Genomic DNA, 71,549 nt, shown 5'->3' with positions numbered 1-71,549 from the left:
ATTTCACTTTAGCTAACTCCTCTTTATATCCCTCACCTACGAGGCCAAAATTTGCACTGTGCGACCCTTCCTTCCTTCCCGGCCAGTAGTGGCCAGAGACGAGCGTTGGGCAGAAAGCCCGGTGAATCATAGGCCAGCTACCAACTGATACTACCTTCCGTGAAAAAATGAGCTGGACCCATCTGATCCCCCCCCCTTCTCAAAAATTACAGCAGTAGGGGCGCCTGGGTGGCGCAGTCGGTTAAGCGTCCGACTTCAGCCAGGTCACGATCTCGCGGTCCGTGAGTTCGAGCCCCGCGTCGGGCTCTGGGCTGATGGCTCGGAGCCTGGAGCCTGTTTCCGATTCTGTGTCTCCCTCTCTCTCTGCCCCTCCCCCGTTCATGCTCTGTCTCTCTCTGTCCCAAAAATAAATTTAAAAAAATGTTGAAAAAAAAATTACAGCAGCAAATAAACAGCAGAGTGTAACAGAGTCTTCAACAGGAGCAAATAGCGAAAAGCTGGAATGGCTATGGTTAATCAATACAAGCCAAAGATATGAGAAATCATAAGGAGGCAGAAGCAACAACAGAGATGATATAGGATAGAGGGGGTGTGGGAGCCAACTGAGAAAAGGACAAAAAGAAGTAAGGACCATGAGAATAGCAGTGAACCAGAGCACAACCCCCAAGGCCGTGTGCTGAGGCCACTATAGCAGCCTTAGATCCAGACCCTCCAGCCCCCAGCTCCATCAGGCCCTTGGATAAGGGCCTGTTCTTGAATCTCCAGGATAGTCTAGCTCCTTTTTCTCACAATAAATGCCCTTAGCATAAACCCTTCCTCACTTCACTTGAACTAACACGAGTCTGCTTCTGGCAACCGAAACCGCTCAACTGCCACACCTCGTGTGCAGTTAGTGATGTGCTGGTAAATGTTTGACAGCCAGTGCTCCGGGGATGAACAACCCTGATTTTAAGCGATTGCCAATATCTATGGTATAAATACTCCCACCGTGGTCAATTTCAAGCTACCAACATGCCATCACTGAAAACAGACGGGAAGAGCTAGGACATAGCACACCATTATATAGTATTTGCACCACACAGATGCAATAAATGTCAATAACCTCAAAAGGCATAGGTGCCAGGAAAATAATTAGTTGAGTATCATTATTTGTATTAGAAACAAAGTCTATACGTTTTCATAACAGCTGCATTTAATAACCAGCTTGCAAAGCCCCTGAAAGTTTAACAGTCGAGCCATCTCTAGCATATCCCTGAGGTAGATGCTCAGTAAATGTCTGACTCTTTTCCTGCCTTCTGTGCAAAACGCATTCTAGCAGACTCCTCACTGCGAAAGCTTCCGCCACCCGGCTCCTAGGCTGCTGGCATCCCCAAACATGAGTAAAACGAGTCATGTGACAAAAGCGTTGTACTCAATTTTCCACTGTAGATTTCCACTGGTGATATTCTAGACCATGGAAATAGACACGTCATGGCTATATTTACCCAGACAAAAGCGTCACAGCTTTTTGGTTCGGGAAGCTGGTTTGTTTTGTTTTTGTTTTGTCAAACAGCAGAACACAAGAACGCATGCACCGTAGTATGTTAACCAGTCACAGGAACTCGTGTCTGACGGGAACGGTCCCTGGATCCTAAATCCAGCAGATATCCAAGTTTCTCCCGCATGCCTACCACTGTGCAGGGCATCATGGTCACATAAGTGAAGCAAGAGCTGTAGTTTTGCCCTTAAAGGGCTTTTAACAATAATGATCCTGCTGCTAAGAGCTAACGTTTATTAAGTGCCCACTGTATAACAAGATTCTTTTCTCTCTCTCTTTTTTTTTTTTTTTTTTTTGGTTAATATTTATTTTTGAGAGAGAGGGACAGAGTGCAAGTTGGGAAGGGGCAGAGACAGAGGGAGACACAGAATCCGAAGCAGGCTCCAGGCTCTGAGCCATCAGCACAGAGCCCAACACAGGGCTCTAACCCATGAACTACAAGATCATGACCTGGACTGAAGTCGGATGCTTAATCGACTGAGCCACCCAGGCACCCCAACAAAATTCGTTTCTAAGTGCTCTATGTGGATAAATGAAATCAATCCTCACGATAACCCTTTGTGGTAGGTATTATATTATCTTCCCAATCTTACAGATTAGGACCACGAGACACAGAGAGGTTAAGAAGAAGCCTGAGGCTAATATATGAACCTGAGTATCCAAGCCCGGAGCACACGCTGCTAACCACTGGGCCGCCTCACCTTAGGACAGTAAGATACAAACATTGTTGCATGAGTAAATAAAGAAGGCCATCAAGAGGCTCTGCATAAGTACATGAGTACCAGAGAAGGAAGTGGCAAGTGTAAGCCGGATTCTTCTTTAAAGCCCCATTAGCCGTCTGGGGAGTGACAGGAGAGACTTGAAAGATGGTCAGGATTTGGGCAGACCGAAAGGACAGGGTGGGTAGCTTTGCGGGAGGAGAACTTAAGAGTGCGAACAAGCACCAGGTACCAGGGAGGGTGAGGGGATCTGCAAGGATGCCCAGGGCAGGGGGAGGAGGTTGGGATAAGGCGTGAGGCCAAACAACAGAAGGAAAGGATCACCAGGGAGTGTGAGAACTTTTAGGGCTACGTGCCCTATCTTGATATGGTGATGAGATCACAAGTGTATACGTATGTCAAAACTTATCAAATTGTATACTTTAAATATGTACAGTACATTTTATGTCAATTAAACCTCAATAACACTGCTTTTAAAACTGAGAAAATAGGGGCATCTGGGTGGCTCAGTCAGTTGCCCACCCAACTCTAGATTTTGGCTCAGGTCATGATCTCATGGTCTGTGGGATTGAGCCCTACATTGGGTTCTGTGCTGACAGCACAGAGCCTGCTTGAGATTCTGTCTCTTCCTCTCTCCGCCCCTTCCCTGCTCACACTCTCTCTCTCTCTGAAAAATAAACTTAAAAAAAAAAAAAAAAACCCTGAGAACGTAAAGGTTGCATACTGTATATTTAATTTATATGACATTCTGGAAAAGGAAAAATAGAGGCAAAAAACAGACAATAGTTGCCAGGGGCTGGGAATGGGAGAAAGGGTTGGAGACAAAGAAGCAGGAGGGAACTTGGAGGAGGAAGGGTTAATAGCCGTGATGACAGGGACACTTCACTTCAGTGGTCTTCCTCCCCCAAAACCCATAACCCCAGTCTCAGCATCAGACAAACCCAAGCTGAGGGACATTCTATTCAATACCAACACCCCCAAAACTGTCAAGGTCATCAGAAACAAAGACTGAGAAATTGTCACAGACCAGAGGACAGTAAAGAGACCCAAAGACTAAATGGAATATGGTATCCTAGATGAGATTCTGGAACAGAAAAAGGACACTAGATATTAATGGGCAAACTAATGGAATCTGCATAAAGACTTAAGTTAACACTAGGAATGTGCCAACCGTGGTGCCTTAGTTCCAATGAATATTGCGAGAGGTGAACAACAGGAAAACTAGGAGAGGAGCATCTGAGTACTGTCCTTGCAAATTTCAAAACTGAAGTTATTCCAAACTAAAAAGCGTCTTAAAAAAATCTCAGTGGAGGCACTAGGCACTTGTGTTCTTGTTGGATCTGCTCCCAAGAAGAGTAGATCTGCATTTTATTTTTCAGCCACGAATTAATTTCTAAGCCAAAGGCAGGAGCTTCTCTGCTGTGACTCATAAAACCCTACACAACAGGGCAGCCAGGTCCTCCAACTCCTCCCCCACCGGAGCCCCTCTGCCTTCCAAAGCCCCCCCCCGCCACCGCCATCAGCAGCCCCAGTGGCAGTCTGAACTCAACAAAGCCATCCTGGTCATGCATGGATCCAGGCAGCCAAGGGTCAGAGGGCAGTGGTGCCTCTGCCATTGGTCCCTTGAAACCCCCCACTGGCCAGATCTGTGCTGGAGGGGACCGCTACTGGGGTACAGGTGGGGAGGAGCATCCCAGCTGAGGCCGGGGGATTCCCGGCACTCCCTGTGTATGTGTGTGTGAGAGAGAGACACACAGACAGACACTCAGACAGACAGAGACAGGGAGGAACAGAGCACGGAGCGAGGAGGTTATGGCGAATGACCTGCAAACGGGCTCCTGGAAACAATCTCTCAGCAGGGAAGCGGCGAGTCCTTTTGGAAACCACTGAAGCAAGAAAGCGGTGTTGACCAACGTAGTGTGCAGGCCTTTTTTATTATGTGTAAATAAACGAAAGGCTGACACTGTCCTAATAATCCTCCTGGATGCCCTGTCTTTCCCCAGCCCCAGCCTCTGCCAGCCTTTGGTGACAGGTTTTCCACCTGGCCTTCGGCAACTCCTCCTCCCCAGAAACTGTCCTTCTTGACTCCCCTGGTCACCACAGCTCTCCCCTCTCAACCAGACTGACTTTCCACGGAAGTCTGAGCCCTGCTTCCCCGAGGCAACCCTGGCCCACAAAGCACAGTCAGGGGCCAGGTGGTGTCTCCTCAGCTGTTCTGAAGAGAGTCTACACAGAGCACCGGGATAAAGAGCAGACTCCCAGCACCCTTTGTGCAGTGCAACACTGAGATCTTTGCTCATAAAACGTAGGTGTCCCTCTCCAGTGACTCATTCAGGAAAAGCACAGTTTGTGGATAGTATCCGATAGGGTCTCATCCACAAAAAAAAAAAAAAGAAAGAAAGAAAAAGAAAGTAAGAAGAAAAGAAAAAAAAATCGTCATTTTAAGAGAGGTCATCTGGTATAACAAATTGTTCACAACTTATCGTGGTAATTGTTTCACAATAAATTCATGTATGAAATCATTACATTATACACTTCAGACTCATATAATGGTCCATGGCAATAATCTCTCAGTAAAACCAGGCAGGGGTGGGGGGCAGGGAGGGAGAATTTTTCGGTCCACCAGGGATCAGGAGACTGAAGCAGCAGGGGGAACACTGAAGTTTCACCACACTGACTGCAGGAAGCCACTCTGGCCGCTGTGGCTGCAGGAACAAAGGGAAGAGGTTGGGGCTCTAGGACCCAGAAGCATGGAGGACGCCCCCAGAGATGGAACCCAGACCTCTGAGGAAGGCCCACCAACTGGCTGGGGCTGGAGTCTCCGAGGAGGGACAGAGACCGGTATCGAGAGTGTGAGAAAAAAACGAAACCAGGGTCAGCTGCTGTATTGAAATCAGCTGCCACCTGCCAAGGTAAGGGGGGTGATGCCGGAAGGAACTGGAAGCAAGCAGGGAGAAGTACATCTCCTTTCCCTCCTCCAGCCTTCCAGTCCCCACCTAGCGCCCCCTGCTGCCAGAGCCTAATACGGGCCCGCTGGCCAAGGAGACAGGGGCTTACAGGGTCCCAGCTCCCAGCCCCAGCATCACAACACCAAGTATAAAAAGTAGTATTGAGACACAATAGCATTATAATAGAAACAGGAGGAAGAAGACATATAAATTCATAGTTTACCAAATGACTGTTCCATAGATAAGCAGTGTGAATGTGCAAGCAGACAGTGTGTGAGTGTACGGGTATAGGAATTATCTCTGGTTGTGAATATCACATTTGATGGCAGCTTCCCATTTCTAACAATAGTATCTACTATTTACTAAGAGCCTTGCCGGTCACAAGGCAAAGGCTAAACTCTTCACATCAGTGATCTAATTTAGCACTCACAAGAACCTAAGGAGGCCGATGCTGAAAGAGTTCTAATTGTACAGATGTGAAAATTAAGGTGCGGAGACACTAAGTAGCTTTCTCGTGATGACCAGAAAGTAGCGGGTCCAAGGCCAGGTTCCACAAAGCTCATGAGTGGTCCCTGCATCACCTCTTAACTACCGGGCAGCACAAATGCAAAGTCTTCTGCCCCCTACCCTGACATTGTCAGGAGCTCCTACAGCAAAAGGGTTAACGGACTCCTCAGTTCTCTTTGCTCAGACGCACTCCACAACTCCAGCTCCCCGGTACACAAAAACAAAGTATTAAAAGCAGGTGTAGCCTCGAAGTGCACACACAACCACAAAACCAGGATCAGCAGAAAAGAGCGCCCGCACCCCTGTCCAATAGTACGACACGCAGAGAGTAAAATGATGACGTCACCGTGCGTGTATTGACGTGGAAAGATAATAACTGCTAATATTTAATGAGAGGCACGTTTTGGGCATCGTATCGTGAGCTTTTTCGTATTAACATATTTGATCGTCACAACAACTAGATGTAGTAGATCCCATCGTTATCATGTCCATTTTACAGATGAGGAAATTGAGGCACTAGAAAGGTTACAGAACTTGCCCAAGGTGATCTAGCTAGTAATTGGTAGAGTTTGGATTTGAAGCCAGGCAGTCAGGCTTCAGAGTACATGATACCGACACCACACTATCCTGACCACAGCAGAGCGTACAAATTCTCGCGACAGGCTATTCAGTTAAAAAGAAAACAGATTACAGACTAGTGGGCATAATACTTTGCCATGACTGCTTCATATACATGTGAATATATATTGTTTTATTTTAGCCCATAAGGGAAAGTCTGGAAAAGTTTATAGTAAGATATTAACAATGATTATTTCAGAGTAGCAGTTTGATCTTTTTGCTTTCTTATCTTTAAATAACTGTCTGTTCTGGTGTTTCTACAATACACATGTTCTTTTTTGTAATAAACATTTCCTTTCTTTCTTTATTTTTTAAGAAATGAGTGTCATTTCAGGGAAAACAATCTGGCAAGGTGAATAGCTTCCTGACACTTTGGGCGGGTAAGAAAAGGAAACTAGCGTTCCCAGTAGACGTGTACAATAGAAAAGAGATTCAAATGCATCTAATTCATCCTGGCAAGGTAATAAAACGCTCCCTGACAACCATCCCATACCTGAGCCGAGTCCCATACGTTGTGGCAAGCGTGCTCCCTTCTCCACTGCACTACAAGGAAGACTTGCGGATTTATGGAACAGAAGCACGATTATTCCACTTTGAAACTCCAGCCTCCTAGATTCTAATCAAGATGCCTTGGTCCCTCTGAACATCCGACATTTACACGCAGGATAGCATTGTTGTGGTAGCTGTGATGTTATCCCTTTGCATCGAGAGTATTCTCTCCAATTTCCCCAAGCCATGTGTTGCCTTGGAAACATCATGATTCTTATAGAGATCTAAGCAAAGGGAAATAATAAAAATAATAAACTCTTACAGATGAAGTCTATCTTTCATGCCACCAAGGCGCGGTGCTAAACCTTTCCTCTAGATAAAAAGACAGACAGGCAGAGCGGCTCATATCACGTGTCATTCTGATAATTAACAATTAGAGAAAACACACTGATCTCTGTTCTCCGGATGATTCGGGTCAAAGTAGTTTTCCACCTGAATTAAGCAGATTGTCAAGGCCGACAATTTTATGAACAGGAAGGTTTGGTCCTGTATCTAAAGAGGCTGGCATGAAAGATGCCTCTGAGCTGGGAAGCAACAAAGCCTCTTGCCACCGCGGCATCAACTCACACGAAAGAAAGGTCTGAAGTAATCCGGAGAGTCTTTCCTTTAGAGCAGCAGTTGGCAAACTTTTCCGTCAAAGCCCAGCTAGTAGAAATGTTCAGCTGTGCAGGCCATATGGTCTTTGTCTCACCAACTCAACACTGCTATTGTGGGGGGCGAATGGCCACAGATAATTTGGAAAGGAATGAGCATGGCCACGTTCTACTAAAATTGACTTCTACAAAAACAGACAGCGGGCTGGATGTGCCGCAGGGGCCATAGTTTGCAGACCCTTACTCCGGAGTGTAGACTGAAAATCCTCAAGGAGTGCCTGGAGTAGTCAAGGATTGCCCTCAGGACAAGTATGAAGCTGGCAAGGTTGTTCCCATTCAGTTATTCAAGGAACACATACCGGCTTCCTTCAGGGAGCCACGCTGTCCATGAAACCCTGCAAGTCAGAAGCGGAAAAGCAAACAAAGTCCCCAGAGCTTACACTGGACAGAGGAGGACACACTAACCCAGGAAACAGGCAAATGGGAATATTTCTGGTATCGATGAGTGATTCAAAGATGATGACTGAAAGTAATGGTGAGAGAGGGGGAGGGCCCAGTCTGGCTAGAGTGGTCAGGGAAGGGCTCCTGAGGAGGGCGCTTCCTAGCTCACGTCAGAGTGAAGAGAAGGGGCTCACACACAAAGACCTGGACACAGAACAGGCTGTCAGGCAGTGAGGACATGAATGCCAAGGGCCTGGAGGCAGGAGCAGGCCTGGTGGGTCTGAGGAACAGAAAGGTCTGTCTGGCCAGAACATAGTAAGCAAGGAGAGTGTGGTTTGGGATGAGGCTAAGAGGAGGTCAAAGGTCACAGCAGACTTAGCCATCTGAGCCACAGGGCTTGGCCTTGACCTCACCTTGCCATTGTCCAGAAGTCCTGGCTCTCCCTGTAACCTCACCTGATCACTCCCCGGCTCGGAACCTTGCTTGGGTCCGTTGCATCCAGCGGGAGCTGTTCTAAAAATGCTACAAATAGCCTCCCCTACCAAAGAAAACATACCAATTTTCACTGGCACGATAGAAGATGGACTGAAGTAAAATAACTTCAGGCAGTAGTAAGATTTTAGGCACCTGATCGAGTGGCTTCTTAGCTTCCCCCTTTCTTAAAATCAACGTCCAGACCAGGAAGAACAAGGAGGGGTGGTCTGAGATGCTCACAGATGAAAAATAAGAAAAGCAAAGCAAAATCTACTTAACTCCTTTAGCTCTATCAAGGACCATGACCTTCACACCTGAAAACATCGAATATACATGTTTAGGAAGACAATGAAGCACCAGGTAAACAGAACTGGTAAGACGGTCTTAAGCTATTTTAAATGAGATGGATGGGCCAAGCCCACACCAACGAACCCAGGGCAGGGAGGCATCTCCAATACCAGTGTTCTAATGTACTGGGATCTGTGAGATCAGGAGAGGAGCCAGAAAAGGCAGTATTCTTCTTTTCAGAAGGAGAAAAGAGGCATATTCCAAGAGCCACAACCAATGAATTGACTATCCATCCCTACAAAAATCCTATGAGGGATAATTAACTAATAACATTTCATGAGCAAAAGGGAAATGGGGAGCACTACACGCAGCATGGGTTGCTGGAAACAAATCTCACAGGATCACCCTCATTTCTTTCTTTGATACGATTGTTACATTCAACAAATGTTCATTATGCAACAACTAAGTTCCCACGCAGGGGCTACAGCACGAACAGGACAGCCACAGCGTCTGTCTACATCGGTGGAGGTTTCAGGAATATGCCCCTGGGCTTTCTCTTGGAGCCTCTCTTGCTCAACATTCTTATCACTAAGTTGGATGAAGACAAGGAAGGGTTAAACCCAAAATGGGATCCAAAATGGGTTAATCCCAATGAGAAATATTCTATCTTACACAAGTTAACTGTAAAGGAGCAGGACGTAGACTTCTGGTTTAGAATGACCCACTGATCTCCATATTTATGAGTAGAACAGACTGAAGGTTGCTGGAGGGGTTGTGGGAGGGGGGATGGGCTAAATGGGTAAGGGTCCCTAAGGAATCTACTCCTGAAATCATTGTTGCACTATATGCTAACTAATTTGGATGTAAATTTTAAAAAAATAAAAAATGAAATTAAAAAATAAAAATTAAAAAAATAAAATGACCCATTGAGGGGCACCTGTGTGGCTCAGTCGGTTGAGCGTCTGACATCGGCTCAGGTCATGATCTCACGGTCCGTGGGTTCGAGCCCCGCGTCGGGCTCTGTGCTGACAGCTTAGAGCCTGGAGCTTACTTTGGATTTTGTGTCTCCCTCGTTCTGTGCCCCTCCCCACTCATGCTCTGCCTTTCTGTCTCAAAAATTAATAAACATTTTAAAAAAGGTTTTTTAAATGATCTGTTGATCACAAACATGTATCTGCTCTCCTTCCCAGACAAAGAGAATGGGAAACGGGACATCAGTGGATGAGAGATTTCAATAATTTTTTGCGAGGGGAAAAGTTATTTGAATAGTGATGAAATGATACAGCAGGCCAGAAAAAGGCACAAATTAAAATGTTTGCAGAGGAGGCTAAGGAGAAAGATTCCCCAGTTTGCCCCCACAGAACCCTGGAGAAGCTCAAGACTTGATTAAAATTGCCATGAATGGGGCTCCTGGGTGGCTCAGTCTGTTAAGCGTCTGACTTCGGCTTGGTCACGATCTCAGGGTTCCTGAGTTTGAGCCCCACCCGCATCGGGCTGTGTGCTGACAGCTCAGAACCTGGAGCCTGTTTCAGATTCTGTGTCTCCCTCTCTCTCTCTGCCCCTCCCCTGCTTGCATTCTGTCAGTCTCTCTCTCTCTCTCTCAAAAAGAAATAAACATTAAAAACAATTTTTTTTTAAAAACTGCCATGGAGAAGGGCGGGGGCAGCACAGAGCTACACACATTTTGTATCTGAACATTGGAACCCCTAGTCCTTTCCTCCCACCAGGTATGCAGAGCACCAGCGGTCAGACACACCTACCACCCTCACCCGTCACCACCCTTCCCCAGGGAAGGGATCAGGAAATTCTTTACCTGGAAAATCTGAACAGTCCCAAAGAAAAAAATTTTCACAGGCCATTGTTTGGGTTTCCCCCAGTGCTAGCCTCCCACCCAATTGCCCAATGGTGCAGTCTACCAACTACCAAACCCCTATATCCATACTCACGCACAGATCGATGCATCAGCTTTTTCATGCCTTGTGATCAGGTAGGAATGGACAACCGAGATCTTGGACAATGTGAAGAGAGGCTAACTAAACTCAGTCAATAGAAAAAAGGAAACAGATATAATGTAGGAAACAAAGATGAAAGAAAGAAAGACAGACAGACATCTGGTCAGTTTCCTCAAAATAACTGATTGCTGCATTAAAAACAACAACAACAACAACAAAACAAAAACAAGAAGGGGGCACCTGGGTGGCTCAGTCAGTTAAGCATTCGACTTCAGCTCGGGTCATGATCTCACGGTTCATGAGTTCAAGCCCCGCATCGGGCTCTGTGCTGACACCCCAGAGACTGGAGCCTGCTTCAGATCCCATGTCTCTTCTCTCTCTCTCTCTCTCTGCCCCTCTCCCACTCACACTCTGTCTTTCTCAAAAATAAAAACATTAAAAAAAAAAACAAGAAGAAAATATTACCAAAAAAGAGGCAATTAAAAAAATAAGAATGTGTTATTGAAATTAAAACTATTGTCATATAGGGGCACCTGGCTGGCTCAGTCGGTAGAGCATGCGACTCTAGATCTTGAGGTTGTGAGTTCAAGGCCCACATTGGGGGTAGAGATTGCTTAAGAATGAAATTCTTGGGGTGCCTCAATGGCTCAGTCAGTTGAACATCCGACTTCAGCTCAGGTCACGATCTCACAGTTTGTGAGATCGGGCTCTGTGCTGACAGCTAGGAGCCTGGAGCCTGCTTCGGATTCTACGTCTCCCTCTGTCTGTCCCTTCCCCGCTCATGCTCTGTCTCTCTCTGTCTCTCAAAGATGAATAAACATTAAAAAAATTTTTTTAGTGAAATTCCTTTTAAATGAGAGTATATATAAATAATAAATGATGGCTTAAATTAATAGATGAAAAAATAGGAAGATAAAGTTGAAGGCTCTTATAAGATGTAAAACAGAAAAACAGACTGAAAACATGGGGATAAATAGGAGATTCAACATATGAGCCAGGAGGCCCAATATCCAACTAATAAGAACTCCAGAAAAAGAGAACAGAGTGAAAAGAGAGGGAATAAATTAATATGAATGAATGAATGAATTTCCAGATTAAAGGACCCATTGCAGCCCTGCACAATGAATCACAAAAGGCCCTCACTAATGCTTCTCATAATAAAATTCTGAACCCTAGGGATAAGGAGGAAACTCTAAAAGCTTCAGAGAGAAAAACTCACTATTTACAAAATACCAAAACCAGACTGACAAAGGACTTCTCAAGAATAGCACCTTATAGGGGCACCTATAGGTGGCTCATTGGGTTAAGTGTCTGACTTCGGCTCAGGCCATCATGATCTCATGGTTCAGGAGTTTGAGCCCAACATTGGGCTCTGTGCTAACAGCTCAGAGCCTGGAGCCTGCTTCAGATTCTGTGACTCCCTCTCTCTTTGCCCCTCTCCTGCTTGCTCTCTCTCTCTCTCTCTCTCTCTCTCTCTCTCTCAAAAATAAAATAAAGCATTAAAATTTTTTTTTGTTTTAAAGAACAGCACCTTATACTAGAACAGTGCTTCTCAAAATATGAATCAAAGAATTCGCTTATTTCCAATCTGTCGCTGGCTGCTACTTTTTTAAAATAGAGTAGAAAACAATTCCTAGACAAAACAAAGTAAAAGCCAAATTAAAATGTTATCATCAGCTTCAATAGACAAACAATGATGCAAATTAGTATAAGTTTTGGAAAGCTTACTCTCAGCTTCTGTACTTCTCATGGATGGATGGCAGATAGTTTGCAGACTGATGCTGGCCCGCGGACCACACTTTGAATAGCAATGTGGAAGAAGAAGTGCCTTCAAGATTCTAGTTCTCAGCCCCAAATTACATACCCAAACTATCAACCGTGAGCGAGCTGAACAATGGAATGTCGAGGCTGGCAAAAATGAAGACAATCTATCCTCTTGGATCCTTTCCTCCGAAGCTACTAAGAGGTGTTCAAGCAAAATGAAGGAGTAAATGAAGAAAGTGTAAGACAAGTCCAGTCAAGGGGAACTAAGGATGGAGTCCTATCCGTGTCCACCTGGATGGCCCGTGTTAGTGACAGCCCCCATCCAGAGCCACTCGCTTTTCTATCTCTTGACAAACAATCGCCTGTAGCCTTCAGAGTCTAAACCCACAGGTGTGAACCTCCAATGGGGCTGAGGTATTTGTGCACCTGTCGGAGAGAATCTATGACAACCAGGCAAGGAAAGTGCCAGAAAAAGAAAGGCCTCAACTTCACCTGTGCCTTTGTGAGGACTTTTTGACCTGTGAGCATACCCAGCATCCAGGGGGCCTCGGCCCTCCTGCAATCATCCAGGCTCAAACCCGGAGGTTGCTTCTCTGGGAGACTTTTAGAGGGGCGGGCACGGAGGTGAGTGTGAGCCTCTCCGCCTGGTGTCTGCCCCCTCCCCTTGTGTCTGCTGATGTGTATTTCACTCTCTTCCTTCCACACTGACGGTCCTGGAGAACAATAAAAAAATCTAAACTATTTGCATTCCATCCGAGTTAACACCACATTTTCTATAATTATCCCCGCTGCTAAAATCATTTTCTCCTGTGCTTTTTGAGCGAGAAGGGAGAGGCGGGGGGAGCAAATTAATTCCTTGGCAACAAAAATCTAATTAATCAAAAATGGTTCTGAGTCACTCAGAGCCTCTTCAGCCCATGACAACAGCGGCCAACAGCAGGAACGCTTAGCTGGGTAGTAAGAAAAAAAGGAAAAAGAAAACTTCTTCAGATGGCAGTTTTCATGATCATGCAAGTGGAAGAAGGTAGCATGAGAATAAGAGCAGAGGGTTGGAGCCAGTCTGAGTTGGGCTTGAATCCCCACTCTGCCATTTCCTGCTGAATAATCTTGAGCAAGTTACTTTGTCCCGTTGGGCCTTACTTCTCCCATCTGTAAAGTGGGGATGACAACACTGTCTCATAAAGTCGGTGGAGAATCTGAAACGATGTCTGTAAAGCCTTCAACCGTATTTGTCATATGGAAAACACTAAGCATCAGTGATGAGTTATTAGCAACCCCAAGTACTGATGCTATTACATAAATTACAAACTTTTGGGAGACATTCTTCTCAGCTTTTTGAAAAGCTGTCTTTAAACAGCCTCGACTAACTGCATTATATTTTCAGGAATACATCCTAAAGAAAGAACAAGAGATGTATGAAGACAGTCGCAGGAAAGCCCATTGTGCTGTTCATTCTAGTAAAAAAGGGAAAGAGAAAGAAAGAAAGAAAGAAAGAAAGAAAGAAAGAAAGAAAGAAAGAAAGAAAGAAAGAAAGAGAAAGAAAAGAAAAAGAAGAAAGAAAGAAAGAAAGAAAGAAAGAAAGAAAGAGAAAGAAAGAGAAAAGAAAGATAAAAGAAAAGAAAAGAAAAGAAAAGAAAAGAAAAGGAAAGGAAAGAAAGAAAGAAAGAAAGAAAAAGAAAGAAAGAAAGAAAACTTACTAAATGTCCTAAAATGAGAATTGGTAAAGTAAATCATGGCACACCCATAAAATGAATAATCACTCTTCAAAGTGGGTGTCAAAAGGGAAATGCTTATTGATGGAAACATGGGGGTTAGGGGTAGGAAAGTGAAGGAAGCCAGTCACCAGTATAAAGTATATACTGTAAAGTATAAGCCATGTGTATTTGCTTCAAAACATTTTCTACCTGTGTGTATATATGTACAGAAAAAAAATTTCTGGAAATATGACCAAGGCTTTTTTCTTTTTTGAGTATTTGCTCTCTTCTTTTGACCTTCTGTATTTGTAAATTTCTTCATTTTGAACATACTCCCTGTGATTTAAAATTTTTGAACGTTTACTTTCTATAGAGAACCATAGATTCCCTAATTCTACTCTCAACCTCACAGCTCTCTGGATGTGACCCTTGAATGATTTAAAGACCACCTGGAGGCTCTGTAAACACAGCAGATGCACAGTTATCTGGGCCCCACTTGTCAGCCTGGCTCCCCGATGATTTCTACAAAAGCTGCCAGTGCTGTGCCTCCCCGGTTAATGGGCAATAGCCCCTATGAAAGAAATAATTCCACATTGATGTTAACTGGGGTCACCAATGGAGCACAGGGTTTATTTGCTGAGCCATACCTGCTGGCTTCGTCCTCTTCGGGCAGGAGGAGCAGGGGACCCTGCCTGCCTGCCTTCTGCCTTCCCTCTACTCCCCAAGAAAGCTGTCAGCTCTAAGGTAGGACTGGGCTGCCAGTCTACCTGCTGTCCTTCTCCCCAGCCCTCAGCGGCCACCTGCCCACACAAACCTGGGGTTGCCAGAGGGCTATGCCCCCCTTCTCCCCTCTGGTCTTCCTCAACCAGTGCCCTATGTTCCGCTGAAGAAGCAACGTGCCTTTTCCTGCCCTCCCCGCAAAAAAAAACCCCACACCCATTCCTGCCTGGGAGAAAAAGACAGCTGTGCTGTCCATCACATAGAGCCACTATTGCGGTCTCACGGGCAGCAATGGGAGAGTCACGGGGCTACATACCGCCAGCCCTCAAATGTCCAACACAAGCCTCAAGGCCACAGTTTCAGGTCCCCTGTCACCTCCAGGTACAGTCCATGGAAAGCTCAAGGGGAAGAAAACTCCCCAGGCTTTGAGCATGGCTGGGCAAAGGGGAAAGGCGATGCTGTCCTCAGAGTTCAAGGCTCTGACGGACGTTCGATGACATGCCTTCAAGGCTTTTAAGAGCTTTTCCCCCAGAGATTCCCGCGAGGCATGAAGCAGGTGTCCACAATGAAATGGCATCTCCTGGAATCCCTGGTGGAAGGAACAAATCTTGAGGCAAAACGATGAACTAGAACGCTTTGGCTGCAGAAGTTAAAAGCGGAAACAGTTAAGTGGAAAACTGGAAGAAGAATAAAGCCCCCAAAAGAGCTTGAAGAAGAATAAACCGGGTTGAGGTTGACTTGGATTTTTTGTATTTATTCATTTAACCCACCAAACACCACGCGTGTCTCCATGTGTTAGGTCTATGAGTGCTACAACGATGGAGACAAAGCCTCCCTAGTGAGCCCGCTGGATGCGTTCCTTTACGTGGCTGATTGTGTTTCCAAAAGGAGCCAGCCATGGCAATATTTCTGTTCAGACATTGCCTTGCTACCCCTCCGCCAACATGTGGAGTCTAGTTCCCCTCCCCAGGGGTACACACAGCCCCCTGTGACGGCCTTGACCAGGGGGCAGAACTGCCCCCCTTCCGAGGCCGGGTCATAAAAGCCAGTATGACGTCTGCCTGGCTCTCTCTCTCTCCTTTCTGGACCCTCAAATGTGGGCGCCCCCATATCGTGGGGAAACATTTCAGAGACAGATCCACATGGAGAGGAACAGAGCCACCACCCCTCCCCCCTTCAAGCCAGCCTCGCCAGAGCGGGAGTGAGCCAGCCTTGCAGTGAGTACAGCCTGCAGCCTTTGAATCTCCCGGCTGAGGCTCTTAGCACCGTGGCGTGGAAGCAAGCCCTCCCCGCCATGCCCTCCCTGCATTTATACGTGAGTCCAATACATGGTCGTCTCATGCCACTGAAGTTTGGAGACATCTGTTACTCAGTCATAGTCACTGGAACATCTTGGTTCCTTGAACAGAGCTTGGGTTTTCAGAGCCAGGCAGACCTATTTTTAGATCCTAGCCCTGCCATTTCCCAGTTGAGGGATGCTGGCAAAGTCACCTAACCTGTCTGAGCCTCGTCTTCCCTGTCCGTAAAATGGGAATTAACATCTGCCTCACACGAATGCTTGGAGGAGTACGTGCCACATTGAGTATCGGGCGGCTGGCCCAGCACTGCAGAAACAGAGCCTGCTGTGAGCAGTCCAGGCGCAGCGGTGATCCACAGGCTACGGTCCGTCAGCCAGGCATCCCTGAAGGAGGGGAGAGGAGCACGGGCTTGACCAGTCTGGACAGAAGGAGAGAAGGTGCGAGGCTTCCAGGTGGGCCCAGAGCGCTTCCTCTGTGGGCCCGGTTTGGGTGCGGATGGGCCTCCCTGACCCCCTGCCCCTGGGGCCCTGCAGTCCCTGACCCAGGGGCTACCCGCGCAGTCATCCGGACCTTCTGCATTACTCTGACAACAGTTCTGGCCTAAGCCAGAGGGCAGCAATTTAGATGCCCCACTTTCTGCCCCTTCTGTCCAACCTCCCCAGCAGACAGCTGATAAAGACAGCTGCTGAGAGCCCAGAAAAATTCCTGACGACTGCTGACGGCCTCCCCACATCTCTGACGTCCCACTAGCTTCCGACCTGAGTTGTGTTCCACTTTATCCCTCTGCCTGTTCTTTGTCTCTGAAAGGGATTGTGGTTTCTCCAGCTTGAACTTAAATGCTCTGGGAGGACTCTGGCTCCTTCCCGTCTTCTGGTTCTTTCTGTCTGGCCCCAGCGTCAACACTAGCCTCACCTGAATAATAAAGAGTAGCCGTCATTCATTGACCTTGTAAACCTCCAACAATCTTCTGAGGTTGGTATGACTGGTCTCATTTAAGATGGGGCAACACATGCCACTCGGAGACATTAAATCACTAGCCCAAGGACACCAACAAGCTAGTGGCAAAGGCTCTGGGACCCCTAAGATCTAAGATCTCTACCCCTGATACCTCATTGCCTTCGCTGGCCTTTGTAGCATGCATACACACACACACCCCATAGCCTGCAGTGTGCTAGATCATTCCCCACTGGCTCCCTCCCTCCTTCTGGCCCAGAGTCCTTCCCTGACATCCCACAGGTAGCTGTCTGGACACAGACACTCCAATGCTGCCTGCTCGTCTTGACTCCCTACTCAGCATCGAGGACACCCCCAGCCCCAATGGCCAGGCCATCCAGGATGACGCAGGTGCCAGAAGTGGGTCAGCTGTAGGTGATGGGAAGAAGGTGGGCTGAGACCAGGGAACTCACAGGATCCAAAGAACATAGAGGCAGTCCCTGGGGGTGGCTTCTCTGGGCCTGGCCTCTCCTGGGATGTCATTACGGGGCTTTTGGTAGTCACTCAGACCTACAGATAAGGCTCCAGCCCAGAAACTCTCAGAACCCTGCTTCTTGGGTAGAGAATGAACGTGTGCCAGGCTTTCCAGACAGTCTTTCTCATTCACTGCTAGCAGTTATTAAAGCAATTGTCAAGCTGTTTATTGGAAACTGCCCCCACCCCTGCTCAGTACAACTGAGAAAGCAAAGGAGTTATTATTACCTCCAACTATCAGAAATCTCGGTCAACTAGACAAAGTCAACATGGCAGGTATTCAAATGAATGGATGGGTGAACGTGGTCACCTGTAAGCTCCATGAGGACAGACACCAGGTCTGCCTTGCCTACCAGGGACTCCCGACGCCCAGCACTGTCCCATGTAATAAAGCCTTCGGGGGACAGGGATTATTATAGTCCAGGGGTGAGCTGACTGGGGCGTGATGAAGGGGCAGATGAAGGAGCCCCTGGGAAGAAAACGCTGGCAGACGGCATGATAGATTTAGCATGAGAAGGAAGAGAAGACTCTTGGACTTCCCTCAGTTTAGAACGTGGGAGAGCAGGAGGCACACCAGTGGGGAAGCAGAGGAGAGGGGATGCTTACAGGAAGGGGCGCTGGCCCAGTGTGAGCGCTCAGTGGGCAGGAAGGAGGGCATGCTGAGCTCTGGAGCCTGGAAGGATGTCACAAGAAAACGTCCCTCAGGCAGCTGGCTAGACAGGAGCCAACCTCTAGGGAGTCATCTGCAGAAGCGATAATTGAGGCTGGTGGAGGAGGGAGGGGAAAGGAAGTCACTGGGGAGGGAGTGGAGTGCCAAGGAGGCCTGTTTAGCCAGATGAGCCTTTTTCAGCTCAACGGAAGGACCTGCCATGTGAGTGAGGGGTCCCGGCGTGACACATCTAGGGGCAGTGAACCAACCCCAGGGTTTCAGAATCCCTACCTAAAGCTGCAGGACACCAAGACCACAAGAGCAAGCAGGGACTGTGCTGAGAGGCCTAAGGCAGAAGTGGCAGAAGGGGACTTCAAAAAGCAGCCAAATCATATAGGTCAAAAGTATCAAAACGGATGAGGCCAAGAGTCTGGAAGGAAAGCAGGGGGTGGGGGGCGCTGCTCAGGGAAGAGAGAGAAAACAAGGAAGGGCTGGATGACTATCTGGGGAAGAGGGGCTCAAACCACCAGAGCAGGTGTGTGGCCACAAAAGGAACAGGATCAGGGAGATAAAGCCACAGGCGTGTGGATTTTTCACACCCAAAGACGGGACAGAGTAATTGGGAAGATGTGTAATTCCCATCACTAGGGGTATTTGACCCAAGACAGGATGACTGTGGAATAGACATGGAGAGCACCCAGAATCCTCATCTGGAGCTCTCACTTCTGGCACCTGCATCATCCCGGATGGCCTGGCCATTGGGGCTGGGGGTGTCCTCGATGCTGAGTACATAGATGTTCATTGTATATTTTTAAATGAACAAGGTAAGCCATAAGTTCCATGAGCTCCCAGTGCTGCACTATAGAATACATACTTGTTGAAGGAATGAATGAATGAGTAGATGAATGAGCTAAATGTCCCTTGGTAAACATTTGGCACAGTCCCCAAATCACTATTAAACATAAACTGAGGACACCTAGTGGTACCATGAAAAAAATAGAGGTTTTCAGGCCTAATTACCCATAAAACCCATGGTTTCCAAACCATGTGTCCATGAGGCCATTTTGAAGATGTGTAAATAACTTAGAAATCCTTCCAGAAGACGTGGCAAGAAGGCCTATTGCCTCTAGGGGAAAGGATGGAAGGCAGACCTTTATCCTCTTGCCAGGTCATGACAGGGGCTCTGGAGAATTTAAATTTGCATAATTGTTTCCCCCTGACTGGCTCCTCTCCCTGCTAAGGCTGATGTCCCAGAGATGCCTTTCCAAGTGACAAGTATATTGTCAACGCAGAGCAGATCCATGCACTAGGCCTGTTGATTGGCAGTCCTATCAAATCACAAAGGAGGCCCCAAATGAGCAACTTTGGGGACCCGCAGGAGAAGGCTGGTGAGAACATGTTCTCCCCGCCCCCACCCCCACCCCTACTATGGCTGTTAATTGAGAAGGGGAGCCTCGATAAATTATATTGAAAACAGATAAACAACTCAAGCTGTGTTTATTAAAGAAATAGCAAATGGCACGATGCCAGCACGAATGAGCTTCTCTGTAATCAGTGTATTTATTTCACCAAAAAAAAAAAAAAAAAAAAAAGCCTGTCTGGGCTTCTTTTAAGCCTGATAAATTCATTATGCTAAGTTTCAGCCTCCATAGAACTGAGGCTTTTCTATATGTTAATTCATTTTAGTAAATAATTATTCTGTTTGGTTGAGGGAATACATGTCTCTATAATTTAATAATTGGGAGGGTTATTACATGTGATTAATAGGAATCATAAGCAAATACTGAGAGTATAATAAAGAAGGTGGTTGGGGAAGTGGGAAAGATTCTCCATCCCCCACCCTCACCCCTATCCCTTTGCAGAGTTTCGGTACCGGAAAAGAGAGATTGTCTTTCTTATCCATCTGAGATCCGTATCGGATACATGACACGCTTCTCTTTGGAGCTTTGAAATGTGCCTCAGTGTGTCTGTATGTAAGAGGTGAGAAAGGACAGGAGAGAAAACCTAGAGAGAGAGAGAGGGAGAGGCAGGACCTTGAGTGACTGGTGCCTCCAGGCCAGAGGCTCCCAAATGCCCATCTGAGCCCTGACCTGTCCCTTCAATGCTGACCAGAAACAACCCTCAGCGAGAGGAGAACAATAAAAACAATCTAGTGGCTTTTCCACACAGCCAAGATGTCCCCCATTTTTTAAAAATTATGGGATCATCCCTCACCCAACTGGAGTATTAAAGAGTGCCTTGGGGCGCCTGGGTGGCTCAGTCAGTTAAGCGTCCCACTCTTGATTTCGGCTCAGGTCATGATCCCACAGTTTCATGAGTTCAAGCCGCGCATCGGGCTCTGGGCTGATATTATGGAGCCTGCCTGGGATTCTCGCTCCCTCCCTCTCTCTCTACCCCTCCCCTGCTCGTGCACTCGCTTGCTCTCTCTCTCTCTCTCTCTCTCTCAAAATAAATAAATAAAAATAAAAATAAAAAATATCCTTTTGTAAAATAAGGATCATCAGTAACATCCGTCTGTACCTCCTTACTTGTAAAAATGAAAAGCTGGCAATGTTTGACCTCTTCCCTCCAATGTTTTTTGGCATTTTTCGTTAAGAAATGTACCAGTCTGTGAAGCCCCAAAGTCTTAGAACCTCTGCTTTAGACCAGAGCCCTTTGTCCTCAAAAGTGAGACCACCCTGGGACCAAACTCCCATATCCGACTTTCCTGGGCTATTTCCTTGTTTATTGAATGGTGAAACTGATTGACCTATATATTAATCTAGCAATTCAAGAATATTGAGGATCTACTGTGTGACAGGCACTATTCTTAGAACTGATGATAAAGCACCTGATATATTTCAGTAAATAATTAATAGATTTAGTTGAAGAAATGCGTGGTGCTTAGGAAGGGATCAAGAGTGTTTGTTGACTAAATGAATGGATGCATTACGCATAGTTGTTATGAGATCGTGGATATGAAGGGCATTTATACACTTCAGTGTTGTTGTTGCTGCCCTTGTTCCTGCCAGGAAATGGACCTTTTGGGCCCAGCCAGGGCCAGCTGCCTGCAAGGAGCGAAACATGAACTGGCACCCTGCTCGCATTCCAGACACACGGGCTACTGTGCCGCCCTGCCGGGTGGCTCCCCACGACCTGCTTCCCCTCCCGACCTGCACACAAGACCTGCTCTCTGACCCCTGCCATCCCGATCCTGACCGCAGCCTTTCTCAGGCCTGATCTTTCCCAGCCCTGCCCACCCCTGACTGCTCTGGCCTATGGATCCACATCCAGCCTCAGGGTCCTCCCCCCACTGCTGGTAACCCTGCTTCCCAGACTGGGACACGAAGGCTTGAGCAGAGGTTTCTGGGGCTGGGGCTGCCTCCTGCCAAACGTGCCTCCTCTCTACAAGGGACCGGCGAACTTGCTGAAGTACAAGTCCTGATGCCTTGGAGGCACTGGCGAGCTAGACCACGATCAGTGTTCCTGTGAACATGGTGAACCTAGAAGCCACAGAGAGGGGAACGCTTCAGAATGCACTAATTGGCTCACGAAATACATTTCATTTGTGCCTAATACATGCCAGTCATTGTGCAAGGTGCTGAGCAGATGGCAATGAAAAGGCACAAGTCCTTGCCGCCATGATGCTTAATTTTCAGTGAACGAATACAAGTACATACATGATAGATCCAGAGATGATCAATGTTAGGAAGCAAAGTAAAGCAGGACAATGGGATAAGGTGGCAGAAAGGGCCTCTCTGAGGAGGCGACATTTGAAGTGGACTTCATAACATCTAGGGGAAAGGCATTTCCGGCAGAGGGAATGCCCAGTGCAAATGCCCTGAGGCCCAAGCACACCGGAATGTTTTAGAAATGGCAAAGGCCAACGTAATAAGACCTCAATGGGCAGTCGGTTCATGTGGCACTTCGAAGACAATTGTGAGGGTTCTGGATTTATTCTAAGTCTTTAAGAAATCGATACGACATTTTCTGATAAACCGAAAGGAAGGGGAGGCTCGAGCTGAAGCCGGGCCTGGCCACCTGCATAGTCATGAAAAAGGGTACCTGTCTTCAGAGAATTCCTTCTAGCTGTTTATTCCTCCTGCCCCTCCAGCCCCACCTGACACCCTTCTTACCACCAGCCCCTACCACAGATCTTTGGTCATCTCTCATTCCCACTGCTCATTTTGGTCACTGACCCATCAGCAAACAATCCTGAAGGTGGGTGACAGCCACCATGTGCTGAGGACCATGCTATGCCCAGGGCTGCTTGCTCAGAAAAACAGCCTGGCTTTTTTTTTTTTTTTCATGTTTATTCATTTTTGAGAGAGAGAGAGAGAGCCATCGGGTCAGGGGCAGAGAGAGGGGGCTCAGAGGATCTGAAGAGGGCTCCACGCTGACAGCAGCAAGCTTGATGCAGGGCTCCAGCTCATGAACCACGAGATCATGACCTGAGCCAAAATCGGATGCTCAGCTGACTGAGCCCCCCAGACGCCCCAGAAAACAGCTTGGTTTGGTAGACAGTACCAGACGTGGGATCAGAGATGTTGGTTCTAGTCCAGCTTTGCCATTCAATAGCTGTGTGACCTTGCACAAGTTACTTAACCTCTCTGACCTGTCTTTGTCTTTAAATGCCAGTTGTATTAACTGTTCTGTTAACCTCATATGGTGGTGAGGATCCATTGTGACAGTGCTTCAGGGAAACTGCACAGTGATAGACTCTGTCAGCTGCTCCTGCAAATTGGCTCTAATCATCAAACCCTAAACTTGCCTAGAAGATCTGGCCCTTACTGCTAAGTGCCTTCAAACACCATCCTTTCTGACTTCCCTGGGCCCTGGGCCCCTGAGTTGTCTCATTTCCCTTCCCTCCTTCAAACTCTTAGTTTTACTGTTTCTTGGCACTCTTGGAAATATGGACGCTTGAGGTCCCGAAGGGCACAGAAAACATGTATGACACATGTAGGGCACGGGTTCATGTCTGACACCTCCAGGGCTGGGCTAAGATCTGCTCCAGATACCTACCTTAACAGCTTCACACACACACACACACACACACACACACACACACACACACACACACATGTCAAGAGGGCCCTTGATAACACTCCTGTCAGGGATGATGGGGGATCATTGTTTACTCATTTATTCAGTCTGGCTGTCAGGAAGGCAGTCATCAAACATTTATTTAGAGGCTTCTCTGGGCCAGGCTGCATGCTAGGTCCTGGGGCCCCATCAGTGAACTAGGCGGGCCTGGCCCTGGCCCGAGGGGAGCCCAGTCAGAGCTATGGTCAGTTTACCAGCACCCAGAGAGCTGTGGGGGACTCCAAGGTCCAAGGTGCAGCAGGGTTCCTCTGAGGAAACGTCTGTGTCACCTCTCTTGAAGATGGTGTTCCCCATTTTGTGGAGTGGCCTGTGGGACGAATCACCTTTCTCCATACAAGCAGCCACCCCTGAAGCCTGGCAGTGACCAGGGATTCCGACCTGGCTCCATGACGCCAGGTCAGTTTCTAACTTTGGACACCTCCCTTCTGCTCTGGGGGCCTCAGGATCCCGGTCTGTCGTAGGAAGGGCTGCAGCAGTCAAGCTTTCTCCACCCTTCCGCTGTCCTGGAACTCTCCTCGTGATTTTGTCCAATACACCCCCTCCAACTTCAGTTCGCCCCATTTTATTGAACAGTTACTTAGTATGAGCCGGGAAATGTTGTAAGAGCTTTGCATGTATTGACTCATTTAACCGTCAACACCGTCATGAAGTTCGCCCGCTAAACAACAGCTAGTAAGTGTGGAGTTGTGAATGCCACTCGGGCAACTTGGCTTCGGAGCTCGTTCTCTTTATTATCATATGCTACTGCCCTATATATTTTTTTCAACGAATTCACTTTTTAATGTCAATTTCTTTTTTTAAAATACTCATATATCACGTCCGTCAAGCGAAAAACTGTATGACTGGCCATACATAGAAGAGACACATTAAAATGCATGCCTGTGAAATTTAAAACTCAGTATTTCTCCATGTGACTCCTAAGATCATCTCTCAGACCACCAGGGGACACTCAGGGACACCTGGAGGGGACATGCTAATGGCTTTTCCAGCCCCATTACATCGTGACTTTCTGTCACTCCCAGACATCTGCAGGCTTCCTGAGGAGGAGCCTGGGGGCAGACGGTCTCACGCCTCTCCCCGCCCACGGGATTGCCACTCTGCCCTGCACACTGTGAGCGTGTCCGGGGGATTTGGCTGCCACCAGCCTGGGGCTTCGATGACTCACCTACCTCCTCCCTTGTGGATAAAGCACCCACTCAGGGGCTGGCAGTGCTCCCTTTGCACTTTGCTTTCTCCAAAGACAACCCACCAGAACTGTATCCAACCTCCTGCCAGAGTGATAGAGTCACAGACAATTCTCCATCGCCCTGGGTCCACAGGGCCCTTCAGGGAACACCAGCAGCAACTGCAGGTATAAGGCAGGTGATCAGAGGTGGGTGCAGGCCTCACGGCCCGGGGAACATGCGTGAATCACACCTCTGCCGCTCCAGCTCGTCCCAGACTGGCATTTCTCCCACCCTCCTCCCCCTGCCCTGTGCTGGGCTCTTTATAAAACCAAGGGGGCTCTTGCACTGACAGTGAAAGGAAGGGAGGAGAAGCGGGAACTGATGACACAGGACAAAATGCTCCCCCTCACACTGAACAGTTTTCCTCAACTTGGAGTTCAAATTCACTTGGGGAAGATGTCATTGTTCAGGGAACCAAAATCTGCAAATGCCAGTGATGGGCAGGCTGGCTGCTCAGGGTACCCAGCTGGCTCCCTTCCAGAGGGCACAGCTGAGTCACAGAGAGAAGAGAAAAGGACTTGGAGCACCCCCCTCCAAATAAAGTTTGAACCCTGTCTCTACCACTCTGGCAAGGGTGAGCTTGGGTGAGTCATTCATCTTTTGGCCTCTAGTTTTTCATCTGTAAAATGGGGCAAATATCTGGGACCCGCCAAATTCCAAGGGCCATTGTTGGGACAGAGCAAGAGGTGGCTCTGAATGTGTCCTGAAAGCAATGAAACTCCCTCTGGTTGTGGGCATTTGACACGACAAGGTGTTAAACACCATCACCTGGTGACACTGAAGCCAGTGCCGGGGACAAGGGAGGTTGGCTTTGGATTTACCCTCCGAAAATGAGGGCCCAGTCCTCCCCACCTCTGAGGCTATAGTAATGTGTCTAGCGAGGCATCATTTAGCCTACAAGATGACCAGACTCTCGGGAGGGCAGGAGGCTAATGAAATGAAGTCTTGACTTAAGCAGGGTTGAAAATATTTTCAAACTCCTTATTTTGTTCTAGAAGGGGATAAAGGCCTGACTCCCACTGTAACTGGTTTGCCAAGGAAAATTTGACTTGGGCAGGAGGGAACAACTTCAGTTCCATTGGAAATTCCAATAGATGGCCGATACTTGGGATGAGTTCAGGTTCCAAGCAGCAGGGTTGTTTGCTCTCATTTGGGTTTAGGGTCTGTTACATTTGGGTTCCCGGGCCTTTGGTAATGGGGTCTGGCTGAGAAAATGGCATTCATCACACTGTGCCTTTCCAGTATGTCTGCAAGTCAGAATCCACTTGACAGACAGCATTCGGACTTTGCTGTACCCACTATGAGAATACGCTGGCCCACACAGCTGTGCCCACTATGAGAATACACTTGCCCACACAAATGGAGCATCCGCCCACTACTTCATTCATTTCCTCATTCATTCATTCCACAAACATGTATTAAACCCCTCCTGTGCCAGGCCCTCTCCATAATGCTGGGAACACACAGAGAAGACTTTGTCTCTGATCTCAAGAAGCCCGTAGTCAGGTGAAAAACAAGGTCGTAGGGAAATAGATTACAGTGTAGCTTGTCAAGAGCTATGATCAAGGCCTATGCACAGAATAGGACAAGGACGAAAACTCAAAGCAGCATTGTGGGCCAGGTAAGTCTTCCAGGATAAGGTGGCCCCTGGTCTGGACCGTGAAAGATGAGTAGAAGAGTTCATTAGCTCCACGACCTTTACTGCATTCTGATTTGTATTTATTTTCATGGCTGTGCTTATTTCCACACAGATGTATGCACACACACACACACACACACACACACTCACAGAGGTCACTAGAACATCAGCACCATGAAGGTGGGGAGTTGGGTCTTGTTCACTGCTACATCCCCAGCACTTAGACAAAGAATGGCTCATATTTATTAAACGAATAACAGGAAGGAGGTATTCAAGTCAAAGAGCAAAGCATGCTCAAAGTGGCCCTTAAGAGGAACTAAGTTAAGGGGCGCCTGGGTGGCTCAGTCAGTTGAGCATCCAACTTCGGCTCAGGTCATGATCTCGCGGTTTGTGAGTTCGAGCCCCACGTCGGCCTCTGTGCTGAAAGCTCGGAGTCTGGAGCCTGCTTCCAATTCTCTGTCTCCTTCTCTCTCTCTGCCCCTCCCCCACTCAAGCTCTGCCTCTCTCTCTCTCAAAAATAAATAAACATTAAAAATTTTTTTTTAATTTGCCAAGAAATAGGCAGGCGGAGAAGGTTGGCACCAGCCGTGAGGCAACAGCGTTAACCAGTGAGAAAAATGGAGCAAAAAAACCCAATAATTGGTACCTCAATTAACCCTTCCTCCTCTGACAAGCCAAAGCCCCTGCAATGGGCTAAGGTGACAGAGACAGAGCTAAGGAGGCCATTCTCATAAAGCTGCCACTTGGAATGGTTGCAACTGAGCCAATAAAGTTCATTTCAGATTCTACAGACTTAGGACTGGGAGCCTTGTGACAACCAAGCAGCCACGACGCGGAGGGAAAGCAAAGAGTCTAAACCCTAATACCACACTCACCACTCATCACCGAGCCAGAAAGGACATCGGGGCATTTGGTCTGCAAGTGTCCGACAGCAAAGTAACGTCGGGCCTTGCCAAAGGGCGCAGATGATGTCACCAGGTCACCAGAGGGTGTTAGCCGCTGTGCACTTGCACAGGATCAGAGGGGAGGTGAAGGAAGGGACTTCATTCTCCAAGGGGAGAGGCTGGTGGAGGCAGCAAGCGCATCAGCGGTGGGCGGTGGGACTGGCCTGCCTAACTGTTCACAGTGCAGAACAACGCCCGAGGAAGACCCCTTTCCTGCGGCATCAGGAAAATGCCAGAGAGGAGGAGCAGAGCAAGGAAGAGGAAAGCCCTTGATGCTGGTCACAAAGGCAAGCAGGAGAGCCTCCAGCCAGAAAGCAAGGCCGTGGGGTAAGGAGACAGCAGTCGAGAATCACCTATTCGGTGGAAACCGAGGGAGAGGGGATGGTCAGAAGAGCTGAAGCATCTCATAATGGCAGCATCGGGATGAGTGTATTTAACTGACCGTGAAGACGCGCCTACTGAGTCAACGAGGTCCCCTGGCACACAACTCTTCCTTTTGAGGGGTGCTGACTCCTAGCGGGAGGGGTGGGGGGGGATGGATGGCCCTCGAAATCAATTCCCCATCTTACACCAGGGACATCAGTGATGGGGGAGGAGGAGGCCCGGGCTGCCAGGCCAAAGTTCTCCCTCTCACCAGCTCCTAGTCACGTCTGCCTCTCCAAGCTGCAATTTCCAGGTCAGCAAAACGGGAACCAACAAGACACGTCACATGAGAGTGGTGAAGCTCAAATAGCAGACGTGAGGATGCCTGGAAAGGGTAGGCATTTGCCTGTATTTTTAACCGGTGAGGACACTGAGGTTCTGAGGGCTGACGAGATTTATGCCCAAGAAATCAACAAATGGGAAGCAAAATTAAAATTCCCGTGTTAAAGAACAAAAATTCACCTGAGTAAATTTGGAGGTCTAATTGGCCTTATTGATTCATGGATCGGGTAACATCATCTCATCTAGCAGGTAGAAGAGAGGAGTTTAATAGGAATGAGGGTGTGAGGGTGGGGCAAGGAGTTATTAGCAAAAGAAAATTAAGTATTTTTTCTTATTAATTTTCTTAAGTAATTTTTTCTTATTTTTGAGAGAGAAAGAGAGCAGGAACAGGGGAGGGGCAGAGAGAGTGGGAGACACAGAATCCGAAGCAGGCTCCAGGCTCTGAGCTGTCAGCGCAGAGCCCCATGTGGGGCTCGAACTGATGAACCATGAGATCGTGACCTGAGCCCAAGTCAGACCCTTAACCGACTGAGCCACCCAAACGCCCCCGAAAAGGTTTTTTTTTTAATGATGATATCTAATGCTCCCAGATGTGGAGTAAAACACGCATTCTTACACCTTGCTAGTAACGATGCACATTGACTGTACTTCTCTGGAAAACAGTTTGGCCATATTTAGTCAATTGTTATTTCCATCAGTTATGTATTATGAAGTCACCGTGAACACTGAGTTAGTGAATACTGAACAACCAGTCCTAGGGGAAATACAAGGTTAGATTACTGTGAGCCTCTGGTCACGATGGTTTTGTCTACCAATCAACACCCACCTGGTTTTACGTGTGTTTCTATTCAAAGACACCCTATTTAATATACCGTATATTGTTGATCCATTAACACTGAACTCATAGCCAATAGTCCTATATACCCCAGGCCTGAACAAAGCTTATCCAACACAGGTATTTTCTCCACAAAGCACATCCCAGCTTAGAAACATTAGCCTGTGCTTAGCAACACTAGCCAACACTTAAGCACTAGCTTCGAGGGACACGTTGTGTTGTTGTTGTTGTTGTTGTTGTTGTATAGCTTGCTCCTCCTGTGCTCACTAGAATGCCCATTTTCAGTACTACTCACCTCGATTGAGATCAGTGGAAGATTTGGAGGGGCTTCTCATTTTTCTCTAAACCTTTTTAAAAATTTGCATTGCAATACAATTGACATGTAACATTGTGTTAGTTTCAGGTGGACACGTTTCCAAATTTGTGTGTGAGAGGGTTAGTCTCCTTAACGACCGTCACCACCCATAGGTACAATGTTTCTCTTGTGAGGAGAACTCTTAAGATCTGCTCTCTTAGCAAGTTTCAAATATACAATACGGTATTACTAACTAGAGTCACCATCGAGGTTGTTTTAACCAGAAACGATTACACTTTCTGTTTGCAAGCTCTTTCTCTTGTTAACTCTAATTTTTAAAACATACCTTAGGAAAACGGGATAGAAATGCTTCAACTTCTTGTATCCGTCGTATCGCCACTTTTCTTCCCACCTAATGCTCTGCTTTTGTAATGCCCTTCCTCAAAGAGCTTTCAGTATAATGGGGATAAGTCTGTGGGTTCTTTTCGGATGTCCCCCCACCCCCGACAATATTCCTTGGTTTGTGGAAAGCACAAGAGGAGGGGAGTAAGGGGAATGAAGCTGCTGAGATTAGATCAGATTCGCTGGCTCAACAAAACCCCTCATCTTTAAAACTCCTGGAAAAAAATGGAGTTTAAACTGAGTCAATAATGTGATCATATTTATCCCTTAAAAATGTAATTCAGAAATCACAGAGGAAGGATTAGTGAGAGAAGATTGATGGCTGAGAAATCAATTTTTCAATATTTGCATCTTTTTGCAGAATGGCTATTTCAATATAAGATATTCTCTGGTCTCTAATTATACCATGTAAAAGAGATTCAATTTTTTTTTCCTTTCAACCTTTTGACCCCTTCATCCGTTTCTCCCACCCACCCACTCTGGCAACCACCAATCTATTCTCTGTGTCTATGAGAGAGGTTTGGGGTTTTTGTTTTTCAGATTCCACATATAAGGGACCATGTATGTGGCATTTGTCTCTATCTGACTTACTCACTTAGCATAGTGCCCTGGAGGTCCATTCACGTTGCTGCAAATGGCAGGATTTCATTCTTTTTATGGCTGAATAATATTCCATTTATATATGTGCACGATCTCTTTATCTACTCATCCATCAACAGACACTTAGCTTGTTTCCACATCTTGGCTATTGTAAATAATGCTGCAATAAACATGGGGACACACATATCTCTTTACGTTGCTGTTTTCGTTTTCTTTGAATAAATACCCAGAAGTGGAATTTCCACATCATAGGGTAGTTCTGTTTTTAATTTTTTGAGGACCTTCCATTCTGTTTTCCACAGTGGTTGCACCAGTTAACATTCCCAACGGTGCACAACAGTTGCTTTTTCCCCACGTCCTCACCAATACTTGTTACTTCTTCTCTTTTTGATTCTAACCATTCTGGCGGGTGTGAGGTGCTATCTCATTGTGCTTTTGATTTGCATTTGCCTGATGATGAGTGATGCTGAGCATCTTTTCATGTACCTGGTGGCCATCTGGATGTCTTCTTTGGAAAAATGTCTGTTCAGATCCTCTGTCCATTTTTTAATGAGATTGCTTGGTTTCATTTTTGTTTGGTTTTGTTTTGCTATTGAGTTGGAGTTCTTTATATATTTTGAATATTAGCCTTTTATCAGATATATGATTTGCAAATATCTTTTACCATGCAGGAGGTTGCTTTTTCATTTTGTTGATGGTTTCCTTTGCTGTATAGAAGCTTTTTAGTACAATGTAGCCCCACTGATTTATTTATGTGTTTGTTGCTTTTGCTGTCGGTGTCAGATTCAAAAAATCTTCAAGACCAATGCCAGGAAGCTTATGTCCTGTGTTTTCTTCTAGGAGGTTTATGGTTTCAGGTCCTACATTCAAGTCTTTAATCCATTTTGAGTTCATTTTTGTGTGTGGTGTAAGAAAGTGGGTCCAGTTTCATTGTTTTGCATGTGGCTGTCCGGTTGTCCCAGCACCATTTTTAAAAATTTTTTTATTATTCTTTTTAATTTTTTAAAAGAGAGAGACAGAGCAGGAGCGGGGGAGGGGCAGAGAGAGAGAGAGAGAGAGAGAGAGAGAGAGAGAATCTGAAGCAGGCTCCTCCAGGCTCTGAGCTGTCAGCCCAGAGCCCAACGCAGGGCTGGAACCCACAACCTGTGAGATCAGGACCTGAGCCCATCGGATGTTCAACCGACTGAGCCACCCAGGTGCCCCCTTCCCAGCACCATTTACTGAAGACACGTTTTAAGCAGTAAAATCACGAAAAGGCACAAAAACGCAAAAACCTGGGCCCAAGGTAGACTGTGAGGGAATCCTTGTTCACAGTGTAACTGAAACAAGGAGGCGGGGCCTCACCTTGCTCCGCCTCACTGGGAATGTGCTCGAAGGGCCAGCTCACTCTTCCACCCGCGCACGTCAGCGAATGACCATGAAGCCCAGGGAGCCCCATTCGGAAGTCACAATCAAGTTTTAGCAAGCAGGTGAGTTTGCAAATACAGAATCTGCCGACCACAAGGATCAACTCTGTCTGTTAAGAACCTAAAAAACTCACCCTGAGATGGAGACAGGTAACGCAAATCTAGACTTGATTTCACAAGTGCTTTTTGAGTTGGTCCTATTTCAGGTGAAAAAGATCCATCTGAGCCCCACAGCATGGGCTTGAGTGGGAAGAGCCACTGTGTATTCCAGGCTGCATCAAAGAGAGTGAAAGTCCCGCCAATTGGGTTTGGGGACAGGGAGCATCACAAAGCCAGGCACAGGCTCCCCTGCTCCTCACAGACTCAAAGCTCTATCCCCATGGAACAAATTCCAACCAAGGAGCAAGCCCTTCTCAAGTGTGTGCTGAGCCCATAGTTCTGGCGATGGCTCAGAGGTCAAAGCCCCTTCTGCTCTGGCTTATCTCCCTTCCCTTCCCTCCCCTTATCTCGCTCCCCTTCTCTAACTTGTTTCTGTCACCCCAGCCTCCCTGCCGTTCCCTTGAACATACCAGGCAGGGTATTTCCCCACCTCAGGGCCTTTGCACTCACTGTCTGTCCAGCCTGAGACATTCTGTCTCCAGATATTCAGGTGGCTTTCTCCCTTATCTCTTTCCTTTCAGCTCAGGGAGGCTTTCTCTGCCTGCCCCCACCCATTTTCCCCTCCTCGTCCCTGTTCTGTCTCCATAACAGGTATCTCAGTTTGTTTCACTTGTTCATTTATTGTTATCTCTCCCTGACAAAAGCTAGGAGAAGGGGATTTTTATCTCTTTATTTTTTAAAGTTTATTTATTTTGAGAGAGAGTGACAGACTTTCTCTCTTCCTTCTCTATAAGACAAACTCCAGAAGGGCAGAAACCTCTCAGTGCATCGGGTTTCTCCCTAGTACCTGGCAGAGTTTGGCTCCCTGAAGGATTTGTTGAATGAATGCAATAAGAAAACAGAACCACAGGGGCGCCTGGGTGGCTCAGTCGGTTGAGTGTCCGACTTCGGCTCAGGTCATGATCTCACGGTCTGTGAGTTCGAGCCCCGCGTCGGGCTCTGTGCTGATGGCTCAGAGCCTGGAGCCTGTTTCAGATTCTGTGTCTCCCTCTCTCTCTGACCGTCCCCCGTTCATGCTCTGTCTCTCTCTGTCTCAAAAATAAATAAACATTAAAAAAAAATTAAAAAAAAAAAAAAGAAAACAGAACCACAGAATGGGAAAATATAGCTTACCTAAGGTGAAAATCAAGTAAATGCAGGAACTGGAAATCAGATCCATTCGGTAATTCCCCAGATAATGTTGATGTGCCTCCTTCTCAGAGTCAGGCATGAGCTGGGCACTGGGGTGGTGGTGGCCAAGAGAGACCAGCTCCCTGTCCTGCTGGGGCTTACGGAGCCCAGTTCCAAACCTGGGGGTCCTCCTCTCTGCTTCTCTGGCCCTCTCTCATTTCTTTCATCTACACATACTTTTCTACCTATGATGAACGCTTTCGCACAAACGATTGTGTTTGTGATTATACCTCTTTTTGGTGTTGCCAGTTAAAATAGAGTTATATCTGAATTACAATGAACAATGAGCAGTTCTTTAGGATAAGTATATCCCACGTGATACTCAGGACATACTCATACCAAGAAATTATTCATCACTACCTGAAATTCGAATTTAACTAGATGTTCTGGTTTTTTTCTTTCTTCTCAATCTGGTAATGCTGCACATTTACAGACAAGGAGAGTGGGGCTCAGTGAGAACAAGGTGACTTAAAAGGCTTGCCCCGAGGGCACACAACCAGTGGGACAGCCACCGCCAGCCTATCCCAAATGGGCTAACCCTTCATTCTCTCTCAAAGACCCTGTGCATCTGTGCCCAAGCCAATTCCTGCTGTCTAAACTCATTGCCCTGACAGCACAGACCCTGCTTGGAATTCTGTGTTCCTCTCTCTCTCTGCCCCTCCCCTGCTCATGTGCTCTCTCTCTCTCTCTCAAAACAAATAAACTTAAAAAAAATATACCTGCAGTATATTCACACAATGGAATACTACGCACCAGTGAAAAAGAACAGGTTTCCACCACACGCGACAACCAGATTCGTGAGTTTTTCTGTGTTTAGACACATCAACTTAAAAACATGATCTTGAACAAGAAGGGTCCAGATACAAAAGAGGAGATCCTGTATAATTCTATCTATATGAAGTTCCAGAATTGGCAAAACTAAGCTATGGTAATAGGAAAATGATTCCTGTGGCACAAAAACAGACACTCAGATCAATGGAACAGAACAGAGAACCCAGAAATTGACCCACAAATGTATGGCCAAGTAATCTTTGACAAAGCAGGAAAGAATATCTAATGGAATAAAGACAGTCTCTTCAGCAAGTGGTCCTGGGGAAACTGGACAGCGACATGCAGAAGCATGAACCTGAACCACTTTCTTACACCAGACACAAAAATAAACTCAAAACAGATGAAAGACCTAAATGTAAGACAGGAAGCCATCAAAATCCTCGAGGAGAAAGCAGGCAAAAACTGCTTTGATCTTGGCCACAGCAACTTCTTACTCAACACGCCTCCAGAGGCAAGGGAAACAAAAGCAAAAATGAACTATTGGGACCTCATCAAAATAAAAAGCTTCTGCACAGTGAAGGAAACAATCACCAAAACTAAAAGGCAACTGGAGGAATGGGAGAAGATATTTGCAAATGACATATCAGATAAAGGCTTAGTATCCAAAATCTATAAAGAACTTCTCAAACTCAACACCCAAAAAACAAATAATCCAGTGAAGAAATGGGCAAAAGATATGCATAGACACTTTTCCAAAGAAGACATCCAGATGGCCAACCGACACATGAAAAGATGCTCAACATCACTCATCGTCAGGGAAATACAAATCAAAACCACAATGAGATAGCACCCCACACCTGTCAGAATGGCTAAAATTAACAAGTCAGGCAACAACAGATGTTGGCAAGGATGCAGAGAAAGAGGATCTCTCTTGCACTGCTGGTGGGAATGCAAGCTGGTGCAGCCACTCTGGAAATAGTATGGAGGTTCCTCAAAAAATTAAAAGTAGAACTACCCTATGACCCAGCAATTGCACTACTAGGCATTTATCCAAGGGATACAGGTGTGCTGTTTCGAAAGGACACATGCACCCCCATGGTTATAGCAGCACTATCAACGATAGCCAAAGTATGGAAAGAGCCCAAATGTCCATCGATGGATGAATGGATAAAGAAGAAGTGGTATATGTATATATGTGTGTGTGTGTGTGTGTATATACACACACACACACACACACACACACACACACACACAATGGAGTATTACTCAGCAATTAAAAAGAATGAAATCTTGCCATTTGCAACTACATGGACCTAGAGTATTGTGCTAAGCAAAATTAGTCAGTCAAAGAAAGACAAATACCGTATGACTTCCCTCATATGAGGACTTTAAGACACAGAACAGATGAACATAAGGGAAGGGAAACAAAAATAATATAAAAACAGGGAAGGGGACAAAACAGAAGAGACTCATAAATATGGAGAACAAACTGAGGGTTACTGGAGGGGTTGTGGGAGGGGGGGTGGGCTAAACGGGTAAGGGGCACTAAGGAATCTACCCCTGAAATCATTGTTGCACTATATGCTAACTAATTTGGATTAAATTGAAAAAAAAAAAGAAAAAGAAAAGAAAAATGATTCCCGGGGGTAGGGAGGGTGACTAGAAAGGGACATGAGGGAGCTTTTGGGGGCTTTATGGGGTATATCTATTTATGGGGTACATTTAGGGGGGGCTTTTGGGGGTATATCTTAATCTGGGTGAACATGACGCATGTGTATAAATACATAAATCCAAGCTGATTGACATTTGCACACTTTTCCATTTGGAGGTTATACTTCAATGAAAAACTAAAAGAAAAATTAATACATGCTGTGAAAAATGAACAAAGTGAAGACAAAGCTAAAAGAAAAATGTCGATAGTCTCGCCACTAGGAGACCGCACAACTGACTCTTATTTTTTCAACGTTTTTTTTTTTTTTTTTTTTTTTTTTTGGGACAGAGAGAGACAGACCATGAACGGGGAGGGGCAGAGAGAGAGGGAGACACAGAATCAGAAACAGGCTCCAGGCTCCGAGCCATCAGCCCAGAGCCTGACGCGGGGCTCGAACTCACAGACCGCGAGATCGTGACCTGGCTGAAGTCGGACGCTTAACCGACTGCGCCACCCAGGCGCCCCCACAACTGACTCTTAAAGTGTATCCTTCCAGGTATTTTCCCAACAGTATTAACTTTTCCTACAAAAGGCGCATTTCCTACAAGAGGAATTCAGGAGCTAGTACCAGTCACTAGAGGTGTTAATTTATTTAGGACTCTAAATTTCTGGACATGTCTTTTACTTACCCAGAAAGCCCTGACACAACTAGATTTAATTTAACCATTTTTAGAAGAGCATGAAACAATTAATATCAAATAAATGGAATTAAAACCAAATTGAACACAGTCTTTCAATGATATGACTCAGAATTTGATTTTAAGTACAGTAATGAATATAAAATGAAAGTGAGGCGTGGGAGGCTGAAAGGGCTCTGGAGCCTCCTGGGATCCAGAGTGCCACCTGCTGGTCACGGTCTGCAATGACATCCCACCACCACCACCCTCCCTACTTACAAGACCCAAATATACCTCCTTTTCTCATACCTCCTTTTCTCATAGAAGTTTGTATCTCTCCCAAGAGCTTCCCAGAAATCCTTGCTTCCCTGGTGCATTACACAGTCCCTGCACAGAGGAGTAAGTTAATAAATATCTGTTGAAGAACGAATGAAAGGATGGATGAGTGGACAGATGGACAAAGGACAGAAAGGCTTTCCTGCCCTACCCATCTCTTTGTTTTTAATAAAAATTAGGATTTTATATACATATATATAGTGAAGTGATTACTAATAAAACTAACACATCTCTTTGCATTGCTACCTTTTTGTGATGAGAGCACCTGCATTCTACTTAGTATATTTCCAGTATGTAATAGTCTTATTAAGAACAGCCATCGGGGCGCCTGGGTGGCTCAGTCGGTTAAGCGGCCGACTTTGGCTCAGGGCTCAGGTCATGATCTTGTGGTCCGTGAGTTCGAGCCCCGTGTCGGGCTCTGTGCTGACGGCTCAGAGCCTGGAGCCTGTTTTGGATTCTGTGTCTCCCCCTCTCTGACCCTCCCCCGTTCATGCTCTCTGTCTCAAAAATAAATAAACGTTAAAAAAAATTTTTTAAAAAAAAGAACAGCCATCATGCTGTGCATGAGGTCTCTAGACATGGTCATCCCGTATTACTGCAACTTTGTGCTCTTTGTCCAACATTTCCCCCACCTCCCAGCCTCCGTTAACCATGGTTCTACACGCTGCTCCTATAGATTCGACTTTTTAAGATTCTACATATAAGTGAGAGCATGTAGGTTTTTTTTTTTCTTCATGGGCTTTTTTTTTGGAAAGCGGGTAACCACGGGGGGGGGGGGCGGGGAGACCAGTTGAATGTGCGGGATTATTATGACAACCCGACACAGGCGGTGGAGGAGTCAAACAGTGACCAGGGTGAGCAGCCAGGCTGCAGAAACAGGCACTGCGTTAGAAACAGGAAACAAATATATGTGAATGTCTTGAGCCAGACACCTAATAGGCATCTGACAGATGTTAGCTCTTTTCCTTTCCCTCTTCCTCCTTCACAGTCCAGCTCACAAATCCTTTCCATGGGACCTAACGAGCTAAGCATGAAGATTTGTCCTTTCCTGGGCTCATTCACAGGTGAGGTGATGTTCGATGTTTGTCTGGTACCAGTTCTGACACAGGCCAGGGCCACTGCACCTGCGGCTGTGAGCTGGCCCATCAGAGCCCTCCTGGGTTTGGAAAGGTGGTTTCTGAGACATCACTGTCAGGCTGTCTGATAGTGAGGTGCCCATCTGAGCGTGTCCGCTGTTGACAGCACTTGACAAGCGTCACGCTGGTCTTGCTTTTAGATGCTGCGCAGTGGGGCTCTGGCCCGCATAAAGGCAGTGTGATGCAGCGGAAAGAGTACGGACAAGGGGTCAGAAGGCTGGGCTCTGCCACTCGCTGGCTAGGTGACCTTGAGCAAGTCAGCTTGCCCTTGACGGTATAGAAACCATCTCTTTGGCACAGCGTGATGAGATAACGCCTGGGAAAACACTTCACAAACGAAAGCATTGGCTTGGTTAAAGTGTGGCTGTTCATGAAACCCCAAATGAGCGTTAGACACTAGATGTGGCCTGAGCGGGCTCAAAACTACAGGCAGTGTCGCCTGCATTGGTCTGGACCCGGCCTCTACTTATGGAATCCAATCCCATTCTGGCAGCTGCATCACAATCTTATTCCACATTGAGCTTAGGCCTGCCACGACCCACCCCCTGCTGGCTTTGGAAAATATGGACTGGGCCTCATACCCCACTCTCTGTTTGGGCAAGCAACTTTTTGAAACTCAAAGTAGATTTTGTGTCACATTTGCACTAGGTAAATTCAATCTTACTGCTCTGGCCCATCTATACACGTTATTAAAACGTTGTTGGGGGGCCTGGGTGGCTCGGTCGGTCAAGCGCCCGACTTCGGCTCAGGTCATGATCTCACAGTCCATGAGTTCGAGCCCCGCGTCGGGCTCTGTGCTGACGGCTCAGAGCCTGGAGCCTGTTTCAGATTCTGTGTCTCCCTCTCTCTCTGCCCCTCCCCTGTTCACTATCTGTTTCTCTCTGACTCAAAAATAAATAAACGTTAATTAATAAATAAATAAATAAATAAATGAAAACATTAAAAAAAAATTTTTTAAAACGTTGTTAATACTACTTTGGCTTTCCGTATGTTTTTTCTCCTTGCCAACTTGAGGACAGCCACACATTCCAACAGCGTCCAGTGCACGCGTCCATTTGTTCCATATACGTTTACTGAGCACCTACTATTTCCTAGACACTGTGATAGGAGCCAAGAGATGCAGAGGGTGTATAGCTGACGGAGGTGGCCAGTGCCCTAGTAGCAGTCGCAGCGCCGTGGCTGCTAGGGGCTCAGAGAGCAGGGCCTCCCTATTGCTGTCGGCAGCAGTAGGAAGGTTTCCCAGTTTGGCAGAGGCCGATAGCCGTTCTCCTCTTCTTTCTCAGCACACCACTGGCCTATATTTTCCAGCCCCAATGATCCTTGGTGCTTCCACATTAATGATCGCATCTTTCTTCTGGGGCAGGCGAAGGGACGAAGTCCACTGTGACAAGCCTCTTGTGATGTCCTCTGCCTTCTAAGCAAAGAAGCTCCAGGTAGCAATAGCTAGCCTCCTCTTACTTTTCTAGCCTCCCCCGCACCCCGCACCTCATCCCCTGGCCGGTGCACATGCTCATTCTGCAAATACTGGAAGAGACCCTGCTGTGGACCAGACGCTTGTGTTGGGATCGATTGCATTCTCTTAAATCCTGGGTTCAAAATCTCCGCAATGGGGAGCAGGTGCCTTCCCCATCGGGGGTGTTCCTTTCCCTAGCCCTCTCATCCCAGACAAGATGACTACCTTAACCTCTGCACCCCTACAGCCCTGGCTTAGCACTCCCAGGCACGATGTAAAAGTGTGGAGGAAGGAAGGAAAGTGCAAGGTGTCAAGGCACACCTTGTCCTCTTGGTCTCTTCCTTAGCGGAGCGCTGTGTGGAGGAAAAACCCGAGCCCCGAGTAAAGAGACACGGACTCAAGTCCCAGATCGGCTACCAACCAGTGCTGTGACTTTAGATGCCGGCCTATAGAGCAAGTTCTATAGATTAGATCTTTGGGTCTCCACTCAGTTCTAATACCATTCTGATTCTCTCTGTGCTGATCCCTAATTCCTGAGTGGATCGTCCACTCTCTTTTCACCTGGGCTTGGAGAGGAATAAAATATTTTACAAGAAGATGCCGAAGGAAGAGGAAAGAGGTTAGCCAGCCTCCCTTATAAGGAAACATGTGCTGGGGATAAGCAGCCTGACAACTGCAAAACAATTGCTAAGGGTTGTAACTTCAGGATATCCTAAGATTCTTCCTCGCCAGTAACTTGATTTCTTTTAGGCCTGGCCTCATCTTGTCCAGACTTAAGTTCCACGCGAGTCACCGAGGCTGGACTGAATTATTCACGGAATTTCTACCCTGGAATGGTGTGGGGGATATTCTTTGCAGATTACATTCATCCTTCCATGCCTTCGGGACTTCTCAGTAATGAGCTATTTGGATAGGGGGTCCCTTCGCTTTCTTGGGCCTTGTTTCCTCACCTGTGAACAACAAAGGCCCCTCCTCCCAGCCCTCGAATGTCTTTGGTTCTATCATTGCAGGTGCCTCAGCCTGGCACGCATGCAGCTCACGACCAGCAGCAAACCGTGGAGACGGACGGACACACACACACACACACACACACACACACGTATGCAAAAAGGATGCCATCTGATAATTAAACGCGAAAGGAATTATGCAATTAGCAAAGGACGTTGATCACACAACATGTGAGGAAGCTAATTGCAGCACATGTAAATGTTTGCTACATAAGATAAATATGGGTTTGCAGTCGCTCTGGTGCACAGATTGAGTTGTAAAGTTAAGAAAAATATGAAAGTTGATCATTATGAGACAGGAGTGATAAACATAGGGCATGTGCACTAGGCTGATTAGGATTATTAACTGAGTAATCGTCTCATGCCTGAAGTGGAGGGTTCTAGGAGCCCCTGGCCCACAATCTGATGACTGTCTGATGAAGTTGCCATGTTTCCTAGGACATGGAACACAGGCTCCATTTTTACACAGCACCGGCCCAGCAGCTGAGACTGGTTACCCTGGCTCGCCAACTCGCCCAGTGCGCATCGCTGAGGTGGGCAAGGCTTTGCGGGCTGACGCAGAAAAGAAAGGCCGGATCCGGGCCATCCTCAGAGTCTCCTGAACCCACCTGCTTCAAGTCTGTGAAGCATTTCTTATGTGAGTGAACCTCTCAGGCTCAGGACTGTCCATGGAGAGGTGAAAAAGAGTCCTGGAGAGGTAGCCCCAGGGAGAACCTCGGTTCTGGAGACAGACTGCGTGGATTTGAATCCTGGATCCATCATTAATTCTCTGGCAAGTTACTTCAGCTCGTTGTGCCCTGGTTTCCTCATCTCTGTCACGGGGACAATAGTATCACCTATCTTTCGGGGTAGATGCAAGGAATAAAGGAATCATTACCTATAAAAGTACCAAGAACACTGTCTGGCACATATTAACACCCAAAAAGTGACTTATTTCTTCCCGTTTAGTTTCCTCCCTTCATTAGTTCATTCATTCAACCAAGTAATGGCCCACTATGCACAAGGCACTATGCAAGTGACAACGACCATAGCAGGAAACACACACATGCACGGGCACACGCACGCGGGTTCCCTCCTCACGTTGGGATTAGGCAGGAAACGCTGGCACACGGATAACTGCAGTGAAGTTACATGTGAGATGTACTGCTTAAGTGTTACAAAATGCTCCGGGATGGGGCATCATGCCTGCAAGACAACTGGAGAAGGCTTCATTGACGACAGGCCAGGTACCGCATGGGCAAAGATGCTGAAGTGATGTGTGGGGCTGGAAAGCAGCTGTGAGGTCAATTGTGGCAGGGGGACATGGCGGCGGGGGGGGGGGGGGGGGGGGGGCCGGTGTGGATCTCAATTTCAAGCCCTGAGTAACTTTATCTATTATTAACTTTATTATTAACTATTCTTAACTCTATTATTAACTTTATCCTGTGAGCCACAGAAAGTCCTTGGAACATTTTAAATGATATTTTAGGACAAAGCAGTGTTAAAGGAGGATGAATCTGGCAGGATGAGCAGAAAGGATAGAAAAGGAAAAGACTGGTCACAATGTGAGCTGGGAGGCTACTGCAATGGTCCAAGCATGCAGTAACAAGGGTATGAATGAAAAGAAATGCAAGGGACATTGGGAAGGACAAACTGACAGGACTCAGTGACCAAGAGGATGTGCGGAGCAAGGAGAAAGAGGAGGAGGAGATGACTATGGTTTTGAATGTGAGTATCACGGACAGAAAAGGGGGCTTGCTAGTCAGCAAAGATTCTGATTCCCAGCTACCCAGCACATTATCCAAACAAAGCTCTCCCCATAGGAAGGAGCATAGAGTAGGAGTTCTGAGCACGGGCTTATGAGTCAGTTAGGGACACCTGCTATGCTATTTGCTAACTGTGTCACCCTCAGCCAGTTTTCACCTCCCAGAGCTTTCCTCCGTTGCAAAATAGGGATAAAAACAACATACTCCTCAGGAATGTGAAGATTAAATAAGATAAAATGGGATGATAATGTGATGCACCTGCAAAGTACCTGTCCGAAGAGAGTACGAAGTAAACGCCGAACAAAAGAATGCCAGAGCCCCCAGGTAGGGGATACAAAATAATAATAATAATAATACTCCACACTCAAATTCTCCGGAACAAATATTCACATTTTGATGATTAAGCTTTTGAGCCAGAAGGAGAAACAGCAGTGAGGAACAATCTCTGCTAATGAAATTGGCCCGTGAATTTGGGTAAATTCCTCCCGTCTTCTTATCAAGGGCTCCATCATTTTCCTGCCCATGCCTCTCAGGCAACACCAGCTTCCACATCCCTTTCCTGATTTCCGGGGACAGACGTGGCCAAGATGATCCCAGGGGCTGCTGACCAGTCAGCTGCTGTGTGAACTTCAAAGGCCTATTGACACAGCTGCAGGCCCCTGGGCCAGGGCCGGGGGGCGGGGCCCTGTCTGAAACGCTTGAGCTATACCTTGAGAGCAGCAAAATGGCAAAGGGGCCAATAAACCAGCCCGGTTCTTGGAGGGGGCACTGTCATGCACGCAACAAAAACTCAACACGCCAAAGCAAACTGGTTCTATCAAATGGGCCCCTGGTGTTTGGAAATTACAGACCTAAATCTTGGTCTGATCCATTTTCTGTCACTGCAGAGCTCTGCTCACAGCTGCTGTCTTAACTGCAGAGGCAAAACTGCCCTTCACCCAAACTGCTGTTAAGTTTTCACGAATACCCACAACCCTCTGAGACACTCCTGTAAGGGTCCAGAAAAACAAAGAAAGACAGCAAACGATGAATCAGGGGATCGACCCCAGTCTGTCAGACTTCAAAGCCTGTGCCTTTTCCCGTTTCCAAGGGGACCTCAGCCTCGGCACAGAATCATACAATGTTGGGAGACTCAAGTAATCAAGTCTGCTCTCCCCCTTCCATACCACAGGAGAAGTGCAGCTCAGAGGAGTTGGGTGGCTTGTCTAAGATCACACAGCATGTGACAGTTCCTAGCAAGATACTAGATCATATTAATCAGACTATTTCCTTACAATCAAATACAAATGAATGTTTTCTTTTCTTTTTTTTTTTTAAGTTTGTTGCCTCGGTTGGTCCCACACCATCCGTGAAGTCTTTATGTCACAGACATTTCCAGCCCCTTTCACAGAAAAGGAGCCTGAGGTACAAAGAGGTTCATGGCTTACCTTAGGTCACAGAGCCAGCACAGCCAGGGCTAGAGCCAGAGTCTTTGGTTTGTAAGCCAGTTGGCCAGTATTAACCAAATCAACTCAATGCCGGGGGCTGTGCTTAGAGCAATTAAGATGTTTATATGCTGGGAGAAGAGATACAACAGCAGAGAGCAGGAGAAGGCAATATGTACTAATAGAGCCAACAAACTAGATGAGAAACCTTAAATTAGGATGCACTTACCAATTCTACTAAGAGATAAGAATATGTTATCTTAGAGTACTTTTTCTTGTTCAGTGTATCTTTCTCAAGCATATCTATAAATGAAGTCCGCCCTCCCCCCGCAAAAAAAGCTGAAGCAGACTGTTAGTTGTAGGTTTCAAAGACCTGCCCCCACAGCTGAGCACTGAGCACAGCTTCCCTGTAGCAGGGGATGGCGGGAGGTAGCGGAAGGGGACAGAAGACGCAGACCCAGCGGGTCAGGAGGAACGATTTCCTGGCCAAATAGTCTGGCTCCTGGGAATCTCTTTCCCCAGAGTGATCACAACCAGAAAAAACAAAAAACAAAAAGGAATCTTGATTTGTCTGGATCATAAGAATGTAGAACAGGGGCACCTGGGTGACTCGGTAGGTTAAGTACGTGAGTTTGGTTCAGGTCATGATCTCACAGTCCAGGGGTTCAAGCTCCGCGTTCGTGGTTTCTGAGCGGTCAGCACAGAGCCTGGAGTCTGCTTTGGATTCTGTCTCCCTCTCTCTGCCCCTCCCCCACTCACACTCTGTCTCTGTCTCTCAAAAATAAACAAGCATTAAAATTTTTTTAAAAAAGAATATAACAATTATTACTTAGTACTTACCCTAATGTGCGAACGTTGTGCTAAGTCCTTTACATCCCTCATCTCATCTAGCCCCACAGCAACCCTTCAAGGTGGGTGTTTTGATCCCTACTTCAGTGAGGAGGAGAATGTGACGCTCAGAGATGTTAAGTAATTTAGCTAAGGTCACACAGATGTAACGATGAGGTGACTTGGAACCACGGTCTATTTCCCTCCAAAGCCCTAACTTGTATCCACATCCTATCCTCGTTCAAAGAAGATAACCGACAGGAAGATGCCTCTCCCTTCTCCAAACCCCGAGTTTCCTTAAGAGGCAACCATCTATGATATGATGTAGATGCGACATTATCACAATGACACCAAGCTATAACGAGCACCTGAAAATTTTGGTTAACCAGTATCTTTCCTTTTGTAATAAAAAAATGTCATTTCATATCATTCGAACTAACTTGAAACAATTATAGACTCTTATTTCCGAGATTGAATTTGGAACAAAGCTCAGCACTATTTAAAACGCACATGTAAAACTATCCATTTTGTGGGCAGATTCAAATGCAATCTACTGTAGCCAATTTCCATACTGAAACATACTGTGAGATTTTATTGAGCATTTGCAGTGAAAGCTGAGAGGAGAGTTACCTACTTCTTTTTGGAAGATCCTAAGTAGTTTGTCAACAAAAGGAATTATGTATGTCCTAGTCAATCTCTGTATTGTATGATAAAGCAGTACAGTGAGCAGCTAAATTCTACCAAATTATGTCTGGGTATCGTGGGATATCTTAGGTCAGATCAGATCCTGAAATCCATGACTTTAAGGGGAATTCACAGGTGCCACGGAGGCACTGTTAGAGGAAGAAGTGGGAGACTGGAGGGCTCGGTGACGGACTGGAAGCCTGTGGGGAGATGCCACGGAGCCTGACGTGGCTGATCGGGACCCTGTTCTGTCTTCCTGGCTCCCCACTCCAGGACACACGTGACAGCGGGGCCGAGGTTGAAGTAACTAACTTAAGCTGACTTCAGTGATCATTCCACGAGAAACCAGGCCTCCTCCAGTGACTCTGAAGCAGCAGTGTGAAAGACTCAGAAAAGCAAACAACTTCTCCAAATGAAGGTCATGTCCCTGCAAAAAGAAAAAGAGAGAAAGAAGAGTGGTAAGTGAAAGGTGAGCCTTGTCTCTGTCATCAGAGGACAAGTGCCCAGCACAGTCCCTGGGCTCAGAGCAAGTGACTCCTACATGTGGCTGAAAGGAGGAAAAGAACAGAATACGGGTTCCTAGGGGAGAAAAATACCTACGGAAAACTCACTAAGTCGCTAAATAAGTACAACAGAGGAAGAATGTAGAGAAAAGTCACGTCTGCTAGATTGAGGAGCGGCAGAGAGGTCTCACATTTAGGAGAAAAAAATAAAATGATAATAGTAATAATAGTAACAGCAGTTAACGCTTTGTGCCAGACACTGTTCTCCTGCTTGACTGTAAATTCCAAAAGGGCAAGGACTTGGCCTCTTTCACTCACCTGTATACACAGGGCACCTAATTCAGGGCTTAGAAGGCATTCAGGACATGCTATGCATTTACTGTGCTTTAGTAAATGAATAGATAAAACAGTTATGCGTATGGGAGGGAGGTGGAAATAGTAGTTGAAGTAAAAAAAAAATTTTTTTTAAGGATGGTAATTATGAGCTCATTTTCTCTAACATTATTGAGAACCAAGTAGGTGTCAGGCATTGAACTTGGCCCTGAAGATAAAGAGGTTAAAAGACAAGGTATCTTCTGGGCTTGGCGAGATGGCACTCAAGACTAGGGCCTTATTCAATGAACCAACACTTACCAAGCTCACCAAGCTCCCGTTCTGGGACAGGTACCCAGCTGGGCACTCGGGGGAGAAAGAGATGAGGAAGTCCCTCTCCCCGCCCTCCAGGAGCTCACAGTGGTGTAGATGGGGTGTCTGTGCCAGAGATGGGTGTACAGGGTTGTGATCAAGACAGGACATAAGGAATCTGCCTAAAGGGGGTCAGCCTAGTTACCTTTCACGACCAGACTTCAAGCAAAAGGTAATCATTGCTAACCATGGAGCTTTTGGGATTCCTGCACTGACTGGGACTTTTTCATGTAATAAATTCCTGCCCCCACTCCCAGGAATCTGTATATATACATTTTTAATGCTCTAGAACCTGGAAAAAATGGGTTCCTCCAATCTACAAATAAGCACTAAGACTACATGATTCTCAGCTCTGTGATAATTTTAAGATCGGATGACATAGTAATACAGCGAGCACAGAACTCAGACTCCCATTCTATAAAAGGGACTTCAGTATTTTGTGTTCAGTTATCCCCAAAGCATTTAAAAAATTTAGATGTGGTAATTGCTCGATATATGGAAGCAACTGTTGCGGCTGCAGCTGAGTCCAGGGCTGCAGATATCCATCCAGGGCTCATCAGTTGAGTGAGGTTTCTCCCACAGGAAGCCAAGGAGAGCTGCAGGGGACTTCTCCCACAGCCGCCTACCCCTGCCAACAGGTTCGGACCAAATCTAGCTCCACAGTCGGCACAAGCCAGATCCAGGCTGGTCCCACCGCCTGCGTCCCTTGCTTGTATCCACCCTCTTTAAACCCTGCCCAGACTGGACCCAGCACAATTCATCTGAGGACAGAGTAACTAGTTGAAAGAACCGGGGAGGACTGAGATCTGGTCACGAGCAGCTGCGATCTAACCCCGCACCTGGGGATTTGTGCCATTTAAAGCACTAGACAGCTGTTTTGTGGTGGCTGTGCCAACTCATGCTGTTGAAAAAGCGCAACCCCCACATTGCCCCCCTGGTCAAACTTGGGAGGTGGGCGGCAAGACAAAAAGGTCTAGGAGCCCCACCAGCTGGGGCACCTCCCTCTCTAGCCCTGGGGCAGGGGGCGGGGGACGCTGCTCTTTTCACTGAGTGCGGCTCCGGTGATGACACATGATTCCCAAATCCTGAATGTTACCTTTGAATCTAGACACCTCAGACAGCACTCATCATTCCCCCTCACGTCTGGTATCTTTTCTCCTTGATTAGTGCTTAACGTATTACACAACATCTCACCCTCCAAGTTGTGCAAACCATAAAGGGTAGCAGCATAGAGTTGAAAAACGGGTCTAACTTCAGTGAGACACAGATTACACAACACGGTGAACAAAAGACCAGAAATAAATAAACGAATATTCCCTTGGATTTTATAACTAATCGACAGAACGCGTGTTTGATGGGAAAGTTACAAGATTTCCAACCTGCCCCCTCATCCTCCCTTCTCAGCTGTGCAGTAAAAAGTTTTCAGTAGTCTCATAGCTTCCTTTTATATTCATGCTGAATTTCAAACCAACACACGATAGTGTCGAGGAGAAAGGCTTCAGCTTGCTTTTTCATTACCTCTTACATAAAAAAGAGTTAAGACTTCAAAACCACACCATTTCACTCTTCATAGAGCTACTTTTCATCAGTCAGTGACTTGGGTTGTACTTTCACATGCTTCAATAAGATATGACAATTGTCACTAAAACAAGGATTACACGTCCTGCTTTTTCTCTATTTTGTTATGCTGGGGTGCGGGGAGGGGCAGATGCTTAAAGATCCTTCTCAGGTGTCGCCAACCTTGTTTTCATAGGAACTTTCAGAGACCGTGAAATCGGATGTTACATGAACCAGGAGCAGGGAGACCTGGATTCCAATTCTGACTCAACAGCTAACGTGGCCATCACTTAACCCTTTCTGTGTCTCAGTTTCCTTCTCTATAAAGAGGGACACAACTATCCTGTGAAGGAAGTGAGGGCGGGCACCAGCACAGTGAAGAAGAGAGCTTTCAGTGGCAAGCCCTTAGAGGTAAACAAGACTTGGTTTAAATCCCAGCCCTGTCATTTAGGGATGGTTACTTTAAAATGCTCTGCTTCCCTTTCATGGCCCGTGGTTAACTAACACCTGTGCTGAGTATCAAATGAGATGCCATCTGTGCGGTGTCAGCAGAGGTGGCTGTTCCTTGCACTGTGTGCCTCACAGGTCCTTGGCACTCAGATCTGGGGCATAAATGCCCACGTAGATCAGGTATGAACCCATTCCTCACTGCCCCTGAACGCAGGGGAACAGGAGCACTCCCCTAAGGGCTGGGGATGGGGGACAGGGAGGCAAAAATCTGAAACTGCGGCTACAGCAGAAACACCCACTGTCCCCCTTTTGTTCATGCATGTGTCACCACACCTTGCTCTAGAAAAATGTACCCTGGTTCAATAAAAACCAGCTGCTTAGCGCTGGTGGTGGTGAGACTCTGCCCAGTGACTCTCTCTTTATTGTAAATCTGAGACCATCTGCACAGCACCCGCGAAAGGCCGACTTCCAAATAGAAGCGCCTTCCTGAGCAACATTTGCCTGAAGTCGATATGGCCCGTGCCCCCCGGCTGGCGGCTGGAGGAGAGGACAGGGACACCAGGGCGCTAACCGTTGGGACAGCCACCCTGTGCACCCCTAGGCTTGAGATCTGCGGGGTGAAAAAGCCACTGCTCGCCACCCGGACCCCGGGTCCTACGGTCTGTCGCTGCAGCGCTGCGACCCCAGCCACCGTAGCACAGCATCCCCGCCCTTACATTGCGTTCGTTCGGGGATAGGAGACTGTCCCGCGCTGCAAATCAGCACTGGTGATTCACTGACACGTAAGTATGAGTGGGACTGGGGGATCGGGGTCGTGGGCCTTGCTGGAGCTTAGAGACGCGAGACCACAAAAAAGGGGGAAGAGCTCAAACCAAACCGTCGGTAGATGGGCGCCCTGATCTAGGCGCGGTTGGGCAATACATGCGGTACCGCGACTCCAGCACAGGTCCCCAGAAAAGGGGAAACGCTTTAAGGCAGAGAACCGCCGGGCAAGCCAACGCAGGGCAACCCAATCCGGGCACAGGCAAGGCAGCTCTGCCGCTCCGGGCCTCGGTTTCCCTGTCTGCAAAACGAGGGCTTTGGACTAGAGCGTCTCCCAATCCTACTGCAATCTAGAACTCTGCAATATTCTATGCTGAAACTGTCCGAGGATCGGAAACCGGAAAAAGAGGGGAAAGTGAGGGAAGACGACTAGGGAGGGGAAAAGGACGAGCGGGTGGGAGACCACGGGAGGGAAGAAGGCAGACGCCCGGAACTGGCTTGGCGGGTTTTCAACCTTGCTACTCCTCCTCCCACACCTGAGTTCTCACATCTCGGCCAAGACCCCACGCCTAACGAGTTTGGGCACCAGTTGGTCAGGCTTCCCCCTCTGCACACCAATTTTCTAGAAGCCATGGGGCAGGTGGTGGGCAGCACAATAATGCATGCCAGAGACGGAAGGGGGGACGGTCCCGGCTGGGGTCCGGAGGGCAGGTGAGTGGATCTGGGGCTGGGCAGGGAGTGGGACGGCCAGACCGGGAATCGCAGAGCGCCCGCTTCTCAGTCCTCGTGCCCCGGGCGGGCCAAACTTCATTCCCCAACTTTAGCAAGGGGAGGGGGTATTCAGGGGAAAAAAAAAAAAAAGGAAAAAAAAAAGTTGCTGAACTTTTCCCCCAACTCTGTCTCGGAGGCGGACCAGAGGGCGGTGCCTGCACCCTGATTCGCCGCCGGCTCTTGTCTGAAGGCTGCGATTGGCGCGCGGGGTCCGGGGCCGGGAAGAGCGGGCGTGGGGGAGGGGAGCGGCCCTCCCAGCCCGCGGGATCAGCTCGCGCCGGGAGCGGGTTAATTTCAAATCGGGGGCTTGACTGCTCCTGGACGGTCACGCTCCCTCCGCCCGCCCGCCGGCCCGCCAAGCCCGGTCCCGGCGTTTCCCTCCGTGGCACCCACCTCGGCTCAGCGTGAGGACCGACTGACGGCCCGACACGCGGGCTCCCGGACCTGAGCGGGGAAAGCGGTGCCGAGGTGTCCCCCGCTCAGCCCCCGCAGGCTCCAACCGTGAAGTGAACTGACAGGTCAGCGGGACGCAGAGGGATGCGGCACCCAGCCGGCCCGGCACCGGGAGAGGGATCGGGAGGGCTGCGGCAGCGACGGCCGTTTCCCGCCTCTCGCTCAGCCGGGGGCCGTGGAGGGAGGAGCTGAGCTCCCGCGCAGAGGGGAGGGGGCGAGCGAGGGGGAGGGGCGGGGATACCGTGGTTCCGGGCGCGGGTTTGCCCGCGCTCAAGCCCCGCGCAGCCAAGGGGCGGTGCCGGCCACGGTCCGGCTTTCCGCGCCAAATTTTTAAATCGAAGGCGGAAGGTCCGGACCCGCCCCTGGCGCCACCAACCAATTGCAGGCCCGCGTCCAGCTCTCTGATTGGTTAGGAATCGTTGCCCTGGGAACGGCGAGGATGCTGTCCGGGAACTGCAGGGCTGGTGGCGCGCGGACTGGGCCCGGGGGGAGGGGTAGTTGGCTGGGCGGAGGGGGAAGTGCGCGGGGCGCGGAGCGGGTGGCGGCCGGGGGACTGTACCTGGTTGCTTCACTGAACCAATGCAGCCTCCTTGGTGAGATCCAACATCATGGCGTGAACGCGCCACCCGAATTGAGAGTACACAGCGCCTTTCATCTTTAAGGATGTCCTAAAAAAAGAATAAGTCTTAATCGTAAGGCGCTCTTTAAATACCCGGAGTATGTTCGGAACTTAAGAACTGAATTTGGAAGTTTCCCATCAAGCTATTTCCCAAGTCTTTACTGCTGAGCCTGTGCAAGTGTGTGTCAGGGGAAAAGTTCAGGCATCAAGATGTACACTTTTATCCAGATGCTTGGGGACGTGTCTGCTCAGCCGGAAGCAGGGCTGGGACGCTGGCTCCGTCCCCAACCCTGACCTGTGAACAGGTGGGTGCTAGTGCTTGCTACAGTCCTTTTCGGTGGGGTCTGGAGAATGGCGTGCCGTCCCTGAAGGTGGGAGAAAGCTGTCACTGGAAGTTCTGTGGTTTGCTTTGAGTCTCATGTCAGTGGATCGGTTTGCTGAAGGAATTTACTGGCGTTTGATGGGAGTTCTCTGCCCAGGAGCGTGATCTCTGGTCGGGAATAAAATGTAAATGTAATTTGTCATTTTTTCGTTAGTCTTTGTTTAAGTGGCCTCTGGTGTCCATGAGGGAATATTCAGCCGATCTCCTGGTTTTATTTTTCTTTAACTTTCTCTATTTCCTTTTCTTTTTAAGGATATTAAACGTTTTAATAGAACTGATTGAACTACTTAAACCATCAGGGTGTTGGGAGCAACTCCAGTTTTTCATTTTTAAAGAAACTCTAAATGTATGAGAAATTTACAGAATGGAGAATGAAAAGGTACCTTTTTAACTTTAGTATTCATCCTCGCAGTTTTAAAAGCATTGCCATCCTGATTTAACCCTATGGTTTTCCCATATCCAATATCTTATTAAAGCTACATCCCTTTTTAGTTAGCTTCTATAAAAACCCAAAAAAAAGGGAAATTTAATTTTTAAAGAGGGGAAGAGTTTGGCCAGAGTTAAGGTAATCCAAAGCTTTTAATAGTTCGATTGCAAATGGAAGTCTCAAAGAAATAAGCAGAGAGAAAAGGTATTTTTTTAAGAATAATAAAATTCGTTAGCTGCATTATGATATTTCTCAGAATTCTTGAACAATTAGAATTTAGAGAGGGCATCTGACATTTTGAGATCAGATTTCTTTTTGAGATGATTTTCTACTGAATCAGCAGCTTCTTAAACTTGGGGGCCATAAATACTATTTGTGAGATAGGCATTTTGTAAATAAGAATTGTCAGTAGGGGTGTCTTGATCAGCATCCAGCTACTGATAGGTTGAAAAAGGCAAAGTTCCTAAAAGGTTTAGATACTAGTCAAATGAGAATTGCTATTGTGTCTGATAGTCTGAGGTAAAGGACAGCAGCCTTTAGAGAAATCCCATTCTTGGGTCAGCACCTTTCAGGTGCACCTGCCCAGGAGGGTCCCCCATTGTATTCGTCACACTGATTTCCCTGGAAGAACACCATAGTTAGATTGAGGACATTCAGATTCAAGGCCTGTGTAACTTCTCTCAGCCAGCATCTCCTCTTCTGCAGACCAGAATTACATGTAGGATATGGTGAGAATACAAATAGAAAAGCACTTGATAAATCCTAAGGAATCACGGACATGTTAAACAGCCCCATTAATCTTTGTTCCTAAAGTCACTGAGGAATTAGTGAGTCTCTGTGTTCTTTTACTTATTGTCATTCCAAGCATTTCCTTTAAAATAGTGATAGATAGATAGTAAGAATGTGTGAAGTCCCCAGTGTCCAAAAGTGGAAGAAACATAGTCTCCATTACTCTTACTTGTGAACTGCTATTCATTTACCATCATGTCTCAGTGGCAGTCCTGCCTCTGCCAGGAACCAGCTTTGTGACTTTGGGTAACTAATTTTATCTTATGGGGCCCCATTTTTCCTTCTATAAAGTGAGAAGGGTAAATATTGTAAGAGCAGACTTTCTTTGCTCGTCGGCACTCTGGGTTTTGCTCCCTTCTAGCTTTTGCCTGTAAGTATGACCATATGCCAGCCCTCACCCTGGTCTCCTTGGCTTTCTGACTCTTCCACATCAGTGGTGTTTTACTGAGCACTCAGTGTATGGAGCCATGTGCCAGATGAGACACACACAGATGAATGGGACATGGTTTCTGCCATGTAGGCCTTTACTTATTGCAGTGTTGTGTGTAAAAGTCACTCCTAGGAGCTTTGGATCATTTAAAATTAGCAGTCCTATTAGAGGAAGCTGAGTGAAAGGTGTATGGGAATGCTTTATACTAACTGCAACACTATTCTAAATCAAAAATGATGTCAAAAAGGTTTTAAAATTCTGTCTTAAAGGTTTTTTTTGTTCAATTCTTGGAACATAGGATGAACTACAAAATTAAAAATGGGAAATTTAGCTAGTAAAAAGGACAGTAAGTGTCAAGTGATCATTGGGATAGTTACTAATTTAATCGGCCCTATAACCTCATAGGCACTTTTCCCTTGACAATATTTTATTTATTGTACAATTTCTAGAATCGAAAGCTGTATGATAAATCCTGTTTTATGGTGGATTTAATTATTTACTTGTTTTAAACCAGGAAAATCTCTTTTTTGAGCCACATAAAAGAGGACTAATGAAAACACCTCTGAAAGAATCCACTGCAGCAAATATAGTGTTGACAGAGATACAGCCTGACTTTGGCCCTTTGACCACACCCACCAAGCCCAAGGAACTCTCCCAGGGAGAACCGTGGACACCAACAGCCAACCTGAAAATGCTCATCAGTGCCGTGAGCCCCGAGATACGAAATAGAGATCAGAAAAGGGGGTTGTTTGATAGCAGAAACGGATTACCTGAGGCCAAAGATTGTTTGCACGTAGGTTTGCAAAAGGCTGGGAGGAGGCTGGTGTGTGTGTGTGTGTGTGTGTGTGTGTGTGTGTGTGTGTGTGTGTGTGTATGTAGGAGCAGGGAGGAGTAGCTGTTACAGAAGTGCCAGCAATGTGAAGCATCGACACCCACAGACTTATTAGCCTGCTTCGGAGCACAGGACTCCATGAAATATAGCACTAGGAATCCTGAGCCTTTGACTTATTTCAGCACAAGCCTCCTTTTTCGATCTGCCACGCACGCGGTTTACACTGGCTCCCACTTTTCTACCCCCAGTTTTGCAGCTGTTGAAGCTAAGTGTGTTAGCCATCGAGGGCAGATGACCCTAATAAATCTGTCCAACTCTATTTCCGATTCAGACATGACTTACCTCTTCTTTTGTAGGAACACTTATCTGGAGATGAATATGAGAAATCCCAACCAAGTCGAAAAGAAAAAAGTTTAGGATTGTTGTGTCATAAGTTCTTAGCACGATACCCTAACTACCCCAACCCTGCTGTGAACAATGACATCTGTCTTGATGAAGTAGCTGAAGAACTTAGTAAGTATGCAAAGAGCTCACCATTTAACCATATAACCATTTCAGGTTAATAATTAAAGTGACTTCATGGACTTACTCCTTCAGACCCACGCTCATCTAGCCAGTGTTCTTAACAACACAGATAATGCCACATGGAAATTATAAATCTCTGAAGCCTTTTATTATTATTTTTTAATGTTTATTTATTTTTGAGAGAGAGAGACACAGAGTGTGAGCAGAGAGAGAGGGAGACACAGAATTTGAAGCAGGCTCCAGGCTCCGAACTGTCAGCACTGAGCCCAATGCAGGGCTGAATTCACGGACCTCAAGGTCATGACCTGAACCCAAGTCAGTCGCTTAACCTACTGAGCCACGCAGGTGCCCCTCTGAAGCACCTTTTAATTTAAGAATAAAGGCATATAGTTTCCAACTTCCGTGAGTTTTCAAACAGAAGTAAAAAAATCACAACGGAGATTGCTTCTGATTGTATTTCAAAAGCTCTGAAGCTGTAAAGAAAGACAACATTGGTGTTTTTTTTTTTTTTTTTGAATGTTTATTTATTTTGAGAAAGAGTGGGGAGGGGCAGAGACAGGGAGACAGAATCGGGAGCAGGCTTCCAGGGCAGAGCCCCACACGGGGCTGGAACTCAGGAACAAGCCAGGAACCAACGGTGAGAGCGGGACGTGAGCTGCAGTTCAACACTTAACCAACTGACCCACCCAGGCGCCTGGAGAAAGGCAACATTGTTTTATGACTTGTTTCAAAAACAGCTACAACTTTGAACTTTTGTCTGCACTCTTTGGGCTCCCTCACTCTCTCCTTGAAGAGCTAGGCTGGAGAATGGTATCTTCCTGGTTTGTGATGAGCCTGTTCCATGAGTAGAAGCAGGGCTTTAGCATCGCCTGCCACTCGATGCGATTCTGAGGACAATACCTGTTGGTGTTTGGCAAGTTACTGTGATCCTCCTACCCCCTTTATTCTTGTCTTCATAGACTTGAATCTAGTTACAGCTAGAAAGTGGTCTGTGGTAAACTTGGGATACTTTTGGAGTCATAAAATCTCAGAGTCTGAAACTGAAGAGACAGGAAGGATATTTTAATACATAGCTGTCACTCCAGGAAGAAAGTTTTGCTCTTCGGATGCGTGTTTATAAATACTGACTTGATTTCCTATTTTAAGAATAGCCCTTTAGGTTCATCTAGTCACACATACTTAATTGTAGCTTTGCAGGCTGTACTTTTAATTCAGGTAGCTGTTGATCACCTACTGTGTGCCAGGCAATACTGTAAAAGCTTGGGATAACATCAGTGGATAAAAAGAATAACACCCTGGGGTGCCTGGGTGGCTCAGTCAGCTAAACATCCAACTCTTGATTTCGGCTCAGCTTATGATCTCATGGTTTCTGAGTTCGAGCCCTGTGTGGGGCTCTGCCCTGGCAGCCCAGAGCCTGCTTTAGATTCTCTGTCTCCTTCTCTCTCTGCCCCTCCCCCCGCTAAATAAACATTTTTTAAACAAAGAATAAAATCTTTCCTCCTGTGGAACCTACTTTATAGCGGGGGGAATAGATGAGTATGGAAAGGACAGATAAGGAGAGATCATAACAGATATGCAAAGCACATAGCAAGCAAGGTATAATAACATGTTAGGAGGTGATACATGCTGTGGGGAAAAAATAAAATGTAGAACAGGGTAGAGGGGGACCAGGAGGGCTGGGAGTGTGTTTTTGCAATATTACATTAGGTGGTCAGGTCAGGCCTCATTGAAAGGGTGACATCTGAGCAAGAACTTGAAAAGATGGAGGTGAGGAGTGATGAGGGCATCTGGAAGAGGGATTCCAGGCAGAAGGAGCAGCCCAGTAAAAGGCCTTCAGGCAAGGGCACATCTGGCAAGTTCCAGGAACAGCAAGAAATCTCAGTGCTTTGTACCTATTCTATGACAACTGCCTGTGTGTGTGCATGTGTGTGCACACACGTGCTTTGAAGAGTAATATAAAAAAAAAAAACAGCTTGTAATGTGTGGGGTTTAGAATATTAAAAGGCTTGGTTTTGTCACTTACTGGCTCCGTGCCTTGGCCTGGGCTACGTAGCAGCCTGAGCCCCCTTCCCTCATCATTAAAGTGTGAATAATAATACCTGCCTCACCAGTTTAGGATAAAAATTTCCTAAAGTTGTATGGCACAGAGTAGGTCCTCAATAAATGTTACCTTTCCAATTCCTATTATCGTTATTTACACGCTATGAGAGCAGAAACGTGTCTGGCTCGTCCTTACGCTCTTTGTTGAGTGTAAGTAGAATCGTGTCATCCAGACCCGCTGACTCATAAACCGTGGAAGAAAAAGTTAATCAGTTCTCTACACGTTGCAAAACCTGATCCTCGTTATGTACCGTTGCTCATTCTTTGCAGATGTTGAGCGGCGACGCATTTACGATATCGTGAATGTCCTAGAGAGTTTACACATGGTGAGCCGCCTGGCCAAAAACAGATACACTTGGCACGGGCGACATAATCTCCACAAAACCCTGGGGACTTTGAAAAGCGTCGGGGAAGAGAACAAGTATGCCGAGCAGATTATGATGATCAAGAAGAAAGAATACGAACAAGAGTTTGACTTTGGTAAGACCATCAGCCTAGAGGATCATATCATCAAATCGAACACCGGCCAGAATGGACACGCGGACATGTGTTTTGTCGAACTCCCTGGAGTGGAATTTCGGGCAGGTGAGCCATGGTCGGAAGAGCCTGGGCCACAGGGTCTTAGACCCTCCTGGGTCTAAAGAAAATGGTTTCTTAGAGAATGCGGTTCTAAAGCAAATCCTGCCTTTTAACATGCTAAAACGCTGCGGTTGTCAGCTGTCTGATCAGGTTGTGGTATTTTTAGCCCTGTTACTTTAGAAGTCACTTGTCCCTTCATGAATTTTAATTCTCTAATCCTCCTCCTCCTCCAAAGCTTCTGTAAACAGCCGCAAAGATAAGTCTCTAAGAGTGATGAGCCAGAAGTTTGTGATGCTGTTTCTGGTGTCGACGCCTCAGATAGTAAGCCTAGAAATTGCTGCCAAGATTCTAATTGGGGAAGACCACGTGGAAGATTTGGATAAAAGCAAGTTTAAAAGTAAGTGTCAGGACTGCCGTGGGCTTTCGGACCTATTCTGAAACCGTAAAATGTCGCTCAGAAACGTCTAAATGAGCAATACATTGTCAAGTGGGTCTGGAACCCAGATCTCTGCTCTTATAGGGAAGGGTATAAATAACTCTTCTAAAATTGTTCCCAGAAGTGACGTGCAGCCCAGTTGAAAGAATAGGTTCAGCCAGACCTGCTCGAAGTAGGAAAGGGGCCTGGGCTGGGTTTCCAATGCAGAGCTCTGCCCGCGCCTCAGTGACAGGCTTTGCAGGAGCCTCCAGAAGAGGAGAGTGTGGAAAGAAGTGCTCAGCACATGGGAAGGGTCTGCAGCATGCCCACGTCTTCTGGGGGTATCAGCACACCTCCACGTAGGGCATGAGGCTAGCCTGAACAGGGGACCGGCCTGACGAGGGGACCGCTGTGGGGAGTGCCCGGGAGCCATCACACCGACTCCTTTCCCGTTCCTGTAAAGCTGCACTAATCCCATGAAAGTATATTCAGACATCTCCAGGTTGATAGTGTCTCTATAAAGACAAAATTAAGTCGAGAGTAAAGGCAGTAATACTGGCAATTGCCTCGGGAGATGTGCAATTTCAACCCACTACAGATGGGCTGCCTGCTTTTTCTGACTCACCAGACAGTTTTCAGCTCTGCGTTTCGCTAGTTAGTCACAGCCTTGGAAACCATTCCAGGAACTGTGGATGTGTAATTTGCTGCATCCCCAGGGAATTCAAAACCTTCTGGCATGGCTACGAAGAACAAGGTCAATTTATAATTTTGTAGTATCAAGCTGGAAGTAAAGACCAGTTTCTTGTAATAAAACTTTTTAAGGTGTGTAAGATTTGTAGAATTAACGAATCAGTGATTTGCATATAACATAAGGACAACATAAAAGTTTACAAATTTGGGGGCACCTGGGTGGCTCAGTTGGTTAAGCATCCGACTCTTGATCTCCACTCGGGTCATGATCTCACGGTTCATGAGTTCGAGCCCCGAGTCAGGCTCTGACCTGGCAGTGCAGAACCTGCTTGGATTTCTCTCTCTCTGCCCCTCCCGGACTCTCTCTCGCTTTCTCTCAAAATAAATAAACATTAAAAAAAATTTTTTTTAATTTACACATGTTGATGGGTTATAGCACCCTCCATGCTTATGATACTAAATAAATCTCATTGTTATAAACTGTCACAAGTTGGAAAGCAATACATTTATCATTGACGATTCATTTCTATTTGTTCATAAAATTCTTCTGAATCTTCATTAGAGGATTACCAGTAATGGGGACTTTTTATTAAAAATTCTGTAACATAGTTCCCGATAGGGTGATCTCACAAAGTCATTTTTCCTTTTTCAACCTCTGTCATTTCTAAATTCAGTACCAGCAGTAACAGTCTTTTCAATATTTAAAACTATTTTCTTGTTTGAATTAACGCAGTATCACCAGAATAACTTAAAAGAGTCACATTTTTCTCTGCCTGACATTGATGACTAGGATAGCTTTTTGAATATATATGAAGTCCTCAAGAAGCAAAGTCCTTTGATCTTTCATTATTCCATTAAGTGGTATATATCTTTTATTTTCTAGCAAAAATTAGGAGGTTGTATGATATAGCTAATGTCCTGAGTAGCCTGAATCTTATCAAGAAAGTTCATGTTACGGAAGAAAGAGGCCGAAAACCAGCTTTTAAATGGACAGGCCCAGAAATCAGTCCAAATCCCAGTGGTATGTATTTGTTTTCCTTCATTCTTTGCTTCATTGTTTTCAATTAATGTGCGTTGGGAGATGTTCCCCCTTCCCCTTCCTGCCCACATTCCCACATGGAAAGAACATATATAAGTTGTTGGAAAGACAAAGACAAGTGCCAATATGGAAAGTCTGGCTACTGGTTCCATCAACAACCCAAGGGCCAAAACACCTCCAACCCTGTACTCACGAGGCAGAATCTGTGCGTGACAGGATCTGAAAAAGTGGAAAGCATCACAAAACATAAGATACTATTGCTTAATTGTTAGGCTGCCCAGTGACCATAACAGAGCCTACACACATCGAGAACATGAAGTGAATTCACTCCAGTATCAATATTCTAGTCTCCATCTCAGCTCCAGGGTTCTGACATTTTATGTTCCATCAAAGATCCCACGCAGAAATGTTTAAAGTAGCAGGAACATGGGACATGGAGGCAGAGGGAAACTTAGCCTCTTATTGGCTATGTGGCCTTGAACAAGTTACATCTCCAAGGCTGTTTCCTCACCTGCAAGATGGGAAGAACAGTGGTATCTTTGCAAGGTTATTGCAGTTGTGAATATATATTGACTGTTGAACAATGCAGGGGTTAGGAATGCAGTAAAAAATCTGCATATAACTTTTGACTCCCCAAAACTTAACTACTAATAGCCTATTGTTGACCAGAAGACTTACCAAGAAAATAAACAGTCAGTTAAAACATACTTTGTATGTTTATGTATCATCTACTATATTCTTACAATAAAGTATATGCTAGAAAAAAGAAAATCTTACCAAGGAAACCATAAAGGAAGATACGTTTACAGCACTGCACTGTAAAAAATCTGCATATAAGTGGATCTGCAGAGTCCAAACCTGTTCAAGAGTCAACTGCCATCTCAGAGAGAGGTCCTTTGGTGCAGGGGATTCAGAGTGCAGACTCCAGGGCCAGACTGATGGGCTCATATCCCAGGCCCACGTTGTACTAGCTGAGGGAGCAAGGTCAGTTGATGAATGTCTCTGAAATGGGGATGCATTTCCTAAGAAGTACCTACCTGGTGGAGTTGTTGAGAGCGTCTTCGTCCATTCAGGCTGCTATAACCGAATACCATACACTGGGTGGCTTATAAACAACAGAAGTTTATTGCAGTTCTGGAGGCTGGGAAGTCTTGTGAGAGCCTGCTATCTAGATGGCTGTCTTCTCGTCATAACTTACATGGCAGAAGGGACTAGAGAGTGCTGTGAGGCCTCTTTTATAGGAGCACTAAGAGTACTCAAGAAGGCTCCACCCTCATGACCTAAGCACCTCCCAAAGGCCCCACCTCCTAATGCCATCACATTGAGGGTTAGGATTTCAACCTGTGGACTTGAGGGGACCTCATTATTCAGTCCATAGCAGTGAGAGCCACCATATTTCATCAGGGTAGGACTCCACTGATTATAAGATGCACGATTATATATATATATGATAAGAAAGAGAAACCACTAATGATTACATTCTAGCACACCACTGGTTGGCTGTAAGATGCTGTGGGTTTCAGAGATGTTGAGGTGTGAAGTCTTACCTCAGAACACGATTAAAATAAGATTAACAAGGTTTTGTACAGAAAGCCCTACAGACAGTGTCTATCCCAGAGCTGGTGCTCTATAAATGTTGCTGCTTTCATTCCTAAAGATCATTCTCGACCTACACTTTGACTTCATCTCCTACAAGGAGGCCAAGCCAGCCGGGTTTCGACCCCCTGCCCTTCTCTCTTTCAGGACGTGGCCAAGTCCTTCCCTTCCCCCATTCCGATCTAGAAGTGAAGCGGCCTTCAAAAGACAACTGTGCCAAAAACCTCTTTTCCACGCGTGGGAAACCAAACTTCACTCGACACCCATCTCTGATCAAACTGGTTAAGAGCATAGAAAGTGACCGGAGAAAGATAAATTCTGCTCCCAGTAGCCCCATCAAGACAAGCAAAGGTATGTTTTCAGTCACATCAGGCTCTGCTCTGAAGAATTCCTTTTTATCTGATTTTTTTTCGCTTACTTGATCCCTACGGTACTTGTTAGAGATTTGTTTCAATACCCATATACCCCGATCCACTCACTTGAAGCCTAACTCACGTATGCATGAAAAGACGAAAAATAATTGGTGGGTTTTAATGGTTATGTGATTTGGAAGGGAGGTGCATGTTTTCTGTTCCTTTGACTTCAATGATGTTTTATCTGTGTGAGCATTCCTTCTTTTGCTGTGACCAACACCACCGCCCCCCTTTCTGTTTTATCAGCTGAGAGCGCTCAGAATCCGGCACCCTTCCCAAGTAAAATGGCTCAGCTCGCAGCTATTTGCAAAATGCAGTTAGAAGAACAGTCAAGGTAGGTTAGTAATACTCTTTAGTAGCAGGATGAATTACTTTTACGTTGCATCGTTAGGATTACTTGCTTTACGTAAGAATACGCACTAGCCTGGGAAACTGGCGCGACCGTCTTCTCTGTAACTTTTATGCAATCATTACAGAAGCTACCTGCTCGTTTCATAAACGCACGGCTACAATCTGGCCCAGTCTTAGAACATTTTAGAGAAGATGTGTTTCCACTGTGTCATATTTTACATCTTGTCTTTTAGCGAACCCAGCAAGAAAGCGAAGGGACAGCTGGAAAGATGCGGGCACTGCAAACCAGTGTCTCCTCTGCACACCCCAGCAAATGCTGAGCTGGAACTGACGGCCCCGCCCCTCATCCAGCCCCTGGGGGTGGTCCCCCTCATCCCCAGCCCATTGTCACCTGCAGTGCCCATGATCCTACCTCAGGCCCCTTCAGGCCCGTCCTATGCCATCTACCTGCAGCCTGCCCACGCCCAGACCGTGACGCCACCCCAAGGCCTGAGCCCAACAGTCTGCCCCGCCCCCTCTTCTAAAGCTACAAGATCAAAAGACTCCACAGATGCCACCACCGAGAAGGCAGCCAATGACGCCACCAAATCCGGTGCCTCCACCAGGCCTGGAAGCTTGCAGCCAGTGCCTGAGAGACCAGGTGCGAAGAACCGAGACAAGGAGCCTGCTGGAGAAAGAGGCTCAAAGAGGGCAAGCATGCTCGAGGACAGTGGTTCCAAAAAGAAATTTAAAGAGGACCTGAAAGGACTTGACAGTGTCTCCACAGTAAGTACAGCCCCGAACCGTGTAAAGCTTTAGGAAGGGCACAGTTGATTAGAGGAGAATATGGTAGCTTGTGAAATTTACCAGAGCAAAGAGCAGTTTCTCAGAAGACAAGGTTCTGTTCCTTAGTGTCCCATAATCCAAACAAAGCCCCAGACAGCTAATCCCCTGACTGGGATGACGGCAGGGACATTTTTAACCTTTGGAGGAAGGGATTATTTGCTCTCTTTTTAAAGCACCACGGGCGGTTGTCCTTAAGTCTGTTGCTGTGTCACATACTGGAATGCAAACAGCTGTCACAAAAGTCTTAAATAATTTACAAGCAGACGTAACCCCAAATGAATGGGTGGATGCATAGGGTTCCTGTAACTCCTGCTTTCTGAGTCATTACCTAATGTTTGTTGGATGTCACGTACCTGGCATCTGTTGCCCGGAAGATAAACCGTCCCCTCTGTTTTAACTGTCCACTTAAAATTTAAACCAAAATTTCTATTTTACATAACAGAAAAGTCCAGCGTATGTTGGCAGATTGAAGGTACACTTGATGCATTGGTTTCTAGAGACTTTGATGTTCCAGGTAATTGTTTTCCCTAGGTGGAGTTAGGTTCAGGAAGGAATTAACATTTATTAGATGCTTACCCATATACCAGGCAGCAGAAGTACTAGGCATTTTTATATAGGCTATCTCATTTTTCTCCCTCAGGACAATTACATATGGAGGACATTATCACCAAATAAACACCACTAAACATGGAGGCAGAAGTTAATCTCTCATTTTGTCCCTGCTATTAACTCAAGTTATTTTCCTTCTCTACATCTTGTTTGTCCACATCTATAAAGAATTTATTCCACGACTTTTTCCTGATCATCTACTGGGTATAAACACCGTGCTCTGGATCAAATCAAACCCAGCACCTGCCTTTGGTGACTGTTGCTTTTGAATACTTGCCCCAGGGCCACGTTACAGTTTTTGTGAGGTTAAGTGAATTTATTACATGATAATATACATAAAGGGGCTTGTGATCCTTTTAAGGCACCGTATAAGCTGAAGGGTATTATCTGCAACTGTTGTTATTAAAGAGGCTTTAGAGTTTGTCAAATCTTCCCTGAGGATGGCCTCATGGTAACCATTCAAAACATCTATTATCTTGGCATACTATCATTTTGCATGTAATATACATGCTAAGGGGAAAATCACAAGGCTTTGGCTTGATTCAATTTTCTGGGAGGTCCATAATCTCTTTGGGCCAATGGATATGATTTAATAATGGTCTCCTGTTGCTCGCTTAGTTATTCAGGATTAGGATTTTCAGTAGATAGATTTTCCGTGTGCCCCTGCTTCTCTTTTCATCTCTACGACTTCATTTTGACCATTTCTTTTTAGCACGGACTAAGCAGAACAAAGGAAATGAGAGATTTGTGCGTTAATTCATTCAACAAACATTACTAAGAATCTGCACTTCTGTGGGTGGAGAGAAGACAGTTTATAAACAAACACAAATATGTCAGGCAATGAACATAAAACAGGCTGATAGAATAGGAAGAAAGGGATAAGAGAGCTAATGTAGACTGGATGAGAAGCATGCAAGCTGAAATATACCAAATTCATTCAACCTGCTAATTAACAGTTCTAATTAAAAAAAAAAAAAAAGGAATTGGCATCTTAGGTTGAAAGATTTTGTGATGAACATAGTCTGTAGAAAATTGAAAAATAATTATTAGAGTACTATAGGTTTTGCTAAAGATTTGAAAGAATTAAACCAGCCACCAGGGTAACTTGTACCATGAGAGAGTGTGATGAACGGTAGTGAAGAACAGCTACTTTTAATTCGCTAAATCCACCCATTAAAACTTTCTGTTCCTGCGGCTTTCAAGCAACCAACGAGTAAAGACAGGGAACAGTGCCAAACATTTCAGAAACAAAACTGATAAATAGCAGTGTCGTGAAACACTGTTAGCCTTGCAGATTTGGAATTCGCTGGTTCCCAAGGAAAAGATGGGACCTATTAACAGCTAGATCAAAGTGTAGACTGTTGTTTTGACAATGGTGAGAAGAAAGATCTGAAGGAAGATAAAAAGAGGGCCCCCAGGTTACAAGAGCTGCTTTTAGCTTTTGCCAGGCCTGCTCGTGGTAAGGCCGAAACAGACTTTTCAGGCAGTTCAGCCACCCATGCAGGCTCTCCGTTTGCTAAAGTACGGGGGCCAAGCAGGCGTGGTGGGGGGTACACACAACCCAACACTGGCCATTTCTCTTTAGGGTATAACTTTATTGCCTGAAGCTTTTGCTCTGTGCCATGAGGGTCTCCAGTACGAACTAATCAGTTCTCTTTTCAACTATAGTTTTTGAACTCTGGTGCCCTGCCCTTCAGTTGGCGCGTTATAAGCATGCTTGGTATCACCGGAACCTAAAGTGCTAGGAAGAATACATCTGTAGTTGTATAATTACTTTATTCTAAATCAGGGGTCAGCAAACCTTTTCTGTAAAGAGCCAGGTAGTAAATATTTTTGGCTCTGTGGGCCCTATGGTCTCCGTGCTGCCTATTCAACCATGCCATTGTAAAAATAGAAGAAAGCAGGTATGGACAGAACACAAATGAATGGGCATGGCTGTGTTCCAATACAATGTTCTTTACAAAAGTGGACAGGAGGCCAGATTTTGGCCCAGGATTTGGCAGCCCCCTTCTCTAAGTCAACATTTCTTAAAATGTTTTCCTTGAATACCAATACTACCAAAAGTTTAGCTGCTAAATTGCCTGGGAAATGCTACCTGCTGGGTGCCCCTCGGGGATTTACAATGCATGCCGTCATTAAAGCCCCCCAGGAATTCTCCAGTAAAGATGCCATTTTCCTTTGTTCAGTTAACCATTTCCGTGGCAGGTTGGACCACGATTCAAGTAGGGACAACTTGCATCCCATGGAAGTAGGGTTCCTTGGAACACTCTGGGAAGTTACCACTCTACATAATTCAAAAACAACCATAGAATAATACAGCAATGCCATTATGGCATCCAACGGCATTAAACGTGGTTCTGACAGCACCACATCACACCAAAAAGTCTGATAGCAGGACTTAGAGATGTCAGTGGGAGGGGATGTGTTGGGCAGATCCTATCTCTAGGCAGGCTGACTGCTAGCTTTAGGACGCTTCCTAAGACCACAGATAACATTTAAGACACACATGGTTTTCAAAAGTCAGGAATAGAAGGGAGGGATATTGTCTTCAGGGAGCCATATAGCTGGGCCACCCATAGCCCATACCATTGGATGCTTTGGTCCTGATGGGACAACCAACCACTAAGGGATAGGAGTCCTGGAACAGGCACATGGCCATTTTTCTTCCATATTTGTGTGTAAAATAAATCCTTCCTCCTTGTTTTCTAGGCCTTGTTCCCATCAGGATACCTAATCCCTCTCACCCAGTGCTCATCCCTGGGGGCAGAGTCTATTCTGTCTAGTAAAGAAAACTCAAGTACACTTTCCCCAAACCACAGGATCTACAGCTCCCCAATCACAGGTGAGTGTATGTAAAACTATTCAAATGTGGGTCGGGCTCAAGTTCACTTAAGCCTTGTAAGCTTCTTGGACAAATGCCTGCGCTTTTAAGATATTTTCCCCCCTTGTCTTTCAGGTGTCATTCCAGTGACATCATCCGAACTCACTGCTGTTAATTTTCCCTCTTTTCACGTAACACCTTTGAAGCTAATGGTCTCACCAACTTCCGTGGCAGCTGTACCTGTCGGGAACAGCCCGGCTCTCACTTCGAGCCACCCCATTCCCGGCCAGAACCCGAGCTCAGCCATTGTAAACTTCACACTGCAGCACTTGGGACTCATCTCCCCCAGTGTGCAGGTGTCTGCCAGCCCCGGAGCCGTTCCTGTGTCTCCAAGAATAGACCCTGTTAGTGTTGTACCAGAAAATGCAGGTACTCAGCAAGGAAGGGCCACCAGGTACGACTCTCCAGTCCCCGGCCAGAACCAACCGAGTGGACAATCAGTTGCTGCGACAGGGGCACAACAGGTGAGAGTATTTCCCTTCAGTGGATTTTTTTCCTGGGGTTATTAAGGCTCAAATAATATCACAGGAGATTCGCTTTTGCTTTGCTTCTTTGGAGAGGGGAAGGATGGGAGGAGGAGACTGAAGGCCTAGCTGCCTTCCAAACCCAGGAAGAGTACCCAGAGAGTCCACAGTACCCCCAGCCAATTGCAAACTATGCCAGGCTCCTACCGTGCGATATGCCCTTCCGGTCCAGCCCTCTGAGGCTATTAGGCCATTCCTATCTGTGTGGGTTTGACTTCCTTTTCCTCTTCCTCTCTTTCTGATCAGCCTGTTCCTGTGACACCCAAAGGGTCACAGTCAGTGGCCGAAAGTTTCTTCCGTACCCCAGGCGGACCAATGAAGCCAATGGGCCCATCCTGCATGGATTTCGATGGTGCTAATAAAACCTCTGTGGGAACTCTCTTTGTCCCACAGCGAAAACTGGAAGTCTCGACAGAGGATGTCCATTAATTGACAGATCTGGCTTCATTGAATTTTCTAAAGAGTTGTTTAATGAGAAGATATAATCAGACTGATTTGGAGAACATATTCTCTAAAAATATTGTAAATATGTTGGGGGTTTACTTAATTTCAAAGCAGACACTTGTTTCTCTACACACACACACACACACACACACACACACATATATTTGTACTAAGCCAATTTCAGCCATCAGTCCTATCAGATAAAAGCAAAAAGTTGAACCTCAGGTATATTAACTGCCGGGGCAGGGGGGAGGGGGGGAAGGATTCATTGTCTCAGCTGTGCCTATGCTATTATGCAAAGTAACTATATTAAAGTTGACTTCCCTTTGAGTGAATATGTGACATGCCCAACGCCGCATCGTCTTCAACTTTGCACAATGAAAATGCTGTGATGTATAATGTTGTATTTTTAAATAGGAGGGCTATAGCTGTATTTTTTGTAATTTCTTTAATCTGTTGTTGCAGTGTGTCCTTTTGTAAAGTTTGCAACAATCCTCAATCAAGTCTATGGAAAAATTATTTATAAACTGTATTTTTAATCATAAATTGTTCAAATTAAAACTTTTCTAAAATATATTTCACATTTTCATTTGGCCAGTTAGGACGCTGTTGGGAGAAAATGAAAACTAACCTCAGAGGCAAGTCCTTGGTAAGGAGAATACCTTCTGGGTTCCTTTAGACCTGCCAAGTGTATAAAATGTTCCCGTGTTCCTCCTCCCTCTTGATCCCCCCCCTCACATGGCTCTACTTTCTGGAGTGAAAATGGCTTTGGAGAGGCTGTTGCTTGTCCCAGGACATGCAGCTAAGTCTCCTGAGCTTTCCACCATGGCCTGGGCACTTAGAAACCAAAGACAGGAGCAGAGGCACTTCGTACCCTGGCCACGAATGGCCAGCCTCTGGCCCCGTCCCCTGCCGTCTACAGAGGAGTGGGGGCTACAGCTCCAGTCCTACCACACTTTCCAAACAGCCCGACTTCAGGGATGGGAAAACAGCAATGGGGAGTCTAATTTACTCCAGGAACTACCACACTGAACCCCCATGAGCTCTAAGGGAAGGAACGAGCTACAATGTGTTGTTACGTGTGCATCTCCTTGACCCCTTTGTTATGGGGATGAATTATACCTTCAGACTTGACACTGGCCTTCACTGGTCAGGGTCTTAAAGCATCAGCATGATACCTATTTCGTATATACTTACTATATGCTAGGTATTGCGCTATACATTTTAAAGACCTAGTCTCCCCGAGCTGAGACGATGAGGTCACAGGCTCACAGAGATTAAAGCAGTAAGTCCAGAATCCCATTGCTAGAATACGCTTCCACATGTATGCCTAGCTGCCGTAGTAGGAACCGAGCACACTCCGGGTATTCTAAGCATTTGTAAGGTCATTCCTCTCAAATATACATGTTTTGTTTTCTATAACCAAGTACAGCGAAGAGAGCACATTTTCACGACTTACAGACTCCCCTTCGTTCACACCATTAGAGAACTAATATGAACTATTTCTTCCAAAGTACCTCTGCCTTTGCTTTCATCCTACTTGGGAGGATATGTGAATGGTTCCTGATGTAAGAAATGTCTCCTGCCTTTAAGGTGCTTATGATATAGTTGAGGGAGACAGTATGTGCACATGAACAAATGAAAGCATTTCCATGCAGAAGGTAACTTGGTAACTAAGTACCAAAGAGAAGGTAACTTGCCCAATGGTAAATATAGGCAAAAGATACACTTCAGTGGAGGCCACCAGATTCAACTACACCCAGACAACTGTGAAGAGAAACCACCCCGGTCATGGTAGGTCTGAGGCGATGAAGCTCCTTAGATCCCTGCTCTCTGCTCTAAAGCTGAACTAGAGGGACTGGAGGCCAGGATTTTGTTCTGCCCCCTTATCAGTTCATAAGAAGTAACCCGCACTGCCCCCCACCCCACCCTGGGACTGAGGTTTAGGGAAATCAGATGCACAGAAAGAATGAGCTGTGTTAGACTTCAAGACTGCTCTGAGGATTGTCCCACTGGGTTCTTCTACTCAGATTCATAAGGTTCCCCCATAATCCCTGCTGCCTGGTGTTCATGCCCTTGAGTGTCGGTGGGACCTGTGTCTTCCTTCTAACAGGATACAGTAAGGGTGTGATGGTGTATGTGTGGTTATGTGTACATGGTTATGTACTAACATTACTTAAGATTGTAGTGTAACCCAACTAGGGAACCCTACATGGCAAGGCACTGGGGACAGTGTCTTGGAGCTGAGGGGAGCCTGCAGCTAACAGCCAATAAGAAAGTGAAATCTTCAGTCCCACCTATAGCTACAAGGAAAGAAGTCTACCAACAACCTCAGTACGCTTGCAGATGGAGCTTTCTGCAGTCAAGCCTCAGATGAGATTGCAACTCTAAATGATACCTTGACCACAGCCCTGGATCTAGACCCCAAGCAGAGAACCCAGCTAAGCCACTCCTGGGCTCCTGACCCATAGAAACTATGAGGTGATCAGTCTGTGTTGTTTTAAGATGCTAAGTTTGTGGGGGCACCTGGGTGGCTCAGTCGGTTGGGCGTCTGACTTCGGCTCAGGTGACGATCTCATAGTTAGTGGGTTTGAGCCCCGCGTCGGGCTCCGTGCTGACAGCTCAGAGCCTGGAGCCTGCTTCAGATTCTGTGTCTCCCTCTCTCTCTGCCCCTCCCCAACTCATGCTCTGTTTCTCTCTGTCTCAAAAATAAACATTAAAAAAAAAAGATGCTAAGTTTGTGGTAATACTGTTATGCAGCAACAAATAATGAATACAACCCCTATTATACAGTGATAAAATTACCAAAAGCAGGACAACTAATAACCCACTAGTTTCCCTATATGTCTTTGCCTTATTTGTTTGTCTTATTATTTTGTTCATTGGTCTTATAGACACTCATAGAAGCAAACAGTACAGGGACATGGTAACCTGAAAGGCTCTCATGGGAGAAGCACTGTCCATTCACTTTTAAAGCAGGAAGCAACTTTAAAGATGTCAAGTAATAGCACAGTAGTAGACAAAGTTATCTGCCCAGCATGGAGTCTCTTTTCCCAAACTGCCTCCTGGTTTCCTCTTAAGGAATTATGAGGTGGACCCCATGGATTGTAAATCTAGGCCAACCTCCCTGCGATTTGACCCATTTGTCCCTAGCAGTGGCCCCTCACCACTCTGGTCCAGTTACAAGGTTGTTGCTGGGGCTCCTGTCTCCCAACTTCTGGAAAGGCCATGGCACCTACTCCTGTTCCAGCCTGATTCTCAGCCATCCACTGATTCTGCCGGCCTTTTGTGCCCTTCCAGTAAGTTTCCTTTGCTTAAAGTTGCCAATCCTTTCCACACCTGATAACTAAAGGTCTCTTACCAAATCACAGAGCGAAACCCAGAGCCAAGGCTTCCCAATTCCCAGACCAGATACTTCTCTGTTTCCTGGGCCTGGTGGAATCCAGCCAAGGAGCGAATAGATAAGGCCTTAAGAAATGCTTATCTCACCAGCAATGCAAGCAACTCACCCACGTTCCCGCAAATTTAAAATACCTGAAAGGGAATGAGATGCAAGGAACCCAGAAAACTGATAAAATTTGATACAAGAAAATTCTTTTAAACTTGGCTTTGAAACAACTTCCCTCAGCCCTCTTCTTTTCAAGTGATTAGTGTTCCTGCAGATAAAGGATAAAGAGATTTTCAGAACTTAAGCAGATAAGCTGTCTGAGCAATCCTATTAATTATATAGAAGCGTGTGGGTTGACTGCGGATTCTTTAAGGCATGTATCACTGGCTGGTTTTCAAATCTTGAGAGCCTAAAATAAGAGATAAGCTGGAAGGAAAAGTGTCATTACTTTAGGTTTAAAAAAAACTATCAATTTTTAAATCAACTTTTAAAGAAGTGATTTTATATCTCAATGTCTTATTTGAGTACATTCAGGTCAATTATTTGCTCAGCTGGATAAGTAACTAAATGAGGGCTTGTCACAATGGTCAACATTTTGCAGGACAACACAGGTAGGGAATATATTATCAATATCTTCTGACAGTCAAGTAATTAACTACATTTTTGAAAGGCTACAGGAAAATCTTCCATTTTCCAGGAGTTAGGCACAGAGTCTCATTTGCCCTGTAAAAACTGAATTCTATTTAAAAAGTACTTACTCAGTTTTTACCATTTGCTTAGCACTGTATCATGCAAAACAATGTCTATTATCCTACTCTGGATAAGAAAAGATCTTGTGTGGGGTTGCCTGGGTGGCTCAGTCAGTTGGACACCCGACTGGTTGGGCATCCGACTTGGGCTCAGGTCATGATCTCTGGGTCCATGAGTTTGAGCCCTGTGTTGGGCTTGGTGTTGACAGCTCAGAGCCTGGAGCCTGCTTCAGACAGATTCTGTGTCTCCCTCTCTCTCTGCCCCTCCCCTGCTCGCTCTCTCTCTCAAAAATAAATAAACATTGAAAGAAAGAAAGAAAGAAAGAAAGAAAGAAAGAAAGAAAGAAAGAAAGAAAGAAAGAAAGAAAGAAAGAAAGAAAAGATCCTATGTGTGTAAATCTTCCAGAAGTTTATCTTGACTGAAAACTGTTAGTTACTATTGACTAAAATCTTTCTAAAATGATAATATAGTTCCCCAGTTTCTTAAATAGAGTATTTGGAATCTAATTTTTCTTCATGTTTCAGAAACTCATGAGCACTACTGTTTCTTTAAATTCAAAGTCAACCAACAATGTAGTCCATCTATGACACAGTAATACACTCAGAGGTTGTTAGATGTGTATCCTCCTAAAATAAATGGCTCCAGCGTATTATGCTTTTCATGCTGTTTTTATGGTTGTCTGTCTCTAAATTCAACCTGTCTCTTCCCTCTACCCTCATGGTAATCTCTCTTCTAGCCCAGGAAAACTAGAAGATTCCAGGGGAATTGAGGTCACCACACTGACTTTAATAAACCATTCCAAGTCAATAGATTTCTAACTGCTTAAGAAATGCTCTATCTTTGTCCTGTGGGGTGAAGGCCATGACCTCCATCTCAGGTGTTTCCCTGGCTAATCGGTGGTCTTTCTCACTGTCCACATGAATTCCAACTTGTTGATACTGGGACTCTATGATGGAATGGCAGGAATGCTGAATATAAATTATATACCTATATTCATTACTAAAATCCAACATTTAGACAATAAGGGCATTTCTGCATGAAGATACTGTAATTTTTTAAATTTTTATTCATGTTTGAGAGAGAGAGAGAGAGACAGAGCACAAACAATGGAGGGGTAGAGAGAGAAGGAGACACAGTTCCAGGCTCAAGGTGTCAGCACAGAGTCCAGTGCAGGGCTCGAACTCACGGACCGCGAGATCATGACCTAAACTGAAGTCACACACTTAACCAAGTGAGCCACCCAGGCGCCCCTGCATGAAGACATTCTGAGAAAAACAACATGTCTTAGATGAACCAGGGCAAAGAGTGTGACTTGAGAGTTCAGAAGAATCATTTTCATTGAGCATCTACTATTATACCTACTTGAAA

At 46.2% G+C, this 71,549-nt stretch overlaps 1 protein-coding gene and 1 long non-coding RNA gene across 3 annotated transcripts; one reads left to right on the top strand and one right to left on the bottom strand.

Annotated features, from left to right (window-relative positions):
• Positions 1-44,272: 44,272 nt before the first annotated feature.
• LOC131487591 (uncharacterized) lies at positions 44,273-49,642 on the bottom strand. Its single transcript, XR_009249836.1, has 2 exons — positions 49,514-49,642; positions 44,273-44,820 (listed from the first exon to the last, which is right to left on the bottom strand). It is a non-coding gene; the product is annotated as an uncharacterized LOC131487591 (long non-coding RNA).
• On the top strand, positions 49,516-66,619 carry E2F8 (E2F transcription factor 8). 2 transcript variants are annotated; one of them, XM_058688442.1, is made up of 14 exons: positions 49,533-49,638; positions 50,421-50,497; positions 50,827-50,953; positions 52,735-53,013; positions 53,409-53,565; positions 55,948-56,262; positions 56,492-56,653; positions 58,245-58,382; positions 60,144-60,347; positions 60,656-60,743; positions 60,994-61,525; positions 64,904-65,036; positions 65,151-65,539; positions 65,846-66,619. In XM_058688442.1, the coding sequence occupies exons 3-14, from the start codon at positions 50,939-50,941 to the stop codon at positions 66,026-66,028; spliced, it is 2,595 nt and encodes an 864-aa protein (XP_058544425.1). In that variant the 5' UTR covers positions 49,533-49,638; positions 50,421-50,497; positions 50,827-50,938; the 3' UTR covers positions 66,029-66,619. The 2 variants fall into 2 exon arrangements, with proteins under 2 accessions (XP_058544424.1, XP_058544425.1); XM_058688441.1 differs by lacking the exon at positions 50,421-50,497 and having other exon boundaries at positions 49,516-49,638.
• Positions 66,620-71,549: the final 4,930 nt, after the last annotated feature.

The sequence above is a fragment of the Neofelis nebulosa genome, chromosome 10, assembly GCF_028018385.1.
Source record: "Neofelis nebulosa isolate mNeoNeb1 chromosome 10, mNeoNeb1.pri, whole genome shotgun sequence".
NCBI lineage: Eukaryota > Metazoa > Chordata > Mammalia > Carnivora > Felidae > Neofelis > Neofelis nebulosa.
The sequence above is the reverse complement of the archived record's forward strand: the minus strand, read 5'-3'. Positions and strand labels throughout refer to the sequence as shown.

Coding starts and splice junctions, on each gene's coding strand:
- E2F8 (XM_058688441.1), top strand. Junction 56,263..56,491: donor TGGAGTGGAATTTCGGGCAG/GTGAGCCATGGT, acceptor CCTCCTCCAAAG/CTTCTGTAAACAGCCGCAAA. Junction 65,037..65,150: donor CTACAGCTCCCCAATCACAG/GTGAGTGTATGT, acceptor CTTGTCTTTCAG/GTGTCATTCCAGTGACATCA.